Source organism: Primulina eburnea, chromosome 1, assembly GCF_022965805.1.
Source record: "Primulina eburnea isolate SZY01 chromosome 1, ASM2296580v1, whole genome shotgun sequence".
Classification (NCBI taxonomy): domain Eukaryota; kingdom Viridiplantae; phylum Streptophyta; class Magnoliopsida; order Lamiales; family Gesneriaceae; genus Primulina; species Primulina eburnea.
The window spans coordinates 42,078,785-42,150,873 of NC_133101.1; the positions used below are offsets into that span (position 1 = coordinate 42,078,785).

At 36.0% G+C, this 72,089-nt stretch overlaps 1 protein-coding gene and 1 long non-coding RNA gene across 2 annotated transcripts; both read left to right on the top strand.

Moving 5' to 3' along the window:
• The first annotated feature begins 8,947 nt into the window (after window positions 1-8,947).
• Window positions 8,948-13,762, top strand: LOC140807073 (uncharacterized). The gene is made up of 3 exons (XM_073163746.1): window positions 8,948-10,918; window positions 11,798-12,772; window positions 12,932-13,762. Exons 1-3 carry the CDS (start codon window positions 8,948-8,950, stop codon window positions 13,760-13,762), a joined length of 3,777 nt encoding a protein of 1,258 aa, XP_073019847.1.
• A 281-nt stretch (window positions 13,763-14,043) lies between these two features.
• LOC140812133 (uncharacterized) lies at window positions 14,044-15,215 on the top strand. The gene is made up of 4 exons (XR_012113610.1): window positions 14,044-14,182; window positions 14,265-14,357; window positions 14,494-14,565; window positions 15,095-15,215. It is a non-coding gene; the product is annotated as an uncharacterized lncRNA (long non-coding RNA).
• Window positions 15,216-72,089: the final 56,874 nt, after the last annotated feature.

Genomic DNA, 72,089 nt, shown 5'->3' on the forward strand with positions numbered 1-72,089 from the left:
TTATCTGTTTTAAGTATGATAATATCTCAAAAATGGTATACTAATATTACTTTATTAATTGATAATTCTTATAAGAAGAATTTCATTGCTATGATAGATAGTGGTGTAGATTTAAATGTTATCCAGTAAGGATTAATTCCTACAAAATATTTTCATAAAACCACTCATTCTCTTTCTCATGCAGGAGGAGAACCTTTAGAAATAAATTATAAATTACCAAAAGCTTATATTTGCAAAGACAAAAACTGTATTCAAACCAGTTTTTTATTAGCAAAAGATATTTCTAGCCAACTTATACTTGGTCTTCCTTTTATATATCAAATCTATCCTTTAACTTATGTTGATGAAACAGGTATAATAGGAACTTATCAAGGAAATCCTATTTCTTTTCAGTTTATAACTAAACTTGTTCATAGAATTTTAAATGAATTACAAGAACAGATTGAAAGAAAAACCTTTCAAATAAATTCTTTAAAAGAAGAAATAAAATTTATTACAATTGATGATAAATTACAGAATTCTAAATTACAGGAAAAAATAAAAATTATTTATAATAAATTTTTATTAGAAATATGTAATGATCTTCCTATGCTTTTTGGGATAGGAAAAAACATATTATTTCTCTTCCTTATGAAGATGATTTTCATGAAAGAAATATTCCTACTAAGGCTCGTCCTTATCAAATGAATTCTGAATATTTAGAATTATGTAAGAATGAAATTCATTCTTTGTTAGATAAAGGTTTAAAAAAACCTTCTCAATCTCCTTGGTCTTGTACCTAATAAAAAAGATTTACTAGATAGACTAGTACATGCAATTATATTCTCAAAATTTGATTTAAATTCAGGATTTTGGCAGATTCAAATAAAAGAATCTGATAGATATAAAACTGCTTTTAATGTTCCTATAGGACATTATGAATGGACAGTAATGCAATTTGGTCTTAAAAATGCTCCTTTAGAATTTCAACAAATCATGAATGATATTTTTTATAATTATAGCAATTTTATAATTGTTTATATAGATGATATCTTAGTATTTTCTAATGACATTGAAACACATTTTAAACATTTAGAAATGTTTAAATATATTGTTATCCAAAATGGATTAGTTATTTCAAAATCTAAAATGATTTTATTTCAAACTAATATTCGATTTTTTGGTCATATGATTGAAAAAGGGAAAATAATTCCTATTCAAAGAATTATTGAGTTTGGATCAAAATTATAATGGCCCGAAAATTCGTGTTCGAAAATTTGCCGGAAAATTTTAAAATTTTTCTTTTAAAATAAATGGAGTGCCTCATTCATACCAAAAATTGATAAAATGTTTAACGTTCAAAATAGCAGTGGAAGAAATTATTACTTGCCAAAATAACAAGTTAAAGTATTCAACAACTGATAAAATATTTGAGCATCAAAAATAAAATGGCAAGTGCTGAAACTGAGGTCCTCGGGTGCCACTACTGCCGACCCAAGCTAGCTCACTGGTCCCCGCCCTCGATCCCGACATCATCAGTACCTACAACAATCAAGTCTAGTGAGTCTAAAGACTCAACATGCATATATCGTAAATAACGAGTAAATAATATAGTAAAATTTGCATGGGATAAAAATATCATGTCATGAGGCATAGATGAAAATAACTTGTCATGAGCAATTATAATACGTGCATAACTGAACTGAAAAATCATAGTAAAAATGTTTGCTCCTTGGAGCCCTGTACTGAAATAGCTTGTAATAATTTTCTGGTGAGATTATGGTCTACGCAAGTGGTCCCTGAACTGAACTGAACTGAGCTGACCGATACTAGGGACCGGACCGATACTGGGGATCGGATTTACGTCTGATCAGGACTACTGTCACAGTACTGGGTGAAACAACTGAACTAACCGGTAACTGGTGACCGGACCGATACTGGGGACCGGATTTAATACTGATAGTAAAGTGACCACAAGCAATATCGCATAAATCTCAAAATGAATATTTTTGCACGTAATATAATTAGATAACATCATTAAATATGAACAATTTCGATCTTCTTGCATTAAATACTGGGGACCGGATTTAATACCTGATCATGTCCCACCTTGTTTTCATGCACACATACAAACAAGACAACACCCGGATAAGTCCGGTGAGAATATAATCCCAGTATAAACAATGAATAAATGCAATCATATAAAAACATATATAAAAGCATAAGCAGTCATCAATAACATGTATCAAATCTAAAAACATGAATCGATATAAAACTGTAAATCAACTAGTGACTCGTCATCTCAGACTCGACTCATCTCTAATCTAGGGATCTCGGTTCCTGGACGCTGGCACATATATCGAATCTCAGCGATAGGAGTCGATCTACTCCTAAGCAACATCGATATAAATCAAACATCCAGTGTCTTGGCATGTCCACCACAGACTTGGCATATCCGCCAATGACTAAGCATCTCTGCCCATGACTCAATACACGCTTTGCTATAAATCCATAGACTAAGCATATCAATTTCATTCAATTGCAAACATCAATGCAATAAAGTAAAGTATGTGGTTTTTGGGAACTCAAGTCCAATCTGACTCAAGTCGATCTCCCGGTTAACATTGATTTGTACCTTTTTTCTGTTGATCTGACGAAGCCGAAGTATCGAATTCGAAGCCTGTCAATACTTAATCTGGCAATGACAATGTCAAGGAGAATAATATCAATACATCACTCAAATCAATACTGGATATAATCAGAACTAAATCAAATTTTGTTTCAGCGGCATAACTGCACAATCTCAATATACCCAGCAATACAATATCAACAGATATCAATCTCAACTTATAATGAATAACAATACAAATCTGATATCAATTCTCAATCAAATCCATTTCGAAAATAATAACAATTTCATACGGTATTTGTTCTTCAGTCTGGTTTCGATTATACGATGTCCATTATATCAAGAACACCATATATGAATCATATCCGATTTCTTCAATATCATATTTTCAAATCATATCAAAACGTAGTAAAACTTACGTCCAGTTGAAGTCATTGTCGGTAGGAACATAGTACTGAAGTCGGATTCAAAATCGAAAGGACGGATTTCTACAAGATCAAATTCTAAAATCAAAACTTGAAGCTTTCCCCAGTTTCTTCGTTTCTTTCCTTCGTTGCTGTCTGGAGAAAGAAGCTTCCAACATGTATATATTGCATGTTCAAGGCCAAGTGGCTTATTCTTCAAGCAGCACGTCTTGCGCATATGCGCGACCTCTCCCGGCGCATATGCGCCAGACCTACCGGTCTCGGCATTTCCCTTCTCGGCCACTCGCGCATATGCGCGCACCATTACCACGCATATGCGCGAGGTTCTCTGGACTCGGCATCATGTCAATACACCTCCTCGCGCATATGCGCGAGGTCCTCTACCTGCCTCGTGCATATGCGGGCATCAGTGCCGCGCATATGCGCGAGGGGTACTGTCCTCTCACATACATCATCACATGTAATCTCATTTCGTGTCTCCGTTGGCCCTTTTATAATCATATCAATTCAAAATCAATAATCACATATTAACATGATATATAAAATCCTGGTCCAGCAACAGTAGTTGGTCGTGACCAGTTATTAATGGCTTCAATATTGCTTGGATCAACTGAAACGCATTCTTTGGAAATGATATGGCCCAATAATGCTACTTGTTCAAGCCAAAATTCGCATTTCATCCATTTGGCATATAAATTTTTATCCTTCAAAGTTTGCAGAACTAGTTTCAGATGTTCTCGATGCTCCTCGACAGTTCGTGAGTAGATGAGAATATCATCTATAAATACAATCACAAACTTGTCTAAAAATGGATTGAAAATTCTGTTCATAAAATCCATAAAAGCAGCTGGTGCATTCGTTAGTCCAAATGGCATTACTAGAAATTCATAATGTCCATACTTGGTTCGGAAGGAAGTCTTTGAGATATCATCTTACTTTACTTTTATTTGATGATAGCCTGATCGTAAATCAATTTTCGAGAAGATAGCAGCTTCTTGTAATTGATCAAACAAATCATCAATTCTGGGGAGGGGATATTTGTTTTTAATTGTCACTCTATTCAAGTCCATATATTCAATACATAGATGAAGGGTACCATCTTTCTTCTTTCCAAATAAAACTGGCAAACCCCGCAGTGAATAGCTCGGTATATTAAACCCTTTATCAAGTAACTCCTGTAATTGTTTTTCAATTCTTTCATCTTTGTAGGAGCCAATCGATAAGGAGCTTTCGAGATCGGATGGGTTCCTACTATAACATCAATCACAAACTCGATCTCTCTATCTGGGGGTAAGCCTGTTATATCATCGAGAAATACCTCTGGAATAGTTGTGGAGACATATGCCAGGATTTGATAAAAGCACATATGCCAAAAAGCGAAGAGCTAAACGTATAGATGGATGTCATAAATGTGCAAGGTGGACTTGTAAGGGGAAATTCAAAAATGTTGGAATGACATCAATGAATAGATAAGATAAAAAGATTCATTTGGTATATGGTATGGGAAAAGTTGCAAAAGCTGCGCATGCAGGTGGAAGTGAAGTCTTAGGCATTATTCCGATTACCTTAACCAGTGTTACTGGACCAACAATAGGAGAAGAAATGAAAGTGGACAACATTAACGAACTACTCAAATGATTGAACATTCTAATGTTTTCATTGCTTTGCCAGGAGGTTTCGGTACTTTGAAGGAAATATTTCATACTTTTTGCTGGACACAAAAATATCCATCGTAAGCCAATTGGTTTGTTATATGTTGATACTTATTATGATAAACTGTTATCGTTTCATGATGATGTTGTGGAACAGGGATTTATTTCATTAGCTTCACGAAGGATGTTATTTTCTGCTACAAGCGAAGATGAACTTATTGATTTACTGCAAGGATTTAGTCATGAACCAGATCCATTCTTATCTCAACTTAATTGGCCAACATTCAAGATTATGAAAAGAAAATTCACGTGATGCTAAACTTGTGATTCAACGGTATGTTTTAATGTTTCTTTAAAATATGAATAATTTCTTCTTCTGCTTTCAGTTTTTTTATTATATGAAAATAAAAATATACACTTATATATAGTAGTAATAATAATAATATTTAGTTCAATGTCGAGTAAGATGTCAGTAAAATGTAGGTGAGACGCATTAGTTAATAGTTGAAAAATCACAATACGCTAGATTTTAATATTCATTATATTCAAATTACATACTATAAGAAAAATTAGTTTTTCATATGTACCAATTTATATATATGCACACACATTTTATCAATTAATATAAAATGTATAATGGATGCGTTTATTTGTTTATATATAATTGTATGTGTTTTCAAATAAAATAATTTATAAAATTTTTATGAGAATATAGTTAAAAGATATGGTTTGAATGGTTATTAACATGTATAATTAAAAGAATTTTTTTTGTAAAAGTATAATATATATACTCACACATCTTTTGTGACTAAGTGGTGAGAAATGAGAAAACAAATAATAAACTTTTATTGATTATTAAAAAATGGTTAATTACAATAATATAACTCCCTTAAAAAATAAAAAATAAAAAAGAGAGAAAAAATATTTATAAAAATAAATAAATAAAGAACGGGCTGCAAAGTACGTTGTTCATTGTATTTTTTTAAAATAAAAAATTTGATTGATGTACTATCAATGTATTCAAAAAAAATAAAATTTGTGCAAGATAAGTTTCAAAGGTAGTCGGATGTATTCATTATATAAATGTCTATGTGTGTGTGTCTATATATATATATATATATATATATATATATATATATATATAACGTTTATGGTAGAATTTTTGGATAAAATATTTTATGTTATTGTAAAATTTTGCAGTCACATTATTTTAAAAAAAAAATAACAAAAAAAGAAGGAAAAAAAGAAAGTGGATTTTTTTCTTTGGAAATTTTCCTATTTTGTTTTCAATATTATTTAATTGTATGCTTTAATACTTAGCTTTTTTCAATGATAATTAATATTCATTCCAACTCCATGAATGAAAACTAGCTATTCATTAAATATTTTGACCTGAAAAAATATGGAGTTGAGGCTTTTAAAATAATATTATTGATATTATATATGTTATGGTGGGTGATGTGAATTATCTTTATGACTATATTACTATAAAAAATTTAGAAATTTAAAAATTATATATATTTGGTTTAATATAATAATATATAATTAGATTTGTTTTTATTATTATTCTTATATTCACATTATATATAAAATAACAATATATATATATATTTATATATATGTAGGTATATGATTTTGTTTTTAGAATGAATATCTTTGTATATTTGAATATATAAAAGGAATAAAGAATCTAGCCTGTGATTTTTGATAAATTTTATTTTATTATTATGGGAATAGTAATAAGATAGTGTGGGGGTGTGATGAAACTTAAAATTAATAATTTATCATATGTTAAAACCTATATTTTAAAATTTAAGTTTCATTAAATTATAAAATTATGTTTTTTTAATATTGTTTGTTTATATTTAAATGTCTTACTAAATATATTTTATTCTTAGGTTTTCTACGTGTTGATAAAATAATGATAACTCAAGCTACAAAATTCAAATGAAGGTGATTAAAACATGTTTGATATCTTTTAGAAATTATCTACAACTTTGCAGAAGGCATCAATACCTAAAAAGGTTCATTAAGATGATCAAATTGTGCTAATATCAAAATGAGGACATATTTACTTTTACTATAACCAGCTTATAGTAAAAAAATCATAAATAATTCAATATTTAACCAAATGAGGTGAACCAAGTGACCAAATTCATCTACAGACAATGCCTTACATGTTTGCTGTTTTGAGCAAAGTCAAATTCGGATATTACACTCGTGAAACATAACATTGAAATAAGGGACATATAATTGAAGTTGGAAGAGATAAAAATTACTATTATAACTACATGACATTAATAAAATTTTTGACCATTTCTCTCATTTTACCTATAAATAGAGGCTTTGTGCTGGCTTGAGAATCATTCTATCTCATTGTAAAACATTGTGGGGCCCAATAACATTAAGCAAGGCCCAGCCCATTTCCATTTAATTAAATACCCAAACCCATTGAGAAATGAGAATAACAGATCGCTCAAAAATCCAGAAACTTTCCCCAGCCTTGCTCGTCGCCTTCTTCGGTTTTCTGCCATCTTCGCATAACGCCGCCAGCGGCCAGAAATTTAGTGCAGCACCTAGCCATCTTCTTCCTCAAGTATCTTAGCTACTTTCCTACCATGAATCGGTAGAAATCAGTGCTCCATCTTGCACAATCGAGCCAGTTACTGTGTTTCATTCTTTGTCCGATTAGGTAAGGTTTTGGCTTCGATTATTGGTTTTCTTGTGGGATTATTTGTATAAGTGAAGAATTGAGCTTTTCCCCTAATTTCCAGCTAGGTTTTCCGGCGTGAACAGTAACTCCGGCGACTTTTCCGGCGAGCCATCTTCGCGAGTTCACCATTGTGTGTTTAAGCTTCGTTTCTTGAGGTATTAAACTTGGAATTTCAGAATTTGTATGGGTTATATAGGCTGCCCGAAATTCGATTTTTAACCGCTACAATATAATTTGTTTTAGTCGGTTGGAATGCATTATATTGAGGTATATAGCGAATTTATATTGTAGGTTGTATCGTTGGACGAGTTTCATTCGATAGCCTTTAAGAATTTACCGTGGTATTGTAAGTTGTAATTTGAGGTACGCTCAAACCTATATAATTATGACGGTTATATTGGCGTGTACGAATATTCGGTGAATGTTGTTTGCTATGAAGTGCATTGAATGTTTATATTGTTGCATTCATGCATAAATTGTATTGGCATAACATATTGAGCCTTGACTCCTTTGACGGCTATTTATGTTGATTCTGTTGAGATATATTGAGTCATCAGAGGGACGAGTGGATTAGGATTAGCCACATTCCCAGATGACAGCTAGGGACGAGCGACTTAGCTTCTCGCATTCCCGATGCTACGTGCATGGACGAGCGGCGATTTGATGCTGCATTCCTGGCACGGGTGGCCACTGTTACTGTTGATGATGCTATTCGTTTGGACTCCATTTGGTATCCGTTATCCCATTGTTACCATTCATGCATCGCATAGCATTGCATTTACTTGATATTATTACATGTCTTTTATTTGCGTCGTGATTTTACTGGTTTGTCGTACAAAGGTCCGACCCCTGTTTTCTTTTGATGTGGTGGTTGTTTTTGATGCCATAACAGGTCACTCCAGGGGTTTTGACGCGTCTGGTGGAGCGTCAGCGAGTGGAACCCAGTAGTCAGTCGGTTTGTGTCAGAGTTCCCAGATATTTATATATTATACTGGTTTGATACATTTGCCAGGGAGATGCCCTGTGTAGCTGTATGGTGATGTCTTTATGTGGTTTGGATTTTATTTGTGGTTTGTTGTGTCTAGTCCTAGCCAGTGCGGCTGTAGGATATTTGGTTGGTTGGTTGTGAACTCGACGTTATTTTCGAGCGTATATTACTGTTGTTGTGTTTTGAAATTTTTTGGGATGTCCTACTTACGGGGAGGTCATGCCGAAATTTCTGTAGGCCCAAATGAACGTTTTAAAGTCGTTTTCGCTGTTTATACTAATTAATCCTTGTTGTTTGGTAATTAAATATTAACTAAGTGCACGGGCCCTGACAGTTTGGTATCAGAGCGTAACTGGGATACGCTCGAATTAGAGTCTAGGACACTCGAGTTTAGACACAAATAAAATGATTGTGCATATGTTTGATTATTTGCTCTTACTTGTTTATATGTTTTGAATTAATTGTATCTGCCTGATTAGAGCGTATTAGTTTAAGTTCATGCTCTTATACTCAGCTGATTATTTTGTTTCTGCCTGTGGATTAAATACCTGTGTCTTGTAGATGGCACCTGGTCGGAAGAGTAGAAAAGGAAAGGAAGTTGTTCAGGAGTCAGAAGCTCCAAATGTTAGAGGACTTAACGAGACTGATTGGGAAAGACGAGGTCGTCGTCCTCGTGGTGAAACACGAAATGTAAATGTTGAGCGTGAAGTGGACCAGTTGACGAGAGGAATGGGTGAGATGGAATTAGTGATATCCCGATTTCAAAACATGCGTCCTCCTCGATTCTTTGGGAATGAAGACGGCGAGAAAGCTATAGCGTGGTTAAAAAGTATGAAGCGCTTGTTTAATATGTTGGAGTACACCCCTGATTTGCAGCTTAAGTTGGCCATTTGTCAATTAAAGGACCGAGCTCAGTTGTGGTGGGAAACTACTGAGGAAGCTTTGAAGGAATCGGGTGAAAGAGTTACTTGGGATGTGTTTTGCGCTCAGTTTGCTCGAGAGTATTCACCGCCTTCATACTATTCGGCCAAGGAAGCTGAGTTCAATAGATTGACTCAAGGTAATATGACTGTTGTGGAGTATGCCTCTCAATTCTCAGCACTTCTTGCCTATGTTCCTCATGTTGCTAGCAGTGATCGGAACAACCTATCGCATTTTATGCAAGGATTGAATCGAACTATTTGCACTTTGGTAGTCGCTGGAGCACCTGTTAATTATGCCGATGCCGTTGAGAAAGCCAAGAATGTGGAGGCAAGTCTACTTTTGGCAGAACCACAGTCAGCCCAACCAGGTTTTCCTCAGAGTTTTGGAGGTAATGTGCCGATGCCAGTGGGTGCACCACTATACCCATCTTTATTGCCGTATCAGCCTTCGCAGCCTTATCAGCAACCAAAACAGAAAAACTTTAAGGCCAAAGGAAAACAGTTCAAGAAACAGACTCGTAGCAGTTCTTCTAGTTCCGGCAGTCAGCGTGGAAGCTCAGTTGGGTCCCCAGCTGGAGTATTTTGTGATCGTTGTGGTGGTAAGCATTTCAGTACTCAGTGTACGGGAGTTCAAGGATATTGTAATATCTGTGGGCAAGTTGGACATTATGCTAGAGTATGTCCGAATGCAGCAAGACAACAATTTCAGCAACCTCAGTTTGGCCAAGATTTTAGAGGACAAGCAACTAGGCCTTTTGCTCCGACTCAGTCTTTTCAGCAGTCGAGCTATCCTCAGCCTAGAGGTTCTGCACAGCAGCGTTTCCCAGGGCCACAGCAGGCTCGAGTTCATGCTTTAACCCAGGATCAAGTTCAAGATGCACCGGGTGGAGTTATCGCAGGTATCTGCCTTATTTTTAATCATCCTGCGCGCATACTGATAGACACAGGAGCATCTCATTCATTTGTATCTGCTATATTTGTTGATGAGCATGAGATTGCTATTACTCCGTTGGTAGATACTGTGTCAGTCTCTACTCCTGCCGGTGTATGTTTGATGTCTCATGAGATAATTCTGAATTGTGTGGTTAGATTTGATGATAATATTATGATAACTAATCTCATCAAGCTAGATATGTCTGACTTCGACTGTATTCTGGAAATGGATACTCTGTCTAATTATCGAGCTACCGTTGATTGTTTCCATGGAGTCGTCAGATTCAGACCGTATTATGGCAGTAAATGGAATTTTTACGGTAGTGATTCGCAATCACGTATTCCATTAGTGTCAGCAATGGAAATGTTCAGACTTTTGTCAACAGGGCATGAAGGATTCATGATCTATGCAGTCGATTCGACACATGGAAAAATATTGGAAGTTTCAGATATTCCTGTTGTCAAGGAATTCCCTGACGTATTTCCCGATGAAATTCCTAGATTTCCACCCAAGAGGGAAATCGATTTTAGCATTGAGTTGGTGTCCGGGACTAATCCTATTTCGAGAGCACCATACCGTTTGGCTCCAGCGGAATTGAAAGAACTGAAAGAGCAATTACAGGACTTATTGGAAAAAGGCTATATTAGACCAAGCATGTCACCATGGGGAGCTCCGGTATTGTTTGTCAAGAAGAAAGACGGAACGATGAGAATGTGTATTGATTACAGGCAGTTGAACAAAGCTACTTTGAAGAATAAATATCCTCTGCCGCGTATCGATGACTTGTTTGATCAGTTGCAAGGTACGTCAGTTTATTCAAAGATTGATCTTCGTTCTGGCTACCATCAGCTCCGAGTTCGAAAGGAAGATGTGCCGATGACAGCATTTCGAACGCGTTATGGGCATTATGAATTTCTAGTTATGCCTTTTGGATTGACTAATGCTCCTGCAGTTTTTATGGATTTGATGAATCGTGTTTTTCGAGAATTTATAAACAGATTTGTTATTGTATTCATAGATGACATTCTGATTTATTCGAAAACAAAGAAGGAGCATCGAGAACATTTAAGGTTAGTCCTCCAGACACTCAGAGCAGCGCAATTGTATGCAAAATTTTCTAAATGTGAATTCTGGCTGGACAGAGTAGTATTTCTGGGTCATGTTATATCGGCTCAAGGAGTATCAGTGGAGGACTATCCTTAAATGTTCTCGATGCTCCTTCTTTGTTTTCGAATAAATCAGAATGTCATCTATGAACTCAGAGCAGCGCAATTGTATGCAAAATTTTCTAAATGTGAATTCTGGCTGGACAGAGTAGTATTTCTGGGTCATGTTATATCGGCTCAAGGAGTATCAGTGGATCCTAGTAAAGTGGAAGCTGTTATCAATTGGCCAACACCGACGAATATTTCCGATATTCGCAGTTTCTTGGGATTGGCAGGATATTATAGGCGTTTCATTGAAGGATTTTCTATTATAGGAAGGCCTATGACGCAATTAACGCAAAAAGATCGACGTTTTGTGTGGACTGATGAATGTGAGTCAAGTTTTCAGACTTTGAAAGAAAAGTTGACAACAGCTCCAGTGCTAGCTTTGCCATCAGGCTCAGGTGGATATGTTGTTTGTTCAGATGCATCTCTAATTGGACTTGGATGTGTTCTAATGCAAAATAGTCGAGTGATTGCATATGCTTCTCGTCAGTTGAAGCCGCATGAGACCCGATATCCAGTGCATGACTTAGAGTTGGCTGCCATTATGTTTGCATTGAAGTTATGGCGTCATTATTTGTACGGTGAGCAGTTTGTGATTTATTCGGATCACAAGAGTCTTAAATATCTTTTCTCGCAGCTTGACTTGAACATGAGACAACGTCGATGGATGGAGTTACTTAAAGACTTTGACTGTGAGATTCAGTATCAACCAGGTCGAATGAATCATGTTGCAGATGCTCTCAGCAGGAAAGTTCAGAATGCTATGCTGACATCTTTGACTATCTCTAAAGTTCACGAACACTTGGGAACTTCAGGATGGACTTATCAGATCAGTGGAGACTACTTTATAGTGTCATATATTCAAGTCGAGCCACAGATTTTGTCCAGAATCAAAGCAGCACAGAAGACCGATCCGCATATTCATAGATTGAAAGAATTGTCTCGAGCAGGTCAGACAGAAAAGTTTAGTGTTGCCTCAGATGGTAGTCTGCGCTTTAATGGTAGACTTGTGGTTCCAAATTTGATAGATCTGAAAGAAGCTATACTAAAGGAAGCACATTGTAGTCGGCACAGTATTCACCCAGGAATTCGAAAAATGTATCATACCTTGAGAGCTCATTATTGGTGGGAAGGTATGAAGAAAGATATTTCTCATTTTGTGGCTAAATGTTTAACGTGTCAACAAGTTAAAGCCGAGAGAATGAGACCTGGTGGAATGTTACATAGTCTTGAAGTGCCACAGTGGAACTGGGAGCACATTGCTATGGATTTTGTGACTCATTTGCCTCGTTCTAACCGGGGTTGTGATGCGATTTGGGTGGTTGTTGATAGATTATCTAAATCAGCTCATTTTATTCCGTATGATCGTACTTGCACTTATTTGAAAATGGCGAAACTGTACATTGATCCTATAGTGAGATTGCATGGTGTGCCAGTAACCATAGTATCTGATCGTGATCCAAGGTTTGCTTCGAAGTTTTGGGGAAGTTTGCAATCAGCTTTGGGTTCAAAGTTGGCTATGAGCACTGCCTATCACCCGCAGACAGATGGTCAGTCAGAAAGAACCATCCAGACTCTAGAAGATATGTTACGAGCAGCAGTGATGGATTTCAAAGGTGGTTGGCAAGAATCATTGTCTTTGGTTGAATTCTCTTACAATAATAGTTTCCAGGCAACGATCGGTATGGCACCATTTGAAGCTTTGTATGGAAGAAAGTGCAGATCACCGATATGTTGGGAAGATGTAGGAGAAAGACAGATGTCAAAACCAGAATTTATTCAAGAAATGAAAGATAAAGTTGAATTGATCAGGAAAAGGATGAAAGCAGCCCAGGATCGTCAAGCCAGTTATGCTAATAAAAGGCGTAGACCTTTAGAGTTCCAAGTGGGTGATTATGTTTTCTTGAAAGTATCACCGTTCCGGGGTACTATGAGATTTGGACATAAAGGGAAATTAGCTCCGCGTTATATTGGTCCGTATATGATCGTTGAGAGGATTGGCACATTGGCTTATCGTTTGGATTTTCCGCAGAGTTTGTCTTTGATACATAATGTGTTTCATGTATCTATGTTGCGGAAGTATGAGCCAGATCCGTCTCATGTCTTGAATGTCGAAGATGTGGAGTTGGACAGTTCCCTTAGCTATGTTGAGCATCCAGTGCAAATTTTGGACCGCAAGGAAAGACAGCTAAGGACCAAGACGATTCCACTGGTTTTGGTACAGTGGAGTAGACATGGAAGAGAAGAATCTACATGGGAATTAGAGGCAAAGATGCGAAAGAATGGCCTCATTTGTTTGAGAATGTAATGAATTACGCGATGTATTCTGAATTTCCTATGTACTATCAGATGTAATGTTGTCGATATCAGTGTTGTGTTTGTTAGATTTCGAGGGCGAAATCTTTTTTTTTAGTAGGGAAGAATGTGAGGCCCAATAACATTAAGCAAGGCCCAGCCCATTTCCATTTAATTAAATACCCAAACCCATTGAGAAATCAGAATAACAGATCGCTCAAAAATCCAGAAACTTTCCCCAGCCTTGCTCGTCGCCTTCTTCGGTTTTCTGCCGTCTTCGCATAACACCGCCAGCGGCCAGAAATTTAGTGCAGCACCTAGCCATCTTCTTCCTCAAGTATCTTAGCTACTTTCCTACCATGAATCGGTAGAAATCAGTGCTCCATCTTGCACAATCGAGCCAGTTACTGTGTTTCATTCTTTGTCCGATTTAGTAAGGTTTTGGCTTCTATTATTGGTTTTCTTGTGGGATTAGTTGTATAAGTGAAGAATTGAGCTTTTCCCCTAATTTCCAGCTAGGTTTCCGGCGTGAACAGTAACTCCAGCGACTTTTCCGGCGAGCCATCTTCGCGAGTTCACCATTGTGTGTTTAAGCTTCGTTTCTTGAGGTATTAAACTTGGAATTTCAGAATTTGTATGGGTTATATAGGCTGCCCGAAATTCTATTTTTAACCGCTACAATATAATTTGTTTTAGTCGGTTGGAATGCATTATATTGAGGTATATAGCGAATTTATATTGTAGGTTGTATCGTTGGACGAGTTTCATTCGATAGCCTTTAAGAATTTACCGTGGTATTGTAAGTTGTAATTTGAGGTACGCTAAAACCTATATCATTATGACGATTATATTGGTGTGTACGAATATTCGGTGAATGTGGTTTGCTATGATGTGCATTGAATGTTTATATTGTTGCATTCATGCATAAATTGTATTGGCATAACATATTGAGCCTTGACTCCTTTGACGGCTATTTATGTTGATTCTGTTGAGATATATTGAGTCATCAGAGGGACGAGTGGATTAGGATTAGCCACATTCCCAGATGACAGCTAGGGACGAGCGACTTAGCTACTCGCATTCCCGATGCTACGTACATGGACGAGCGGCGATTTGATGCTGCATTCCTGGCACGGGTGGCCACTGTTACTGTTGATGATGCTATTCGTTTGGACTCCATTTGGTATCCGTTATCCCATTGTTACCATTCATGCATCGCATAGCATTGCATTTACTTGATATTATTACATGTCTTTTATTTGCGTCGTGATTTTACTGGTTTGTCGTACTGGGGTCCGACCCCTGTTTTCTTTTGATGTGGTGGTTGTTTTTTATGCCATAACAGGTCACTCCAGGGGTTTTGACGCGACTGGTGGAGCGTCAGCGAGTGGAACCCAGTAGTCAGTCGGTTTGTGTCAGAGTTCCCAGATATTTATATATTATACTAGTTTGATACATTTGCCAGGGAGATGTCCTGTGTAGCTGTATGGTGATGTCTTTATGTGGTTTGGATTTTATTTGTGGTTTGTTGTGTCTAGTCGTGGCCAGTGCGGCTGTAGGATATTTGGTTGGTTGGTTGTGAACTCGACGTTATTTTCGAGCGTATATTACTGTTGTTGTGTTTTGAAATTTTTTGGGATGTCCTACTTACGGGGAGGTCATGCCGAAATTTCTGTAGGCCCAAATGAACGTTTTAAAGTCGTTTTCGCTCTTTATACTAATTAATCCTTGTTGTTTGGTAATTAAATATTAACTAAGTGCACGGGCCCTGACAAACATAGTGTGTGTGTGTGTGTGTATAAGTTCTAAGTTCCAATATATTTTCATTTTCCCAACTTTGAGTGATAATTTTAGTGATGATCATAGTAAGCTCATGCCAAGCTAAATCTATTATGTCAAGGTGAAGATGATGAATTCTTGGAGAAGTAAGATTGTTTATATTTTGTATATCTTTCTTTATTTCTTTTCATTTAGCTAACTTCTTTTTATTGTAAGTATAAAAATGAATTATTTGTTGTTATCAATTTACATCAAATGATTGATACCATTGAAGTGGTTATCTTGATTTGTTGTTTAATTTTGATACAATAAATATTTCATCAATTATTATTATTGTTATAATATTTATATTTATATATATTGTTAGAGTAGGTGCACGTCGAGCCAAGTGTTGGCCGAGTGTTCACAATGAAACTCTATGTATAAACAGTATTTATTTTAATAATATTTGAAATTATTATTTTGGCACTTTTTTATCTGTATACTCATGCTAGTTGCATAGATAAAGTCCTTGAATATACAAATAGTAGAAAGAATATGAGATGCTCATATGATGTGTATCATGAAACTCATATTTGGAATACTGTAAATTCTAAAGAAGGATATAGGCCGCTCGAGTTCGAGACTAGTATCTGCGATGTGAGTACCATCTTTCATTGGTAGGGGACATTGTGATGTCCGAGCATGCAGATAGGTGCTCCTGGTAGAGTGCACTGAACAACCCTCCATAAAGGACTTTCCAAGTAGTTCTCACTTATCGAGTGGAAACGTCCTAGTTTATGGTTGTACACCATTAGTCCTTATGACCCAGGACAACATTGAGACTCTATGTGCTAGCATTACACTTTGAGTTGTTTACCGATTCTCATAGGGTCATCAGGTGGCAAGGTTGGATGTTTTGTCGAAACATATAGGAGTGGATGCATTGTAGTCGGGGATTCACCGCTTACCTTCGGGAATGATGACCTATGTGAACTCATGTGTATGTATTATGAAATCTCTGATCAGATTATGGTGGTAATGATGAAAGGGGTTTCATCGATTACAACATCGATGCAACTATGACATGACACATAGTATTGATTCATTGAAAACTCTCGATATACCAAGGGTTGTCGAATCGGTCGGGATATATGAGTTGAAGGGACCGTACTGTACGCTAACCATAATTGAATGGTTCTTGCAGGCACTATCATTTGATACCTAGGGAATCATGTAAGCGATGCTGCTAGGCGTTTAACATGATTGGTTGGGTACTATCAGACTTGAGTTCTGACGTTCTTATTATGAAGGAGTTGATAAGTAAGAATGGAGAAACTGGGTATGCTCGAATAAGGACATGTTTAGTCCGAATCACATAGAGATGTGAACCCACGGCTAGTTGTATCAATGAATCATTGAGGGCCACAGAAATGCTAGCTTTCTAGATCCCGTTGTGAAGTTAAAATAGTTCAATGTGTTGAACGGGTTATAAAGGAGTTTATAAGCGTAAATAAAAATTGAAGTATGACTTCTATAAGGAGAATGTAACTTTTAATTTGAGGAAGTGTTCCTAAACTAAAAATTGGCCAAACAAGTAATGTATTTGAAAATTGTGATATTCATACACATTATTATGGACTAAATTAAATTAATTCAAGTGTTGAATTAATTAAACACTAGTGGACCTATTAGAGTCCAAATAATTAAATTAATTCAAGTTTTGGATTAATTAAACAACATTGGACCTTATAGAGCCAAATTAGAAATAATTATTAAACTAGTGGGCTTGAGTAAAATCAAGTAAAGGTTAAATGGTCTCAAATGTGTTTGAGACATTTAAATAAAAGTCCATGGGCCTTGTAATTGTTACAAGCCCAAGTAAAGTGCATGCTTGGAAGGTGAATTGTTGGAGACAACTTTTGAGTTAATTGCATGGCATGCACATGGACCTTTTTGCTTTAACTTTTTTCACAACAAAGAAAAACACTCCTTTTCTCCTCCCCTCATGTTGGACGAAATTTTGTGCTAAATTCTCCCAAAAATTTATTCTTCAATTGTTTAGGAAACAATATACTTCTCAAAGAAAAATACTTTACGTTTTATAGTGCAAGTGTAAGGTGGTTCTAGCTAGTTGGTAGTGGGCTTGATATTGAGAAAGGTGTGCTCTTGGAAGCTTGAAGATTTGCCTAGCCATTCAAGAGCTTAGTTGTATATCAACTAAGTTGGAGGCAACATCAATCTTTTAAGAATGAAAGGTATATTTTCTATAAACACCCTATGTATGACATATTTTGTTTTGTATTTACTACACATCTTAGTAGAGGTGTTCAATTTTTTTTCTTGAAAATAAATTTTTGAACTTCCGTTGCGTATTAGAACACCTAAAATCTATCCCTTTCAAGTGGTATCAAGAGTTATGGATACTATTTTGTGTAGCATATACATGATATTATATTGAGGTCGATTTTTAACCGCATGAGATGATTTTTTGCAACAAATCGAAGGCCAAATTTTGGGCAACTTTGGGTAGCAAGTTGCTGCCCATTTCAGGAAGCTCGGGTTGCCCGTGGATCTGCTCGTTTTAGGCAGCACAGGCTGCCCGAACAGCCCCATGTTTTCAAAATTAAAAAAAAAAAATTTGTAAGTTGGCCGGAATCCGGTGACGAAGCTCCAGCGACGGTGATGACGACTAGAGTTTCCTAAAGTGTTTTGGAATATCAAAGTGTCATGGGCCTTGAAGTTGTTGGGACATTAGATGGCTAATACAATTTGTGAATTTAAATGGACCAAAATGTTTTTGGTGAAAAATGATTTTTGGGCCCTTAAGTTTAAATCCACAAAAGTTGTACATATTATCTCATGAAATAAATAATTGAAGTTGGACTTTTGATATGTGATATTATGCATGAAGGATGATCAAAAGCCCAAGCCCAACTTGTTATGTGTATGCTAGGATATTTTTTGTTGAATGATTGTAATAATTATCAAATTTCAAGTGGGCTTGGTTTATGGCCCGTTCCCACCCCATGAGATGTATCCCTATTTGCCATGGATATTTATTTGTAAATATTAGTATAGTGGAAGATCAAGATTGGAAGATGATGGCCTTGATAATTATGAAGATCGAAGACATGTAAATAATGGAGGCTAATGTAATAGTTGCATTTGCATCCCATGCATTTGCCTAGGATTGGTCCTAGGCGCTCACACGGGCCATTAGTTTTGCGGCGATTGATCATCCTTGTTTTGTTTGCTGTTTATAATATATGTATGATATGTTATAAATAATGAGTATGTGCGTTATTATTATGATAATAAAAAAGTTGCATGAATCCGGCAAACATACGATCAAACATGGCGAGCTTTTAAATAAAATTAATGATGAGACATTTCAAAATTAAAAACTCTCATTTTGAATAAGATTCAAAATTAATATCAAGCCCGAAAAAGGGAATTATAAAGTTGTTTCTAATTTCCATGTCTTCCATCGACAATGGGTGCATGATGAACGCTACCCGTGCTCGGGGCTCGGCTCATATTATTGGGGGAGTCCTGGGTGCCGGAAAGTTGTGATATCCATTAACATGGTGATGTGAACTACGTGGAACTCCCATGATTTTGGCTCATATTATTGAGGAAACTCATGGCGACCGTCCATTAAGGTTCAACATCGATGGGTAAGGCTTGACACGTAAAGATGAACGACGTCATATTATTGGGTCCTAACCAAACGTGAGACAAAAGTTTATGCAGAGGGTTGCATGGCGGTGCAATTGGAAACTACCTTTTAGGAATTGTGATTGGCTGATATTATTCGAGATCATGATTCGCTAATTGGACCTTGCGTACCTACTGAGGAAAGGAGTTTCTCGTTTTCACTAGAGGGTAGTGAAAGATGTCAAAACAGTGGGAGTAAACATTTATAAAGTAGAAGTCCATACTTTATATATTACTAAATACTTTAAAATAGTCATTAACATTTATCTATTTACTTTCAGTACTTTTTGACAATGTCTTCGATTCGCAATCCGTTCTCTGCAATACTCGAAAAACACATATTAAACAGACCTAATTACCTCACTTGGCAAAGAAACCTAAAGATCGTCTTGAATTCGGAAAAGATAGCATATACACTGACTGAGCCGCCCCCTATTCAGGCTTCGACTAGCTGCACTCCTGAGGAGTTGCAGACTTACAAGGACTGGTGTGACCATGACTTGAAAGCCAAGTGTTATATGCAGGCTTCTATGAATGATGAGCTGCAGAGGCGTTTTGAGGATGCAAAGAATGCTGCTGGCATTCATTTGCGTCTCAAGGAGCTCTTTGGTGAGCAAACTCGGCCTCTTAGGCGTGCTATAGTCAAGGAGCTGATCACTTTACGCATGCGAGATGGGGCTTCGGTCCATGAGCATGGCCTAAAGTTGATTGGGCTCGTGGACAAGCTCGTTGACATGAATATGATGTTGCCTTCGGAGTTGACCACTGGCGTGTTGCTATTGTCATTGCCTAGCTCATTTCATCCTTTTGTGGTGAACTTCAACATGAACAAGCTAGAGCAGACCCTTGAGGATTTGGTGAATATGCTTGTGACTTTTGAGTCCACTATCAAGAAAGAGAAGCCGGTTCTTTATGTGGGCTCTTCATCTGGTACGAAGACCGGTCCACCTGGAAAAGGAAAGAAGCGTTCTTTCCAACGTCCCAAGAAGAACGTGTCCTTGAAGAGGAAATCTCCGAGTCCCGCTGTGACAGCCATACCAATGAAGGCAGACAAGACTGTTGACATCTGTCATCACTGCAAGAAGCCTGGACATTGGAGGCGTAATTGCAGGGAATATCTTGCCCATAAGAGTTCTGGAAACGGTATGTTCTATATTGAAGTAAACATTTCAATTAACTCTACTTCTTGGGTATTGGATACCGGCTGTGGCTCACATCTCTGTAATGATTTGAAGGTGATGGGAAGAAGTAGGAGGCTTAGGGAAGGTGAGACCTTCTTGAGGATGAGCAATGGAGCAAGAGTTGCTGCCAAGCCCGTAGGAGATGTTTACTTATTTTTGAACAATGATTTAAGTTAATTTTGAGAGATGTTTTGTTTATACCAGATTTGGTGAAAAACATTATTTCCATTTCTATGCTTGATAAAGATGGATTTTCTTGTTTATTTAGCAAAGGTGTTTGCAACATTTACAAGATTAAATATTTAATTGGTACTGGAGAACTTGAAAACGATCTCTACACCTTAAAATAAAAAGATATTCCACTAAACAATGTCCAAGCAATAACAACAACAAACAAGAGAAAACAAGATACTCTAAATTCGGCACAATTATGGCATGCTCGATGTTGCGACTTTGATTGTTGCACTCCCAAGAGCAGGTTGTCCACAAGTAATATAATTCGGTGAGTCCGAATATCGTATCCACAGGGAAGCAAAGGTAATTACAAGTCCACTATAATGTCTTTTTGTTTTTGTTTTTGTTTTGTTTTGTTTCTTTTTAATTTTAATTGAATCTTTAATGGGTAAATTTTAATTGTTCAAATTTTAATTTAAGTAGTTGAGATTAAAGGATCCACTCTTGGCATTTTAATAAAATTAACATTAATGAACAATATTGAAATCCACTTAATAAAATGGTTCCAATATATTAAATAATCATATTTATATTATGTTATATATTATTATCTTATAAGTATATAATATATACCAAAACTTATAAATGTGGTCAAGTATTTATTGTGCTATATATATATTTGTAAACACTAAATCAAGGTTCCCACTTTAAATGGTTGGTAAAACCAAACTAACATTTAAATGGTACCAAGAAAATATTATTATGATATATTTATATATAGTAAATCAAGGAATCCAAGTTAAATGGTTGGTAAAACCAAACTAACATTTAAATGGTTCCAAGAATTTAATATTATAATATATTTATATATAATAACTCAAGGCATCCACTTTAAATGGTTGGTAATACCAAACTAACATTTAAATGGTTCCAAGAATTTAGTGTAACATATAGCAACAATAAATCAAAACTCCCACTTATAAGTAGGGTATAAAAATACTTAAAGAAATAAATATAACATAAACAATAAATAATGATTAAATAATATAAAACATAGATTCTTACCTTATAATAACCTTATTATCATGCCAAGAGTTTCACCTTATCATCTCAACTTTAGGAAGTTAGCTATTCATTATTCAAAGTGTAAAACTTTGAATATGAAATTAACATGCTAATTATATTTAAATGAAGAAATAAAAGAAAAATATAGAGAGAAATATTATGAACTCAAAGATTTGTTCATAGAATGAGGGATATCTCCATACATTACAATACACCCCTATTTATAGCCAAATTTGGGGAGACAACCACAAATAAAATATTATTTTTTTACACAAAAGTCTTCATTGGTGTTCCAAGAAATTAATATTATATTACACATCACTTTTGAAGGTCTTCTTCTTCGAATTTGCTTCTTCACATAAAATGAAACATGTGGATAATTGAGTTGTCTAGTTGTGGTATTTTTTTCAGAATATTTGACCAAGTAATTTGAGAGATATGGTCAAAATACTAGAGCATGGTAAAACTGCCACTCTTTTGGTAACTTTAATTGTTGCTTAATTTGATCACAATTGTGAAAGGATTTTTATCTCATGCTTGCCATCAATATTGTAGATATTAACATCAACTTTCTACAGGTCCAAGAATCATCTTAATCCCATTTGCAATGCCAAGTTTATTCTTCTTTTATCGAACCTGTAAAAATAGTAAAAACTTATAATTACACAACAACTTATATTTTATACAATTTATTATAAAACATATAATATTTAAACATTTAATAAAACAAAAACTATATATTTATATTATAAAACATTTAATTAATGTACAATTTTTATGTTTATCACACCTCCCAACCAGCTTATTGCTAGTCCCTAGCAATTTAAGCGTTAATAGCAATACAAAACATATTGATTAATTTAAATAGAAATGTAATCAAAACTATCTAAGTGTTTAAATTAAATTTGAAAACTGTCAAAGTTATATCAAGATCATCATAATTATAATTTATGAAATAATTTGAGATGATTAATTCAAAGCTTATTTCAGGTAGTTAAGTGTACACGGCCTTCAGAAATTCCTAGTAAGAGTCTCAACTCCATATCCTCACAGGTTAATAAATGTTTCTATTTATGGCAACGATTTCTCTCATGGAGTTGGAATACAGATGAATGCTCAGGAAAATGGTTTACAGAATGCAGACAGACAAACGAGCCAAACTAATCAAAAGATAGAAAATCCATTGATTTAAAATCCAGTTGTTCTTATTATATTTTTTTTTTCCTGATTTTTTTTTTTTTTACATCATGGAATCAGACTAAGTTTATGCTTTTTGACCACATATTTATTTAATTTGTACAATGTATTTCTCTCTTTCTTTTTTTTCTTTTTTTTTTTTATTCTTATGAGAGAAAAATGGGTCGCAGCATATAACTTAAAAATTACATAGATCTTCAACATCTTTCTTTTTGTATTTTTCTCTTTTTTTTTCTTTTTTTTTTTTCAGGAAATATCATTTTTTTTTTCAAAATAAGAACTCAAGATCTAAACAATAGATAGTCTCTCTCATGATCAATAAAGGCTCGAAAGCTGTTTTCTCAGTCCTCTCCACTCACTCACAAAATATGTGTGAGTTTAAAATTTTAGGCACTCTTATAAGGTATATCTTGGGCCATATACTTTAATACCTGATTTTATCACAATGGTTAATCACTCAAAAAGATTTCATAAATCATATTTTTATATTGATCAGAATATTAAAATTGACATTTTTTTTTTCAAATAAAAATTTAAACATTCTTAAATAGATTAATGCATATTCTAATTTAAATCTTTCAAACATGTAATGTATAACATTTTTGCAAAAATTACTAAGATACAAACAATAAACATGATTTTATTTTAAAATAATATATATTTTTTTAATTTTTTAATTTTTTTTTAAATGTTTTTTATATAAGTTTGTTCTCCCCCCAATCAGAATATGACATTGTCCCTAATGTCAAAATAACTAGTAATAAAGAGTGCATAATGAAAGAGATATCACCTGGAATTTTATTGAAGATAACAAACTGAAACAAATGCAAACCAATCCACGACTTTTGAATCAATGATCCAACTTCCTTTTCTTACTGCTTGATTGCGACCAATTAATCTTTGTTATCATCGGATCAGGCTTATGAACAAAAGCTTCCAAATCATCAATTAATTGATCGGCAGTCGAAGCACAGATGAGCATCCGTCGTGAATTTTCTGAAATGAAATTCTGTTCCACAGCTTTATCAAGAAATGTCAACAAACTGTCATAATAATTATTGATATTCAACAAGCCCACAGGTTTATTATGGATATTAAGTTGTGCCCAAGAAACAGTGTGAAAAATTTCTTCTAATGTACCAAAACCACCTGGTAGTGCGATAAAAGCATCAGAATTTTCAATCATTTGAGTGATTCTTTCATACATAGAAGAAACTTTTAATTCCTTCCCAATCGTAACACCTGTAATATTTCCTTCAGCTAAAGCTATAGGAATAATACCCAAAACCTGACTACCTCCAAGATGAGCAGATGTTGAAACAGATCCCATTAACCCAATATTACCTCCCCCATATACCAAGTGAATTTTTCTCTCAGCCAATATCTTTCCAAGATTATTCGCTGCTTCTACAAACACTTCATTTTTTCCAGGACTCGACCCACAAAATACACAAATATTTTTCAATGTTTGTGCAGAGGATCCAGCCATGTTTTTACTTTCTTTTTTTTTTTCTGCGAAAATAGAGAGAAAGATGAGAGATTTTATAGGGGTAATATGTTATCATGACAAAACTATGGGTCACAGCTGTAAACAGAATAAATAGTAAAAACAATAATGACACACATGCATATAAACAGTAGTGTGATTGTGGCTCACAATTTTCCTCTTGTTTTACGTCCAGAAACGGCTTCAACGCCTTCTATGAGTCGAGGATATGCTTCCCATCCAATTTTCTTATAAATTGGCAAACAGGGTCTTTTTTAGTCAGATTCCCAAGACTATGACGCTCATCTTGAAATTGTTTCCATAAACGGAGAAGTTCAATATGCACATGTCCACTAGAATGCGTCTCAAGAGTCAATAAGATGTTATCCAAAGACTCCTTACTCAGCCCATTCTTAATGAAACCAATTTTATCTTCTCTGTTATCGGAAACACATCCCAAAGATCTGCATCGTTTGTCACAAGTCCATCTTGCACACTTATGACAAACCCCTAAACTTTTTGCCCTTCGTTTTTTCGCATAAGTGCTTTTTCCTAATCCAGGCAAATACCGAATGAGCAATGGTTGTGGAACTTCTCCTCCTAATCGGACCTTAGCTTCAATTACAAGACGAATATCTTCTGGAATTCCTTTTTGCATTAGCAATCTCAATCTTTCACACCTTCCTGCATAAATTTTTCTTAGAACACTTTCAGAAACAGAGGGAAAATATTTACAAATTTTTGAGAGAATTTCATCCATTTTGAAAAGAAAAGAAATGATTTTTTTTTTTAATTTTTGTATCAGCAATTGTGGGAAACTGATTTAACCGACTATGAGAGTCACGGAGTACCGTTATCCGCCATTTAACCGGGAAAATAAAAAGATTAAGGAAACCTGAAATAAAAACAAACAAAATTAAATGCAACATAAAAATTTAAGGATCAGAAAGGGAAATAAACTCTTCTTGAAAGATTTCATTTTCCAAAAATGGTTTAAGCCTTTGTCCATTCACTTTGAAAACATCACCATTTTTAGGATTTTCAATATCTACAGCTCCATAAGGATACACATGCTTTACAACATATGGGCCTGTCCATCTTGATCGTAATTTTCCTGGGAATATGTGAAGTCGAGAATTATAAAGCAAAACTTTTTTACCAATCTCAAAAGATTTTCTAAGAATTGTTTTATCATGAAATGATTTGATTTTTGCTTTATAAATCCTCGAATTCTCATATGCGTCATTTCTGAGTTCATCAAGTTCATTAAGTTGCAATTTACGCAATTTGTTGGCATCGTCCATGCTTGAATTTAAAGTTTTGATCGCCCAATAAGCTTTATGTTCCAATTCCACAGGCAAATGACAATGTTTTCCATAAACCAACCTATAGGGAGACATATTCAATGATGTTTTAAAAGCTGTTCGATATGCCCACAGTGCATCATTAAGTCGCAGAGACCAATCTTTTCTATTTGAGTTAACAGTTTTTTCCAAAATTTGCTTTATCTCCCTATTAGCTAATTCAACTTGTCCATTTGTTTGAGGATGATAAGGAGTTGTTACTTTGTGAGTAATACCATATTTTTTCATTAATGAAGCAAATGGTTTATTAACAAAGTGAGTTCCCCCATCACTTATCATAGCTCGAGGAATTCCGAATCTACTAAAAATATTTTCTTTCAAAAATTTGATGACGATTTTATGATCATTTGTTCGACATGGAATTGCCTCTATCCATTTGGAAACATAATCAACTGCAACTAAAATATACAAGTATCCAAACGACGGTGGAAAAGGTCCCATAAAATCAATTCCCCAACAGTCAAAGATTTCAATTTCAATGATAGGATTTAAAGGCATCATGTTTCTTTTTGAAATTGAACCCAATTTTTGACAATTTTCACAGATCTTGCAGATTTCGTGGGTGTCTTTAAACAAAGTGGGCCAATAAAATCCACACTGCAAAATTTTTGCAGCCGTTTTCTTTGAAGAAAAATGTCCTCCGCATGCTTCTGAATGACAAAATTTAATGACACTACTTACCTCATTGTCGGGTATGCAACGTCGAAAAATTTGATCTGGACAGTACTTGAACAGATACGGATCATCCCAATAAAAGTTTTTTACCTCATTCAAAAATTTTCTCTTATCTTGGGAACTCCATTGAGGTGGCATTTTTCCTGTCACAAGAAAATTTACTATATTAGCAAACCAAGGTGTAGTAGTAACTGAAAATAGATGTTCATCAGGAAAATTATCATTAATTGGTGTCATTTCACAAGATGATCCTGTTACTAGTCTCGATAAATGATCGGCTACGACATTCTCGGTTCCTTTTTTATCTTTGATCACAATGTCAAATTCTTGGAGCAACAAAATCCATCGTATCAGTCGTGGCTTTGCATCCTGTTTCGTCAACAAATATCTAATAGCAGAATGATCAGTAAACACAAAAGTCGTTGATCCAATCAAATAAGAACGAAATTTATCTAATGCAAATATTACAGCAAGTAGTTCTTTTTCAGTTGTGGAGTAATTCATTTGAGCATTGTTTAAAGTTCTACTTGCATAATATATCACATAAGGCTTACCGTTTCTTCTTTGACCCAGTACTGCACCGACTGCATAATCACTCGCATCGCACATGATTTCAAATGGTAAAGACCAGTCAGGAGGTTGCATGATAGGAGCTGATGTTAAATGTCGAATGATTTTATCAAAAGCATTTTGACATTCTTGAGTCCACTCAAATGCAGTGTCTTTTGTTAAGAGGTTACAAATGGGTTTAGAGATTAAACTAAAGTCCTTTATAAACCTCCTATAAAATCCAGCATGTCCCAAAAATGATCGAATTTCTTTAATGGTTTTTGGAGGGGGTAAATTGGCAATGACATCAACTTTTGCTTTATCAACTTCAATTCCATGAGATGACACGACATGTCCCAAAACAATTCCAGAAGTAATCATGTAATGACATTTTTCCCAATTTAAAATAAGACCTTTTTCCTCGCATCTTTTTAAAACTTTTTCCAAATTTTCAAGACAATTATCAAATGTATTCCCAAAGACAGTTAAATCATCCATGAAAATTTCCAAACAATTTTCAACCATGTCGCAAAAAATGCTTAGCATACATCTTTGAAATGTTGCTGGGGCATTGCATAATCCAAATGGCATCCTTCTAAATGCAAATGTTCCAAAAGGACATGTGAATGTAGTTTTATCTTGATCTTCGAGTGCAATGGGAATTTGATAATAGCCTGAATATCCGTCAAGAAAACAGTAGTAGGGATGACCAGCTACTCTTTCTAAAATTTGATCCAAAAATGGTAATGGAAAATGATCTTTTCTAGTGGCATCATTTAATTTTCTATAGTCAATACACATCCGCCAACTAGATGGGACTCTACTTGTTAACAATTCACCTTTTTCATTTTTTATCACTGTGATGCCAGATTTTTTTGGAACTACTTGTGTTGGACTTACCCACTTACTATCAGAAATAGGGTAGATAATCCCAACATCAAGTAGTTTGAGAACTTCAGTTTTCACAACATCTTTCATGTGTGGATTTAATCTCCTTTGTGGTTGTTGAGATGTTTTAGCATTTTCTTCTAAATGAATTTTGTGTGTGCAAATTAGTGGATTAATGCCCTTGAGATCTTTCAGTGTCCAACCAATTGCATTTTTATGTCTTTTAAGCATATCAACTAATTTACCTTCTTGATCACTTTCTAGTTTGGAAGAAATTACCACTGGATATGTTTCATCTTCTCCAAGAAATGCATACTTCAATTCTTCTGGCAAGGGTTTTAACTCCAATATGGGTGGTTCGTCTTTGTTCTCATATTTCGCCTCAAATTCTTTCTCTGATCCTGGTAACGAGTGATACCTGATAAAATCATCAAGATCAATTTCAATATTTTCTTTAACAGTTTCAATTGAACAAATATCTAATTGATCACGAGTACTCCCTTCTTGAATGTTTTCTTCCACAAGAGTTTCAATAAGATTTTCATCTTCACTTTCATCTCCTTTGTCATGTGGTTGCTTACAAAGATTAAAAACATTGAGCTCCAAGGTCATGTTACCAAATGACAACTTCATTATTCCATTCCTGCAATTTATAAGAGCATTAGAAGTTGCTAAAAATGGACGACCCAAAATTACAGGAATTGCATTACAAGCTTCGATAGGTTGTGTATCTAAAACTATGAAATCGACAGGATATACAAAGTTATCAACTTGGACCAACACGTCTTCTACCATACCTCTTGGCACTTTAACAGATCTATCAGCAAGTAAAAGTGTTACCGAAGTAGGTTTTAACTCGCCTAGATTGAGTTCTTGATAAACTGAATATGGAAGTAAATTAACACTTGCTCCAAGATCAAGCAAGGCTTTTTTAATCTTTCGTTCTCCAATAATACAAGAAATAGTAGGACAACCAGGGTCTTTGTATTTCAAAGCATTATTATTTTGAATGATTGCACTTACTTGTTCTGCTAAAAATGCTTTCTTTTTCACATTCAATTTTCTTTTCACAGTGCACAAGTCTTTCAAAAATTTAGCATATGATGGTACCTGTTTTATTGCATCTAATAAAGGAATATTAACTTTTACTTGTTTAAAAATATCATATATATCAGAATTCAAATTTGATTTTTTTGTATTTTTCAATGCATGAGGGAATGGTGGTGACACTGTCTGTTGAACCTCCTCTTCGCAAGTTATGGGTTCCACTTCCTTACCCTTTGGAGTTGATTTATCATCATCTTCACAAGGTTCAAGAATGGATTTTTCCACAACCTTACCACTTCGAAGGGTAATAACAGATTTTACCTGATCCATCGGTTGAGTTGCAGAAGTTCCAGTTTGTGTATGATGATCCTTGGGATTAGGCAAAGGTTGTGAAGGAAATTTACCTTTTTCATGAACATTAAGTGCAGATGCAAATTTAGCAAGAGTATCTTTCAAATCTGTCATGGTTTGAGCAGTTTGAGTATTGATAGACTCTTGCTTTGCAATGAAAGAATTCAATGTATCTTCCAAATTTCTTTTCGGCGGAGGAACATAAGGTGCATAATTTTGAAAATTTTGTTGATTTTGAAAATGTGGTTGCGGATATTGTGCAGCATTATCATTCCTCCAACTAAAATTTGGATGGTTTCGCCAACCTGGATTGTAATTTTGAGAAAATGGTTCAAAATTTGGCCTTTTGAAATTGTTCAAAACATTGGCTTGTTCATGGAGACATTCTTTAAAAGACGGCAAAGTGGGACAATCTTTTGTAAAATGATCACTTGTATCACAGATGTGACACGCAATTTCTTGAACAGATTTTAATTGACCATTCTTTTTCAATTCAAGTGCCTCAACTTTTCTTGCCAAAGAGGTAAATCTAGCTTGAAGATCATGTTCATCTTTGAGAGTGTACATACCTCCACCAGATGTAGGAGATTGAATCTTGTTTGATGGTTCGATTGTACCTATAGTGTCCCAATTTTGAGCATTTTCAGCTAATGAATCGAGATACTCAATTGCCTCGTTTGGATCTTTATCTTCAAATGTTCCATTACACATAAATTCAACCATTTGCCTATCTTTAGGTGTTAAGCCTTCATAAAATTGAGAAACAACTCTCCAAATTTCAAAACCATGATGTGGACAAAGATTAAGCAATTCTTTGTATCTATCCCAACACTGATAAAAAGTTTCTCCTTGTTTTTGAGTGAAAGTGATGATTTGCCTTTTGAAAGAATTTGTTCTATGAGATGGAAAAAACTTTTTCAAAAATTGTTGTTGCAATTCATCCCAAGTTCGAATGGATCCCGATCTAAGATTTTGTAGCCAAGTTTTAGCTTTATCTTTTAAAGAAAAAGGAAAAAGCTTAAGTCGAATGGTGTTCATGCTACAATTTAGATCATTATATGTGTTGCACACTTCTTCAAACTCTCGTAAATGCATGTATGGATTTTCAGAATCTAAGCCATGAAAGTTGGGTAAAAGTTGGATAATACCAGGCTTAAAATTGAAATGAGATGCATCAGGGGGAAAAACTAGACATGAAGGTGCACTAGTACGTGTAGGATTCATGTGATCTCTAAGAGTTCTTCGTCTATCATGATCATGTTGAGATTGAATTTCATCTTCATTTTCTTGGATGGGTTCTTCCGCCATGTTTTGTAAAAATAAAGGGTTGTTTCGAATGAGTCGACCACTAAGTGTACGTGACCAAATGCTCATGCAAATGCAAATGCAAAAGAATAAAAACACACAAAAGCAATAAATATTCAAATAAATAAAAACAAAATTAAATAGACTTGAAATTAAATTATACTTCCCCGGCAACGGCGCCAAAAACTTGTTGCGACTTTGATTGTTGCACTCCCAAGAGCAGGTTGTCCACAAGTAATATAATTCGGTGAGTCCGAATATCGTATCCACAGGGAAGCAAAGGTAATTACAAGTCCACTATAATGTCTTTTTGTTTTTGTTTTGTTTTTGTTTTTGTTTTTGTTTCTTTTTAATTTTAATTGAATCTTTAATGGGTAAATTTTAATTGTTCAAATTTTAATTTAAGTAGTTGAGATTAAAGGATCCACTCTTGGCAGTTTAATAAAATTAACATTAATGAACAATATTGAAATCCACTTAATAAAATGGTTCCAATATATTAAATAATCATATTTATATTATGTTATATATTATTATCTTATAAGTATATAATATATACCAAAACTTATAAATGTGGTCAAGTATTTATTGTGCTATATATATTTGTAAACACTAAATCAAGGTTCCCACTTTAAATGGTTGGTAAAACCAAACTAACATTTAAATGGTACCAAGAAAATATTATGATGATATATTTATATATAGTAAATCAAGGAATCCAAGTTAAATGGTTGGTAAAACCAAACTAACATTTAAATGGTTCCAAGAATTTAATATTATAATATATTTATATATAATAACTCAAGGCATCCACTTTAAATGGTTGGTAATACCAAACTAACATTTAAATGGTTCCAAGAATTTAGTGTAACATATAGCAACAATAAATCAAAACTCCCACTTATAAGTAGGGTATAAAAATACTTAAAGAAATAAATATAACATAAACAATAAATAATGATTAAATAATATAAAACATAGATTCTTACCTTATAATAACCTTATTATCATGCCAAGAGTTTCACCTTATCATCTCAACTTTAGGAAGTTAGCTATTCATTATTCAAAGTGTAAAACTTTGAATATGAAATTAACATGCTAATTATATTTAAATGAAGAAATAAAAGAAAAATATAGAGAGAAATATTATGAACTCAAAGATTTGTTCATAGAATGAGGGATATCTCCATACATTACAATACACCCCTATTTATAGCCAAATTTGGGGAGACAACCACAAATAAAATATTATTTTTTACACAAAAGTCTTCATTGGTGTTCCAAGAAATTAATATTATATTACACATCACTTTTGAAGGTCTTCTTCTTCGAATTTGCTTCTTCACATAAAATGAAACATGTGGATAATTGAGTTGTCTAGTTGTGGTATTTTTTTCAGAATATTTGACCAAGTAATTTGAGAGATATGGTCAAAATACTAGAGCATGGTAAAACTGCCACTCCTTTGGTAACTTTAATTGTTGCTTAATTTGATCACAATTGTGAAAGGATTTTTATCTCATGCTTGCCATCAATATTGTAGATATTAACATCAACTTTCTACAGGTCCAAGAATCATCTTAATCCCATTTGCAATGCCAAGTTTATTCTTCTTTTATCGAACCTGTAAAAATAGTAAAAACTTATAATTACACAACAACTTATATTTTATACAATTTATTATAAAACATATAATATTTAAACATTTAATAAAACAAAAACTATATATTTATATTATAAAACATTTAATTAATGTACAATTTTTATGTTTATCACTCGATTAGGACATATTTTCCTAAGAAGGATGAACAAGCTAGTTGGAGTAGGCATGTTTGATATATCTGATATTAATTCTCTCACGAATTGTGAATCCTGTCTGAAAGGAAAGATGACCAAAATTCCCTTTAAGGGCCATGTGGAGCGAGCCAAAGGGTTATTGGATTTGATCCATACCGATGTGTGAGGTCCGCTTAGCATCATCAATAAGCATGGACATGCCTACTTCATCACCTTTACCGATGACTTTTCGAGGTATGGGTATGTGTATTTGATGAAAAACAAGTCTGAAGCCTTTGAAAGGTTCAAAGAATTCAGATGTGAAGTAGAGAAGCAGTTGGGACGAAGTATCAAGAAACTTCGATCGGATCGAGGTGGTGAGTACTTGAGTGCCGAGTTCCAAGAGTATCTTAGAGAGAATGGGATTCTCTCGCATTGGACTCTGTCCGATACACCATAGTTGAATGGTGTTTCAGAGCATCGTAACCGAACTTTAATGGACATGGTTCGGCCTATGATGGGGTTCACGAAGTTTCCGCCATCCTTTTGGGGATATGCGCTTGAGACAGTGGCACTGTTGTTGAACAATGTCCATTCAAAGGCAATTGATAAGACACCATATGAGATATGGATGGGTAAGCCTCCCAAATATTATTATCCTAGAATATGGAGATGCCCTGCTTATGTGAAGCAGATAGTGGGAGATAAATTGGATAGTCGATCCATTTTATGTTACTTTGTGAGTTATCCCAAGAATTCAGTTGGATACTATTTCTATCATCCTCAAGAAACAAAGGTGTTTGTTTCTAGGAATGCAACCTTTTTGGAAAAGGAATTTCTACTGGATAAAAAAGGGAAGATGATAGAACTCGAAGAGGTTCGAGAGACGCCCACAATTGTAGAACCCACACCCGAAGAGCCAAGAGAGGAGATACAAGCTCCTAGAAGATCCGAGAGAGTCTCGAGACCACCTATGAGGTATGGTCTGCTTCTTGAAGATGGCCATGATGAGCCTAACCATGGATGTGATCCAAGGACCTTCGAGAAAGCGTTATCTGATGCCGATTCATCCAAGTGGCTTGAAGCAATGGAATCTGAGATGAATTCCATGCATTCGAACCAAGTGTGGAATCTCGTAGATCCACCTGAGAGAATTGTTCCCATAAGGTGTAAATGGATTTACAAGAGGAAACTTGGGGCGGATGGGAAGGTATTGAATTTCAAGGCGCGATTGGTAGCAAAAGGATATACTCAAAGACAATGAGTTGACTTTGAGGAAACCTTTTCTCCAGTTTCAATGTTCAAGTCCATAAGGATATTTCTAGTCATAACTGTATGGTATGACTATGAGATAGGGCAGATGGATGTCAAGACTAGCCTTTCTTAATGGGGATATTAAGGAAGATATTTACATGTCTCAACCTGAAGGGTTTACATCTATCGGAAGTGAGCATATGGTATGCAAACTTCAGAGACCTATTTATGATCTAAAGCAGGCATTTAGGAGTTGGAACCTCATATTCGACAGTATAATCAAAGAGTTTTGTTTTACTAAGAATCCTGAGGAACCATGTGTGTATAAGAAGGTCAGTGGGAGTGCTGTGTCATTCCTGGTGTAGTATGTTGATGACATTCTACTCATTGAAAATGATGTAGGAATGCTGCAATCAACTAAAATACGGTTAGCAAGTAAGTTCTCGATGCAGGACTTGGGTGAAGCATCTTATGTATTGGGAATACAGATCTCTAGAGATAGATCGAAAAGATTGCTTGTTCTCACCCAGTCCACATTCATTGATACCATCGTGAAGAGGTTCTCGATGGATGAGTACAAGAGAGGACATCTACCAATGTGTCATGGTGTGTCCCTATCCAATTCTATGTCTCCCAAGACTGATGCAGAGATAGCGGCGATGAAAAGCATTCCTTATGCATCTGCAATTGGTAGCATCATGTATGTGATGATATCTACACGTCCGGACGTGGCTTTCACACTAAGTGTAGTGAGTAGATATCAATTAAACCCTGGTCTTCCACACTGGAAAGCTGTGAAAGACATCCTCAAGTATTAGAGAAGGACCAATAAGTTGTTCTTAGTCTATGGGGGTGGAGAACTGAAATTGGAAGGCTATACCAACTCTAGCTTCCAAAGCGATATGGATGACTCGAAGTCAAGCTCTGGGTTCATATTCATGCTCAATGGTGCTGCTGTCTCTTGGAAGAGTTTCAAGAAGACAGTACTGCGGATTCCACCACTGAGGCCGAATATATTGTTGCATCAGATGCAGCAAAGAAGGTTGTTTGGATAAGGAATTTCATCCAAGAGTTGGACGTCATTCCTAATAGAGTTGCTCCTGTCCCGGTGTTGTGTGACAACACGGGAGCTATAGCTCAAGCAAAGGAGCCAAGGTCTCATGAGAAGTCCAAACATGTATTGAGAAAGTACCACATCCTCCGAGAGATTGTGGAAAGAGGAGATGTCTCGATTGACAGAGTCGGATCCGCAGATAATGTTGCTAATCCGCTAACTAAGCCTTTACCTGGACCATTATTCGAGAAGCATCGCGAATAGATGGGTTTGAAGCATATGGGTAGTTGGATCTAGTGCAAGTGGGAGATTGTTAGAGTAGGTGCACGTCGAGCCAAGTGTTGGCCGAGTGTTCACAATGAAACTCTATGTATAAACAGTCTTTATTTTAATAATATTTGAAATTATTATTTAGGCACTTCTTTATCTGTATACCCATGCTAGTTGCATAGATAAAGTCCTTGAATATACAAATAGTAGAAAGAATATGAGATGCTCATATGATGAGTATCATGAAACTCATATTTGGAATACTGTATATTCTAAACAGTTCCTAGTCAATTCAGCCGCCGCAAAGAAGGATATAGGCCGCTCGAGTTCGAGACTAGTATCTGCGATGTGACTACCATGTTTCATTGGTAGGGGACATTGTGATGTCCGAGCATGCAGATAGGTGCTCCTGGTAGAGTGCACTGAACAACCCTCCATAAAGGACTTTCCAAGTGGTTCTCACTTATCGAGTGGAAACGTCCTAGTTTATGGTTGTACACCATTAGTCCTTATGACCCGGGAAAACATTGAGACTCTATGTGCTAGCATTAAACTTTGACTTGTTTACCGACTCTCATGGAGTCATCAGGTGGCGAGGTTGGATGTTTTGTCGAAACATATAGGAGTGGATGCATTGTAGTCGGGGATTCACCGCTTACCGTCGGGTATGGATATCCTATGTGAACTCATGTGTATGTAGTATGAAATCTCTTATCAGAGTATGGTGGTAATTATGAATGGGGTTTCAAAGATTACACCATCGATGCAACTACGACATGACACATAGTTTGAGGCCCAGGGCCGAAGAGGGTGGGGGGTGATCGCCGGTGCCATCAGTTGCACGGACAATGAGCGGCTCCTGGCAGGCTTCTAGGTGGAGGTAACATGAATGAACCGATCCCACACCGGAATGAGAGGGATTCCGAGACTGTTCAATGTAATGGATTTACAGTTGAAGAAGGCTTAAAAAGATTTGATAGGTACTACTCATATCACGAAGGTGCATCTTCTTTTCGGTAGCTCGTCAGATAAAAACTCCAAAGTTAAGCGTGCTTGACTTGGGGCAATTTTGGGATGGGTGATCTCCTGGGAAGTTTCTCAGGGTGCGTGTGAGTGAGGACATAATCATGCTGGAAAGATCCGTCTTGATACAGTGAGGACAGTCAGTCGAATCTGGGGCGTTACAAGTGGTATCAGAGCCGACCTCTCTTAGTACGGTGTGGTTTGGTGACGAACCAAGCGGAAGCTGGTGGGCATGTGAGCACTACAACAAAAACGTCAAACGACAACGGATAAAATCCGTTGTCGTAGGCCATCTAAAACTGTTGTAACTAAGGGTGTTGTTGAAAGTGTCTTCAACGACAACGGTTTTAAACCGTTGTCTTTTCTATCAACGACAACGGTTTTGCAACGGTGTTAAACCGATGTAATTTCTAGCAACGACAACGGTTTTGCAATGGTTTTAAACCGTTGTTTTTAACAATTGTCGTAGTTATTTTACAACTGTTGTTAAAGTCAGTGTTGTTAAATGGTTCGCTCAAAGACAACGGTTTTTGACGGTTGTCGTAACTACAATTTGCGACGGTTTTTAAAATCGTCGCAAAATATAAAGTGTTGTCATAACTTCAATTTGCGACGGTTTGTTACAATACCGTCGCTAATTAGCGACGGTTAAAAATCATGTCGCTAAATTTAGCGACAGTTTACTTTTTTACCGTTGCTAAATTTAGCGACGGTTTATTGATTCCGTCGCTAATATTTTAGGTAAAATAAAAAAAATTAAGAATTTAATAAATATGTGCTTTCAATTGATACAATCGTGTAAGAGATAAAAAATTTAAAAGTCGTGAAGTGATAAAATCTTGTAAAAGATAAATACTTTAATCGTTTTGAAGTGGTAAAAAAATCGTGTAAGAGATAAAAATTTTAAGTGTTGTGAAGTGGTAAAATCGTGTAAGAGATAAAAATTTTAAGTGTTGTGAAGTTGTAAAATCGTGAAGAGACAAAAATTTAAGTGTTGTGAAGTTGTAAAATCGTGTAAGTGAGAAAAATTTTAATTGTTGTGAAGTGAAGTGGAAGAAATTGAAGCAAATTTGCATGTATTTATAGAGAGTGGTGAAAGAAAATGGGGGGAAGTTTGGGGAGGGAGGATTTTTTTTGAAAATGGCAACGGTTTTAGATAAACCGTCGCGAAATTATAACTCGGCGACGGTTAATCGAAGTCGTCGCTAACTTTAGCAACGGATTTCCAAACTCGTCGCTAAATTTAGCGACGGTGTAGATTAAACCGTCACAAAATTATACAACGGCGACGGTTGAAATAAAACCGTCGCTATGTTTAGCGACGGTTAGAGAAAAAACTGTCGCTAAATAGTTGTCGAATATCGTTTACCATTTTTCTTGTTGTGAGAATCCAAAACTGTTGTCTTTAATAATTTTTTTCATTAGGTAAAATTTTTGTATTAAATTTCTTTTAATTTATAATATATATAATAATAATTAAACCAAAAATAACAATCGAAAACAAAATATTTACCACGTTAAATCCGTGACTATGTTATTTTCAAAATCCATCTTCCAAAATATGCCAACGATAAACAAAAATTTTAAAAGTTTGAATTTAGTATTGTAATTGACCTTGATACATGTTCGTCATCAACGTGGCAATAGAGGGGTTGTTTACATGTTTTGAAATAAATAAAAAAAAACGTACAAAGTTGTATTCAAAACTTGAAGCTTTTATTTAATTCGTAAGAAGGGTTATTTACAGAGAGCAAATAGAGGGGAGCAAACTTGACTGTATTCTTCTAAAAACACAATACAGCCTATAAAGAGATGGAAGAGCCGGACATCAAACCCAGGATTCCAACTAAAAATATAAACAATACAATGCTTTATAAAAGAAAATAGTAACATGGTTACAAAAGTCAAAAAGTCTATATAGTGATATTTCACCAACTTTATTAAAGATGAATATCCTAATCATCTTTAATATTTTCTTGTAATGAATTTATATACTTTTCAAAAATATCACTAATATGGAAAGGAATATCTTCCTTTGGGTCTTGAGCATTTTGCATCTGCATTAGATGGATAAATTGGTTTTCACTTGATTCGGATACCATAGATTTATCTGATTGGAGTCAGAACATGCAATGTTCTTATAAAGATCTTTCTTCAGTTTTTCAATGTAGACTTCAATCATCTTTTCTTTAGAATAAATATCAGAATATTTCGGAGTAAGAAGCTTGAAAGGACTCATTGAATCCTGCTCTTTTTCTTGTTGTTTATTAAAATCTTTATGATATAAAGAAATTTTTTCTTCCATATGTTGAAGAATTTCGGAGCCATAGAGCTTTCCTGTATCAGGGTCTTCTCTTAATAATTTGTCCCAAAATTTTGTGAACTAACCCTCCATAAGCAAGGAAATTCTGGTTGTAACCTCCATATCCATGGAATTCCGAATTCCATAAAGAACAGACATAAAATCTTACCATCGATTCAATGTTCTGAAAATGTTTTTTTAATACTTGAGGAAATTTTTAATCAAGTATTCATTGGTTTTATGAAAAATTCACTACAAGAAAAATGCTTAACGACAACGGATAAAAGACACTCAAGAACTGTTAAAAAAGTTAAAACTAGAATAATGACCAAATTTTAATTTAGCGACGAATTATAAAATCGTCGCTACGTTTAAATCGACGACAGATTACAAAACCGTCGCTAGTTTTGAATCGTCGACGGTTTTCAAAAACTTGTCGCTATTCAAATCGGCGACGGAATTTCTAAAACCGCCGCCGATCTATAATTAGCGACGGTTTAAAATGCGTCGCTACATTAAACTTTGTGACGGTTTTAGTAACCCGCCGCTATTAGCGACGGTTTTTTGTTTAAACTGTCGCTAAACCGTCGCCGATTTATTTTAGCGACGGTTATAAACCGTCGCTAGTTTGAATAGCGACAGTTAATAACCGTCGCTAATTTGAATCGGCGACGGCTTACCTTTTAATGTAGCGACGGTTTAACAAATGTTTCTATTTTAACAACAGTTAACTACAACCGTTGTGGTTTCTAAAAAAAACCGCTAATCTACAACGGTTCACTAAAAGCGTTGTCGTTTCTATAAAAAAACGTCAATCAACAACGGTTTTATTAAATCGATGTCGTTTGTCAAAAAATAAAACACCAATCCACAACGGTTTTTATAAAACCGTTGTGGTATGTCGAAAAAAAACACGCTCATACACAACAGTTTTTAAAACCGTTGTCGTATCCCAAAAAAACAAGCTCTTAGACAACGGTTTTTAAAAACCATTGTTCGTATCCCAAAAAAAACACGCTCATAGACAACGGTTTTAAAACCGTTGTCGTAGACATATCTAAGACAACGATTTTTAAGAAACTGTTGTCGATTGTCCAAAAAAACACGGCAAAAGACAACAGTTTTTAGAAAACCGTTATCGTTGACACCATAAAAGACAACGGTTTTTACAAAACCGTTGTCAAAACACACCTACGACAACGGTTTTCACTAAAACCTGTTGTTAAAAACTATACGACAACGGTTTTTCAAAAAAACCGTTGTCGTAGGTGCGTTGTTGTTGGGCGTATTTCTTGTAGTGGAGGCCCGGGGCCGAAGAGGGCGGGGGGTGATCGCCCGTGCCATCCGTTGCACGGACAATGAGCGGATCCTGGGAGGCTTCTAGATGAGGGAACATGAATAAAACGATCCCACACCGTAACGAGAGGGATTCCGAGACTATTCAATAGTAATGGACGGTACAGTTGAAGAGGGATTAAAAAGATTTGATAGGTACTACTCATATCACGAAGGTGCATCTTCTTTTGGGTAGCTCATCACATAAGAACTCCAAAGTTAAGCGCGCTTGACTTGGGGCAATTTTGGGATGGGTGACCTCCTGGGAAGTTTCTTAGGGTGCGTGTGAGTGAGAACATAAGCACGCTGGAAAGACCCGTCTTGATACAGTGAGGACAGTCGTCGAATCTAGAGCGTTACACATAGTATTGATTCATTAACAACTCTCGATATACCAATGGTTGTCAAATCGGTCGGGATATATGAGTTGAAGGAACCGTACTACGCTAACCATAATTGAATGGTTCTTGCAGGCACTATCATTTGATACATAGGGAATCATGTAAGCGATGCTGCTAGGCGTTTAACATGATTGGTTGGGTACTATCAGACTTGAGTTCTGACGTTCTTATTATCAAGAAGTTGATAAGTAAGAATGGAGCAACTGGAGTATGCTCGAATAAGGACATGTTTAGTCCGAAACATATAGAGATGTGAACACACGGCTAGTTGTATCAATGAAACATTGAGAGCCACACAAGTGCTAGCTTTCTAGATCCCGTTGAGAAGTTAAATAGTTCAATATGTTGAACGGCTTATAAAGAATTTTATAAGCGTAAATAAAAATAGAAGTATGACTTCTATAAGGAGAATGTAACTTTTAATTTGAGGAAGTGTTCCTAAATTAAAAGTTGGCCAAACGAGTAATGTATTTGAAAATTCTGATTTTCATATAAATTAACATTGACTAAATTAAATTAATTCAAGTGTTGAATTAATTAAACACTAGTGGACCTAGTAGAGTCCAAATAATTAAATTAATTCAAGTGTTGGATTAATTAAACAACATTGGACTTTGTAGAGCCCAATTAGAATAATTATTAAACTAGTGGACTTGAGTAAAATCAAGTAAAGGTTAAACGGTCTCAAATGTGTTTGAGACATTTAAATAAAAGTCCATGGGTCTTGTAATTGTTACAAGTCCAAGTAAAATGCATGCTTGGAAGGTGAATTGTTGGAGACAACTTTTGAGTTAATTGCATGGCATGCACATGCACCTTTTTGCTTTAACTTTTTCCACAACCAAGAAAAACACTCGTCCTTCTCTCCTCCCCTCATGTTGGACGAAATTTTGTGCTAAATTCTCCCAAAAATTTGTTCTTCAATTTTTGAGGAAATAGTATACTTCTCAAAGAAAAATACCTTACATTTTCTAGTGCAAGTATAAGGTGGTTCTAGCTAGTTGGTGGTGGGCTTGATATTGAGCAAGGTGTGCTCTTGGAAGCTTGAAGATTTGTCTAGCTATTCAAGAGCTTAGTTGTATATCAACTAAGTTGGAGCCAACATCAATCTTTTAAGATTGATAGGTATATTTCTATAAACACCCTATGTATGACATGTTATGTTTTGTATTTGCTACACATCTTAGTAGATTTGTTCAATTTTTTTCTTGAAAATAAATTTTTGAACTTCTGTTGCGTATTAAAACAAATATAATCGATCCCTTTCATATATATATATATATATATATATATATATATATATATATATATATATATATATATATATATATATATTATTATATCATATATTTCATTTAGACGATAGCGTGGCTCTGCCGGTTGTTCTAAATGCAATATTATGATTTAATACTAACATCTAACAATCTAACATTACTTACCGCCACTATCTTTTATTTTTGGCAACTCACTTTTACTTTACCGCAACTAACTTATTAAAAAATATATTTCATTTAAGCAATAGTGTGGCTCTGCCGATTGTTCTAAATGAAATATATGATTTAACATTTAATTTATGCAATTATATATTTATATAGTTATATATATAATTATAGATACCATACATAAATTATCGGTTAATTCGATATTTTTGATAGTGGGAACTATATTATATTATGTGTGTGTTTAAGTATATAATTTTCTTGGAACCATTATTTATGGTGGTTTTCTTTGTTTTACTTTTAGTTAAACAATATTATATAAACCGAGAATAAATCCTCGAGCCTTGACAAAGTTTATAATTTGTAAACTTCATTCTTGAATTTGGTAATTTATAAATTATTAAATTAAAATTAAAATCACATCTCTGTGGATCGATCTCAGTACTTACGAAATATATTACTTGCAGACAACCTACACTTGGGTGAATTATAATTTAAGTAGTAGCACAGATCAAAGCAGAGCATCAGATACATGTAGGGAAGCTGAGACCACTCTCTATTCCCGAGTAGAAATGAGAGAATATCACTATGGATTTTGTGACATGGCTTCCGATGAATACTGGAAGATTTAATGCCAACTGGGTGATTGTTGATCGGCTCACTAAATCAGCTCATGTCTTACCGATCGGGAAGAATTCACCACGACTCAGTACGCAGAGCTGTACATCAAAGAGATAGTCAGACTGCATGGGAATCCAGTGTCAAACAAGGACCCGAGGTTCACGACTGTATTCTGGAAGAGTCTCCATCAGGCATTAGGTACAAAGCTTCTGTTCAGTACTGCTTTTCATCCTCAGACAGACGGTCAGTCAGAGAGGGTGATTCAGATTCTAGAGGACCTACTTAGAGCATGCATGATCGACTTCCAGGGAAGCTGGGAGCTGAAGTTACCTCTTGTGGAGTTCACATACAACAACAGTTATCAGGCATCGATAGGCATGGCTCCATACGAGACATTGTACTGGAAGAAGTGTAGGTCGCCAGTTTATTTGGACGAGGTGGGAGAGCGAGCAGAGTTAAGTCCGGATATTGTGAGACCGACAGCAAATTTAGTTGCTAGGATTCGGGACAAGATGAAGACTGCACAAAGCCTTTAGAATATTTATGCAGATCACAGGCGAGATCTTGAGTTCACATTAGGGGATCATGTGTTCGTGAAGGTCGCACCGATGAAGGGTGTGATGAGGTTCCGGAAGAAGGGCATGCTCAGCCCTAGATTCATCGGACCATTCGAGATCCTAGAGAGAGTGGGGACACTTGCGTACAGAGTTGCTATAAGGCCCGAGAATTTGATTACGGTAATCTAAAATGATTTGGTGATAATTGAAGTGATTATAGACGGAAAGGATTAGACCAGAAAAGACAGAAAAAAACACGAATTATGTGCGAGGGCAGAACACCTTGCGCGACGAGGATCCGCGCATATGCGCGTGAGTGGCAGAAGACCTCGCGCATATGCACGGAAAGTGTGCGCGCATATGCGCAGGCCATGCGAGAAGCCAAAGGGAAGTCCAGAATAGTTGGCGCATATGCGTGACATGGATGGGCGAATATGCACGAGAATGGCAGAGAAGTCGGCGCATGTGCGCCGAGAGAGATGCGCATATGCGCGGGGAAGTATTTTCCAAAGATGCCGAGAGAGTAGGTCTCGCGCATATGCGCGAGAAGATTGCGCGCATATGCGCGAGTGGAAAAATTAAAAATGCCGGGCAGAATGCTAGGCGCATATGCGCGGGCCTTGGGCGCGCATATGCATGCGGCATGCAAACCGGAAACTTGCCACATGCCTTGCCTACACGTGAGTATATATATATATATATATATATATATATATATATATATATATATATATATATATATATATATATATATATATATAACATACAATTCTTCAGATGAAATAGAAAGGGAAACCGAAGCTCTGGAGGATGGTAAGCTTCACGTTGGAAAATTTGACCTGGTAACAATCCCGCCCGTCTGATTTTAAATCTGAGTACAGAACCGTGTCTCTATCGACGAGAGCTTCAACTGGACGTAATTTTTGTTACGTTTTGATATGATTTGAAATTATTATACTGCCAGAATCAGATATGATTGATATATGTTGTCCTTGCGATATCAGACATCGTATAATCGAAACCGGATCAAAGAACATATACCGTATGAAATTGTTATGAATTTTCAGAGATGATTTGATTGTGATTAGACCGATTTGATATCAGAATTGTGTGGTTATCGATTATGAGGTGTTGGGAGTAATATTTGATTGATACTGTATCGCTGGGTATCTTAATATTATTCAGACTTGGATCAGATGAGTTGTTGATTCGTATATACTGATATTGTATTGCCGATATTGCGAGATTGTACAGAATTGAGATTATGATCTGTTATTGTTAAGATTTTGGGTTGTATTGATATTGATTATGAGACATGTTATTATATCTATGATATTGAGATTGACGGGGTTAATGATACAGTATTATTATGTCGTCGAAACACCAATAGATGTTATTGATCAGACTCAGTATTGATTGAGATTATATCGTTTTATCATTGACATTGATCAGATTACGTCTTGATTTGCGTATTGATCAGAACATGCTTTGAATTGAGCTAATATTGACACAGTCTGTTTGATATTGCCATTTCAGATTGGATATGGACAGATTTGACTTCGAGACTTTGACTTCGTCAGACCGAGAAGAGAAAGGTATAAATTGATGTTGATGCGGGATTGCACAACTCGAGTCCGATTGACTTGAGTTTCCCAAAATAACATACTTTACTTTATTGCATTGATATTTGCAATTGAATGAAATTGATATCTTTGATCTATTGATTTATGTATTGAGTCATAGGTGGATACGCCTAGGCAAAGACGATTGATCTCGTGGCAGGGGTGCCTGATAGTGATGGAATCGTCACGGGCACATTGCACATTGTCACAGATACTGATTTGGCGAAAGTGCCAAAGTCTGTGACGGATAAGTCAAGACACCGGACGTTTGGTTATATCGAAGTGGATAGAATTGGAGTTTCTTCTATTACTGATGTTCGATATGGAAAGAGCCAAAGTCCGTGAATAAGAACGTGCCACCACCCCGATCGAGAGTGTACGTGGGTGTATGTTCTTATTCAGATCAGGATCCCTAGATTAGGATGAGTCGAGTCAGAGTCTAAGAATCATAGAGTGTGATTCGGAGTTTGTATGTATTCATGTTTCTGATTTTGATACATGTTATGATTATCTACTTGTTTCATTCTTTTATATCTGTTTATATGAAATGCATGTATACATGATTTATACTGGTAATATAATTCTCACCGGAGTTATTCGGCTGTTGTCTTGTTTGTATGTGTGCTTGAAAAGAGGTGGGACATGATCAGGATCAGGAAAAGGATGAGAGATGATAGTTAGCGTGGAGATCCGGGCCCCGAAGCAGACTAGGATTCAACACTGGATGTATAGTAGTTGAACCTAGTTGAGATAGAAACATGTAGTACATGACTGGTACTTTTATATTCACATGTATATCAGATAGATTACTATTACGTTTCCGCATTTATATATAAAAAGAAAAAAAAATTGTCCCACTTTTCTTAATTGTTATATTTGATATTAATAATGATTAAGACATGAATTAGCGTCCGGGTCCTCACAGCAGGTGGTATCAGAGCAATAGGTCTAGAACTGTAGGTTTTTAAGACTGAGATAGAGTCTAGTGAGCGGGGTAGAATGAGTTTTCTTTCCTTGCATGTGATTGCTAGCATGTGATTTATTATAATGTTGAATTACATTGTAAATTCTAATATTGCAGTATGTGTTTACTGTTTTTGAAGATACATGTTACCTGAATATCTGAGTTGATTTGATAATGTGTATTATTTGAGAATGAATCGAAACCGCTTCTTGATCAGAGGTAAGTTGATCAGAAAGGGACCGAGACGGATTTGTCTCATGTGATTGCTAACCCTTGTGATCATCAGATATCCCTCCTCGAAGAATTACAGAACGAGAAAGTAGGGTGACTGATCAGATGGACGTGTCAGAAACTCTGATGGAAATACAGTTAAAGAGGTTTCAGTCATTGACACCGCCCATCCTGAAGGGTGCTGAGACAAATGTTGATTGTGAGAATTGGATAGATGATATAGAGATATTGTTTGATTCACTTGAGTACCTAGATGAACGTAGAATTAAACTGATTGGACATCAGTTAAAGGAGGTCGCAAAGAGCTGGTGGATTGCAACCAAAGAAGTTTTAGAACAGCGTGATACAGTTGTCATGCCCCGTGTCCGAAGCGTCGGTGACATCCGGCATTGTTTAACAATTAAATTGAAAACAATAAAGCCTCGTATCAAATTAACCAGTCTTTTTCATAAATAAAATATTTTCTTACAATGACAATGAAAAAAATACATCAGAGTTGCGAAATGCGGAAAACTAAACTAAAGGGGTAACTTGATTCTTGCTCTGATCATCGATCACCAGCCCCAGAAAGCATCTTGCTCGTCCTCATTCAGTTGCTCCTCATTTTTATCTGAAATTTGTAAGGGGTGAGTGTTTTGGGAAACACTCAGCAAGTGGGGGTCGATCGATTCCAAAGATACATATAGAACTCAATTTCTTAAAATTTTCCTTTAACACACTTTCAAAACTAATATTCTTATCTTGAAGAAACAGAAACGAATCGAATAAGTGAAAAAACATATCAAATGATTCATAACGAAACAGAAGCAATTCAGATAATTTCAATTCATAACAGAACATATCAAAACAGACAGAACACTGTTACTCATCTCATTTCCATGGTCAAATTGTCCCCAATATGTTAGTCCTCTAAGGGATGAGGCCAGAACATGGTTTTATACCCACCAATGGGGGCCAGAACAGAACATGGTTTTTATACCCACCAATGGGGGCCAGAACAGGACATGGTTTTATACCCACCAATGGGGGCCAGACAGAACTACAATTCTCGTCCAATTTCAAATTCGAATCGTAACAGTGCAAACAGAATTCAGAAGTAACAGACAGAACTTTTCAGATATTCAGATTTCAGAGTTTTCATACTGACACAGCAGAATCTAGAAATTTGAAGCACAGAAGAGAACACATAATCGATCGAAATTTTAAAATACAACATGCTGATTTTTTGAAAATAAGGACACACCAACATGTATGTCATGTTATTGATATCAAGGTTTAAAATTACAAACGAAGAACATAACAAAAGCCCACTTACTTGCTTTTTGTTCAAAGTTTCCTTTTGAAATTTCGGCAGTACTTCGACGCAACTCTAACAAACACTGTCTTTGATCAGGCAGCACTTCGGCACAAGGGTTCCATACTGGACTGCACGAAAATATTTCCTCCTTCTTCCTTGCTTGCTTGGCTGAAAATTGGGAGAGTATGGTGGACGGGAGTGGCCGAAACTTGGGAGATTTTTGGTATGCATTTCTCTTCACCCATGGTGTAGTATTTATAGAGAAATTATGCCCCTTGAACTCCCCTTGGTTGACCACTTGGTGCCCAAGCAATATTAAATATGGTTTGGTTATCCCCATGAGTCACCTTGAGTATTTCAAAGATCATTTCTTACACCATAACTTTGCCTTAACCCTTAGCTTAATCCCATAGCTCCTTTATGGGTTTACTCAAGAGTCATTTTCTTGCATACTTAATTTGTCCAAATCTTGAGCTCATCTTTTAGCTCTCTTTATGGTCTTGTTAGGACAATCTTGATTGAGCTTCTTCGAGCTGGAAGTTTGCGTCCTTGAGCTGGGGTTTTACTCCTCCCGTGAAAACTCTTCGATGGATGCGGTTAGATGCAGCTTAGCATCCCTGATGAACTATTCCTCGAGCTTAGAATCTACTTTCTCGAGTTAAATTTGAAGAAATTTAAGTTATTATTCAAGTTGTTTAGTTGAAACGAAAATTGCTGAACTTATTTTAAGTAATTTTCATATTACTTACTTCATTTGATTCGATCGAAATTTCTGGGTTCTCACAACAATGATTACGTGGTACATCTTCAAAGTAGAATTATATCGAAGGTTTTTCCCAGGTTCGTACCGAGCAGATAAGAGGTTAGAATTTGAAAATTTGAAACAGGGTCAGCTAAACATTGAAGAATATGTTGCTCAATTTTCTACCTTGCTACGTTTTCCTCCTCACGTGGCTAGGAATGATGAATCGGTGACTGATCAGTTTGTCAAGGGATTGAATCATGAGATATTGACCTTTGTAAAAACAGGCCGACCCTATAATTTTGCTAATACTCTAAGTAGAGCCAAGAGAGCTGAAGCCAGTCTGATGAGGCAGAAAGGAGCTTCGTTTGTGCCTCCAATATCGAGACCACAGCAACCACCTCTCGAACCTGAGACTGGTAGTAGCAGTGGTGGAAAGAAAGACTATTTGAAAGCCCGAAAGAAACAGTTCAAGAAGTTAGGAAGCGGTTCGTCTAGTTCTAGTGATTCTAGTCAGAGTTACACCGGGATTTATTGCAGCACTTGCGGAGGAAGAAATTCCACTGAGCAATGCCAAGGAGTATTTGGTAGTTGTCGTATCTGCAAACGACCAAGACATTTTGCAAGAGTATGTCCATAGCGAGGTTCCTGAAAATTCCAGAGAGCAGAGGCATCTGGATGTAGTGATCGAGGAACAGACCCGGAATGCACCTGACTCTATGGTGGCAGGTAACTGTTCCTTTATGGTCATTTCGTGTACGTAGTGAGAGATGCTCGTACATCATATATGATTTCTGAATGATTTGCATTGATATATGCTTTATTTGTTGAGTCTATATCTGCTGTAGTATTAGTCTCCTTACCTGTAGGGAAGAGTTTTGATATCAGTGAATTCTATAGAACATTGTATACTGCAGTAAGATGAGAATGAGATTAGGTTAGCTGGCGTATACTTGTATTGTCTGATTCGGACCACATTATTGATATTGATGCGTTAGCCAATTACAGAGCTATCGCATACTATTTCCAAGAAAGGGTAATATTCGGACCTGAAATGGCCGAAGAATGAACATGGTACGGTAAGGATTTTGGATTTAGAATACCTTTGATATATGTGATGTTCATGATTCGATGATTATCGAAAGGAATGGAGTGATTCCTTAGGTATTTAGTTAATTTAATGAGATGAAGCGTATCATTGACAGATTTGCCAGTGACAGGAGCGTTGCTAAAGTCGTCTCAGATGAACTTCCGCGTTTGCCTTTAATCAGAAGATTGATTTCAGTCTTGACATGATATCAGGTACTTTTATTATTTCTAGAACTTCGTATAGAATGATATTGATTGAATTGGAAGACTTGAAAGATCAGTTAGAAGATTTCTGCCTGCGAGTTACATCTGATTGAGTGTTTCTCGTTAGGGATGTATCAGCTATGGTTGTGAGTTGATAAACTCTATGTTCAGAATATTTTGATGATTTTCTGATTAATTGATCTATGATATTCTGGTATATTCGAAGATTATGACTGATTTTGTTGAATATCTGAGTATTATATTGAGTATTCTGGGAACTTGAAAGTTGTATACAGAAATTGTTGAAATGTGTATCTTCACTGAGACAGATTTTATTTAGGGTTTGTTATATCTGAAGATAATATATCTGTTGATCCTAGCACAGATGAAGCCGTGATCAGTTGGCTGAGACAGATAACTTTGTTAGAAATTGCAGTTTTATGAGTTTATAAGATCAGTATCGATGATTTGTGTTTCGAATCTAATTGAATATTGCAGTTATTCGGAATAGTATTTGATATAGAGTGTGTATTGGAAACTAAATTTTGGAGTTTGACAAAAACATAAATCAATCGATTAAATCATCTAATACGCGAAAGCAAATTCGGCAGCTGATTCGGCAGCTGGACTTATCAACTGAAATCAGTTAACACAAACTGATCAGTTGAGAACTGATCAGTTAAAACATTCAGCCGAAAATATTAAAATCTCTCAACTGAAGATACCTCGGGAAAGATCATATCAACAACTGAATATGGAAAGTCGCACCTCGATCACTACAACATAGAACAATGTGTTTCGGCTATTGCATTTAAGACGCCGTATCACAATCAATGAAGAGAACATTGCCCAAGGGAATATTGAAGAAGCAATCAACGGATACATAAATTCAAAGTTACCGTTGAAAGACAAGTCTATAAATATGACAAAAGAGCAGTTGAAGAAAAACAACGATCTATCAATTTCAAACTTGCTATTACTCTGTCAAAATCTCAGTTCACTCTTATTAGACTTATTCGTAGCAATCAAGGCTACAAGTTGAGCAAACTAGCACTCTGTAATATTGATAATTCAACAAGTGCTAAAGTTCAGTTACTTACAGAGATCATTGTATTATACTAAGAGTTTCAGTTTAGGCAATAGATAAGTCCTAACTGAAGTGAGTCTGTACAAGTGTTGTACTCGATCAAAGTCTTTTAGTGAATATCCTATCCTTGAGATAGAACGGGTGACGTAGGAGTTATTCAAATCTCCGAACATCCAGAAACATATTGTGTTTTTTTTACTGCAAGCCTTTCATTTTCAGTTAGATATTCTATCTTTCAATCAGTTTATTTTCCGCAACTGCTTATTCAGTTTAACTGATTGTTATTGTCCGACGGGATATTCTTTTTCAAAGAACTTTTAAATTCATAGAAGTGTTTATTCAACCCCCCCATCTAAACATTCCTTAGTCAATAACCGATCCTATCAAGTGGTATCAGAGCAAGGCATATCCTATGAAAGACTATCTATACTCAATCTGATCACTCTGTCCTCATTCAATAAGATTCCTATGTTCTCCAGAGAAGATTTCGATGATTGGAAAATAAGAATGCAGGCTCATCTAGCTGCACAAGACGATGACATGTGGTACGTTATAACCGACGGACCCATGAAGATTTTGAAAGCAAACACAGCTGTTGCTATTACTGAAGGGGCACCTCACCGAATTGAAAAGCCCAGAGATGAGTGGACTACTGAGGACAAGAGAAAGGCAAATCTAGACAATGTTGCAAAAGACATATTGTATAAGACACTGGACAAAGTAACGTTCAGTAAAATCAAAATGTGCAAAACCGCCAAAGAAATTTGGGAGAAGTTAATTCAACTTTGCGAAGGCAATGAACAAACCAAGGAAAACAAACTTTCAGTTGCTGTGCAGAAGTTCGACAACATCAGAATGAAGATTGGAGAAACAATGCACGAATATGATGAAAGAACCAGCTGTATCATCAACGAACTGAATGCACTTGGAAAAGTGTATACAAATAAAGAAGTAGCGTTGAAAGTAATCAGAGGACTTCCCAAAGAATGGGATGTCAAAACTATGGCAATGAGGGAATCAAAAGATCTGAACAAAGTTGAACTTCATGATTTATTTGCTGACCTGAAAGCATATGAGTTTGAACTTCAAACTCGAGAAGGGGAACCATCTACCCCAGCAGCAACTACTGCCTTGACTGCTGTTAAAAGTGAACCAACTGGTTCAGTTGAGAAAGCTGTTGATCAACTGAGCAATGATGCTATGTCACTATTCATTAAGAAATTTGGAAGATTCATGAGGAAAAATCAAGGAAATTTTCAGAAGAATTATCAAAGAAACAACTCTAGAGAAGAGTCTAATGTATGTTACAATTGTGGCAAATCTGGTCACTTTATTGCTAACTGTCTCAAGCCGAAAAAGGACAATCAAGTCTCAACTGAAAGAAAGAAGAAAGTGTATGAGCATAAGAAGAGATCTAAGGACGACAAGAAGCATTACAGAAAGAAACATGAAGTACTCCTAGCTGAAGATAGCAAAGCCAAATGGGCAGAAACTGACAGCGAAGAGTCAGAACCAGAAAGTTCTTACAGTTCCAGTGAGGATGAAGAAGAAGTAAAATGTCTGATGGCTGATAACATAGAAGATCAATCAAACTATCAGCAGGTATTTGATTTTAGTTCAACTGATTTTACAAGAGAAGAACTCATATCAACTCTTCATGACATGGTCAGTGAGTATCAAAAGCTTGCCTTATCATTTGAAAAAATCAGAGCAAAGCAAAATGATCCCAAAGACAATAAGACAAAAACTGATGAATCAGTTGATATGTTGAGTCTGAAAAGGGAGATTGCTGAACTCAGAAATGAAAGAAGCAGGGATCAATTAATGATTCAAAAATTGTTGCTTGAAAATTCAAAGCACAATGAGCTTATTCAGGCTTGGAACAAATCATCTAAAGCTTTAACTAATATACAGAATTCTCATAAATCAGTTGAAGATAAAACTGGTTTAGGATTCTGTAGTAAAGATGATTCGTCTTCCCAAGATACTCAACCAAAACTGAATATGAACAAAGGGAAATATATTCACTTTGTAAAATCAGTTATGGTACAAGAACAAGCAGAGTCGAGTAAACTGATTGTACAGCCATCTCAGAATATGAATAAAGGAAAGAGATGTGGGATTGGGTATAATCCAAAAAGTAAGACTGACTCATGGAGTCAGCACCTAAAAACTCTTAGCAGAAAAATATTCAAATGGCTACTCAAACTACTACAACAGTAAGCCAGTTCAGAAAAGATATCGGTTGAACAATCAGTTGAAAAAGGGCAAAATACATGTTGTATCATCCACACACCATACACCAAGCACAAACAGACAAGGAAGGATCATATGGAATACAGCAACAGGACGGTCAGTTAGACTGATTCAAGTCTGGATTCCTAAAGGACTAATCAACTTTGGACCCAAATAAAAAAAAAGGGTACCAAAATCTTATTTTGTGTTTAATTGCAGAAAATAAGTACAAGCATTGGATCTATATGGTATTTGGACAGTGGATGTTCACGACATATGACAGGAGATTCAAATTTATTATCTCAACTGGTCAAATATACTGGTCCAAACATCAGTTTTGGGGATAACTCCAAAGGTAAAACTGTGGGTAAGGGTAAGCTTATCCATGGTAACTTCACCATTAATGATGTTTTATTAGTCGAGAATCTCAAGTATAATCTGATAAGTATTAATCAGTTATGCGATAATGGATTCTCAGTTCAGTTTGACAAACACTCATGTTCAGTCAAAAACTCAACTGAAGAGATTATTCTAACTGGCAAAAGGTGTGGAAACACTTACAAAGTCAGCTGGAATGATCAACCTTATACACCAGTATGCTTTATTGCATCTAAATCATCTCAAAACTGGTTGTGGCATAAAAGGTTAAATCGTTTAAATTTTAAATCCCTTGCCTATCTGAGTAAGCATGAACTTGTAACTGGTTTGCCCAAAATAAATTTTTCAAAAGAAAAACTTTGCTCAGCATGTCAGTATGGAAAACAAGTACGATCCTCTTTCAAAAACATAGGCTGTAAATCTTCATCCCGATTCTTAGAATTATTGCACATGGATCTCTTTGGTCCAATACCAGTCATGAGCTTAGGGGGAATGAAATACACCTTGGTGGTCGTAGATGACTTTTCAAGATTTACTTGGGTTATATTTCTCAAATCCAAAGACCATACGACTGCACAACTGATTAAACTCTTCAAAAGACATTTAAATGAAAAATCAGTTGGAATTGATCGAATCAGATCTGATCGAGGAATTGAATTCATCAATCAAACACTTTCAAGCTTTTTAGAAAATACTGGAATCAAGCATGAGCTCTCAGCAGCAAGAACACCTCAGCAAAACGGTGTAGCTGAGAGAAGAAATCGGACTCTTAAAGAAGCTGCTAGAACAATGCTTGCTGATTCTGGTATTTCTCAAAGATTTTGGGCAGAAGCAGTAAACACTGCATGCTATACTCAGAACAGATCGATGATTAATAAGAACCACATGAAAACACCATATGAGATCTGGCATGGAAGAAAAAGCATAATCACTTACTTCAAAATATTTGGCTGTAAATGCTTCATTCATGATAATGGTAAAAATTATTTAAAGGCTTTTGATGCAAGATCTGCAGAAGGAATTTTCCTTGGATATTCATCAGTTAACATAGCTTACAGAGTATTTAATAAGAAAACCTTAAATGTTGAAGAATCTGCACATGTTGATTTTGATGAAACGGCACTAATTGATAAGCCAACTGATCAAGTTGAGCTAGCTGATCAATTTACAGATATCAGTCTGGAAGATGATGACTCAGACGAAAGTCGTAATAATCAAAATATCCTTCATACATCTGAACCTGAGATATTGGATCAACCAGCTGAATTAGAAGCAAATCTTGACAATCATTTAGTGGAGCAAACTAATGTGAATCAGTTAACAACTGAATTAGCTCCAACTGAAATTGAGAACATTCAGTTACCTAACGAAGAATTTGCTGACAGTGTAGCAACAAATGCTGAACTTAGATGGAAGAAATCACACCCTCCAGAACTGGTAATAGGTAACCCATCTGATCCAGTAAGAACAAGAAATCAGATGCTCAATCTATTTACTCATTCAGGTTTTGTATCTCAATTAGAACCAACAAAAACTGACGAAGCTCTTGCTGATCCAAATTGGATTAATGCAATGCAAGAAGAGCTAAATCAGTTCGTTCATAACAATGTCTGGAACTTAGTTCCAAGACCAGCTTTTAAAACTGTTATAGGAACAAAATGGGTGTACAGAAACAAACTGAATGAAGATGGTTCAGTTGTGCGCAACAAAGCAAGGCTAGTGGCACAAGGATATAGACAAGAAGAAGGAATTGATTATGATGAAACATATGCACCAGTTGCAAGACTGGAGGCAATCAGAATATTTCTTGCCTATGCATCCTTCAAGAACTTTAAAGTCTATCAAATGGATGTGAAAAGTGCATTCCTAAATGGCCAATTGCAGGAAGAAGTCTACATTGAACAACCTCTAGGTTTTGTCGATCATAACTATCCTGATCATGTCTATTATTTGAACAAAGCGTTATATGGTCTCAAACAAGCTCCAAGAGCTTGGTATGAAACCCTTTCAAAATTCCTAACTGATCATGATTTTTCTGTTGGATCAGTTGATAAGACTTTGTTTAAATTTTCGAAAAATGATCATATCTTACTTGTTCAAATTTACGTTGATGACATTATTTTTGGGTCAACTAACCCCAAATTGTGCAAGAAATTTTCGAAGTTGATGCAGGATAAGTTCGAGATGAGCATGATGGGTGAGCTGACATTCTTTCTTGGTTTACAAGTGAAGCAACTGGATTCAGGAACATTTATCAGTCAAACCAAATATACCAAGGAATTGCTGAAGAAATTTGGAATGGAATCTTGTTCAGCAGCAAGCACTCCAATGAGCTCATCAGTTAAATTAGACACTGATCAAGGGGGAATATCAGTTGAGACGACACTATACAGAGGTTTAATAGGTTCATTATTGTACCTAACTGCTAGTCGTCCTAATATTATGTTTGCTGTATGCATATGTGCAAGATTTCAAGCTAATCCTAAGCAATCACACTTTTCTGCTGCCAAACGTATCTTGAAATATCTTAAAGGCACGGAAAAATGTTGGATTATGGTACTCTAAAGACTCATCTTTCAATTTAGTTGGCTATTCAGATGCAGATTATGCAGGATGCAAGCTTGATCGGAAAAGTACAAGTGGATCATGTCAGTTTCTTGGAGACAGACTGATCTCTTGGTTTAGTAAAAAGCAAACATCCAAAGCAACTTCTACAACTGAAGCAGAATATCTTGCTGCTGGAAGCTGCTGTGCCCAATTACTTTGGATTCAGCAACAATTGAAAGATTATGGTGTTGATGCAAAGGAATCACCAATATTCTGTGACAACACGAGTACAATTGCTACTACATACAATCCAGTTCTTCACTCCAGGACTAAGCATATAGATGTCAGACATCATTTCATCAGAGATCATGCACTGAAGAAGAACATCAGATTAGAATACGTCTCAACGGAACAACAAGCAGCAGACATCTTCACAAAACCATTACCATAGGCTAAATTTTCTTATTTCCGAAATATTCTTGGTTTAATTGATCTATCTTAAGATATTATTATTAATATAATTTCACTAACAAAATTAAGTGCAAAAAAAAATAAGAACACAACAAATTGAAAATAATATTTCACTAAGAATACCAACGTTCCCAATGTACAGAAGAAATCATAGATCCAACTGTATCTAGCCATGTCCTAACCCAATCATTTAACTCATAAATTCGAACTCCAGCAAATGCCCTTGACTTTGAGATCTTATCAACAACATGCCACTCCTTCCATAGCATTGCTTCTAAAAGACATTTGTCTTCAACAAAATCATTAACATGCCTAACCTCAAAACGAGCAAGGTATTTCAGTGCTCTTGCCTCCTGAGCACGAGTAGGAATGACACCACTATCACTCACCATCTTCAGTTCATAAATCTTTTCCCAGGTTGTCAATACCTTTTGAAAAACATATCTTTCCATTTTTCTTTTGATCTCAGTTAAGCGAGGGGCTGACTGATCAGTCACATGAACGTGAGTGCTACTGCATGCATCAGAATCAGACATGTTGAAATACTTTTAAACTGATGTGGAATCACATTTTTATCACTATCATCTCATTTATAAGAAAAAGGTGTTGAAGAAGTTGAAGAATCACAAGTCAATTAAAGCGTCTCTCACATTTACCGAGGACATTTAAGATATCAGTTGATCATTGTCAACTGATAACAGTTTGAATTTTATTAGTTGTTTCATTATCAATTTATGAAAATAAGTTTTTTCAGTTCATTTGTTTACTTATCAAAACTGATGACTGTTAGCATTTCATTAGATCATATAACAAATAATTGTGTGAAGAATTAAAACAAAACGATGCAATAAATATTTTATTCATCCATAATTATTTGAAAGGATTACATTATCATAAGTTTCCTTCACACTAGCTATCCACATATTCATCCAAACAGCTAGTGCTGAGGACGAAGTTTTTCAGAAACTATGTGAAGAAGCAATGCTGTTAAGAGTCTCCAACTCCTTGCAGCAGCATCAGCTCATAGAGATGGCCTTCCTTGAAGGCATCCACCTCTGCAGAAATCTTTAAGTGCTCTCGCACTTCTCTCAGTTGGGCCATCCGCCTGAACGAAGTAACCCTTCCTGAGTTATACAGGAGCTCGAGCTCCAGTAATTCTTCCCAGTAGGGAAGACTAGCATAGAAAACTTTGTCTTCCATAGCAGCTTTCTGTGCTTCCAGCGAAAAAAGATCAACGTTTGAACTACTTGCTCCTGCCATCTTTGAGTATTATCTGCTGATGCTTGTGACTAACTTCTCTACTCTTATTTATAGGCCAGGTCAAAGAAGATGAAAGGACACTCCTTTAAAAGACGATTAAAAGCCTTGGGATTTCCTTAATCAAGATTATTTTATTTAATGCATCTATTTAGGGGGAATGTAGGTTTAAGAAGTTAACTGAGAAGACAGTTGTTAGTGAATTCTCAACTGAAAGGAATCAGTTTTCCCTAACTGGTCGTTCAGTTGATTATTCAACTAATCTTCTCATCAAAGTTAAATAATTAAACCTATTATATTCCACATCAAATGACATGACTGTCTGCTAATTCATGATGAATTTCAGTTTATAACGTGTACACATTTTTAACCGCTCATTATTTTACACACAAAATTACAGTACACGTACACATATTTTTACTCAACATTTTACTGGACTGACACGTGTCCGAGAATTCAAACAGTCAAAAACATTAGTACTATTTCCCGCTTCATCTCAGTTTTCCTTTACGAGAATTTTATCTTTCTAAAGAACTCTCACTTCTCCTAATTTTTATCTTGAGAAATATCAGAATTTCTAACACTTTCAAATGGCAAACCAGATTCCAGCACATCTTTTGAACGCCATGGCTATCAACTTCAACTCAATTATGACCATTACAGACGCTGATGTAAAGAAAGTATTTCAGCAACTGGAATCAGCAGGCTTAAAACCCTTTCTGGGGCTCTACGCTCAGGAAATTTATCCCAAAGAGCTTCACGACTTCTATTCAACAGGATTCATCAATTCTGATGAAAACATTGCTGCTACCATCAATAACAAACTAATGATCATCTCTGAAGATTATTTTGGAAATTTGTTTTCACTGCCTTCTGATGGGCTAGCACAAATTTCTGAGATCCAGGCATCGGAAATCGAAGAGATGCAAACTTTACTCTCTGCAGATGGAAGGAAAATCAAAGTTTCCGATCCAAAGAAGGAGTTAAAGCACGAAGTGCAACTGCTGGCAGACATTGTAGCCAAAGGGCTTTTGGCGAAGGCTGGGTCGTTTGCTGCTCTGACTCTGGAAAAGTTTCAACTCATCACCGTAATCATGACTGGACGACGAATCAACTGGAAGCATCTTCTATTCACTATTTTGAAGAACATGTTCTCTTCTGCTAAGAAATCCAAAGGTTTTGCTGTCCAGCTCAGTTATCTGCTGAAAAACCAAGTGTTAATTGCTGATGATTCTGACAGATTAACAAGATTCAAGGTATTCAATGCTAAAAACATTCTACCATCCAAAACCAAATTAGATCTTTCCCCTGAGAAATTCATCAAGATCAAAAAAGAAATTGGGATGGAGCAAGCTGCTCCCAAATCAGTCAAAGTTGCCAAGAACTTGACAAAGAAGAAAGAGTCAAAACGCAAACTGACTCTCAGTGATTCTGATAGTCAGAAGACTCTACCTCTTCAAATTGTCAAGAAACCAAGGACACTGAAGACCAAATCAATTGAACATGTTAAACCCACATCCACTGATCAGGTAATGGATACAGGAACTCAACAATCCAGGATGTTTTCTCAAAGGAAGTTTCAGTTGCATCCTTAACTGAGGATCAGTTACCGTTATCCTCATTACTGCCAAACATAACTGCATCCAGCAAATCATCAAAACTTCCAGGGGTCAAAGCACCACTGATTAGTATCTCACCTTACTCTTCTTTACCATTTGCCAGACCCACCGGAATAATACTCAGAGAAAATAATGACGCAACTACATCAGGATTAACTATTCCACACTTTTAAGTGACTCTAAGGGCAAGAGTAAACTTCAAGAAGAACCCAGGCCCTCAAATGCAATTCAGACTCATATTGACCTTATCTGGCAAGAAGTCAATACATTTGCAGCAGAGAAGCACCAAGTTTTTGAGAAATGGGTCAATTTCAGAGTTAATGTTTTTGCTAAGGAACTGCGCAATAAATCAAAGTTGAAAAGATTTATTGATCTAGAACGATTAGTGCTCAAAACAGTTAAGGCCTCCTCTATTCAAGCAAGCTTTGCAAAGGAAGAAATATTCTTTAACTTACATCGGGAACAAAAGTTGCAGCAAATAGTTGCTGAACTCAGGCAAAACTTTAATCCCCTTAGTCCAACTGCATTCAACGACAAAGCAGTCTATGCTCAATTGGAAACAGATCTGATAACACTACAAGCAGAAATTAAAGACTGGGAAATGGGTCAAGAGCTGATCATCCCAGAGATGTCTCAAAAAATTGCTGAAGAAGCTCCAGCTGATCATTCAGTTGGAAACCCAGTCACGGATATTGCTGATTCTTCATCTCAACCAAAAGGTATTTCATCAATTGCTCCATCTTCATCCGACACAGCACCTACAACTAATATTCCTAAGATGTATTCTGAGGCTGAGCTGAAATTGGGAAACATTGATGAAGTTATTCAGTCAGTTGTTCAGGAATTTTCCACAGTTGATCACTCTGCTGATCAAATCAATCCGGAGGTCACTATTGAATCTGTACAACCTGATCTATCTACTGATCCGGTTCACCCCAATAATGAGCCAGACACTTTAATCAATCATCCTGAAGAGGCACCAACTTCAGTGTTTTTATCATCTGCTGAACAGAACCCTTCTTCATCACCTCAGGATTTAGATGAAATCACTGCTGATGATATTCCAGTTCAAGGAGAAATAACTGAAACTGATATTTCAGTTCAAAATGTTATTGAATCAGTCTCAACTGATCAAACTTTGGTCATTTTTGAGCACATCTCTAAAGAACCAGGAACATCTTATCAGTCTCCTCCTTCATCTTCTTCAGATGTTGCACTTATCTTGGAAGAAGTTCAGCACCTTAAGAATAATATGGAGCAAATGATCTCTACCATCTCCAAAATTCAGAACACACAACTATCTCACACTCTAAAGCTGGACCATTCACATGCATCCAACTTAGAGAAAATGAATAAACTTCAAGCCAATATGGACTCTCTTATCCAAACTGTAATAGATATGAATAAGGGACTCATCAACTCTTTCTCTACAAATCAGGATGTAAACAGTCAAAGAATTGGGCGACTGAAAACCTCTGTTTCAAAGAAGATAGAATTACTGCAGACTTCTTTCACCACTATGGCCACAAGTATCTCCTCAGATGTAAAACTTCTATCCTATCGATGTTAGAAAGCTCTCAGACAAAATGAAGGTATTTGACAAAAAGGGGGAAAGCAGCTGAAGCAACTGATATCATTTGTCCAGTTATTTTATGATTCAGTTGTGCTGAAGAATTAGTTGAAGAATTAATCAGATTATTATTATCAACTGATATCATTTTCTCAGACTTTATATTATCTACAAGGAACCCAGCTATTCTATGATTCAGTTGCGTAATCTATTATCAACAAAGAGCTGAGTTAAATCTCTTGGTTTTGTCAAACACCATAAAGGGGGAAATTGTTGTAAACTAAATTCTGGAGTTTGACAAAAACATAAATCAATCGATTAAATCATCTAATACGCGAAAGCAAATTCGGTAGCTGATTCGGCAGCTGGACTTATCAACTGAAATCAGTTAACACAAACTGATCAGTTGAGAACTTATCAGTTAAAACATTCAGCCGAAAATATTAAAATCTCTCAACTGAAGATACCTCGGGAAAGATCATATCAGCAACTGAATATGGAAAGTCACACCTCGATCACTACAACATAGAACAATGTGTTTCGGCTATTGCATTTAAGACGCCGTATCACAATCAATGAAGAGAACATTGCCCAAAGGAATATTGAAGAAGCAATCAACGGATACATAAATTCAAAGTTACCGTTGAAAGACAAGTCTATAAATATGACAAAAGAGCAGTTGAAGAAAAACAACGATCTATAAATTTCAAACTTGCTATTACTCTGTCAAAATCTCAGTTCACTCTTATTAGACTTATTCGTAGCAATCAAGGCTACAAGTTGAGCAAACTAGCACTCTGTAATATTGATAATTCAACAAGTGCTAAAGTTCAGTTACTTACAGAGATCATTGTATTATACTAAGAGTTTCAGTTTAGGCAATAGATAAGTCCTAACTGAAGTGGGTCTGTACAAGTGTTGTACTCGATCAAAGTCTTTTAGTGAATATCCTATCCTTGAGATAGAAGGGGTGACGTAGGAGTTATTCAAATCTCCGAACATCCAGAAACATATTGTGTTGTCTTTACTGCAGCCTTTCATTTTCAGTTAGATATTCTATCTTTCAATCAGTTTATTTTCCACAACAGCTTATTCAGTTTAACTGATTGTTATTGACCGACGGGATATTTAGTTCAGTTTGTAATAAAACTGAACTATCTTTTTCAATGAACTTTTAAATTCATAGAAGTGTTTATTCAACCCCCCCTTCTAAACACTCCTTAGTCAATAACCGATCCTATCAGTGTGTACAGCTGAGACTCGATCCCGTTCAAGCCAAACCAGAGCTGATTTTGAGAGTTAAAACAGTTCAGAAAGTTGATCAGTATGGGCAGAACTTGATTATCGATTGTCAGAGCAAGGTATCGATCAGAATATCAAGTATGAGATATTGTATTGTATGTGAATAATTGACTTGTTTGGGTCAGATATTTCGAGTTTGAAATGACTGATGTTGTCAGAAATACACAATAGATGATTCAACATTGATCCTGATAGCAGATAAATGTATGATAATATGAAAAGATGGTTTTGATAGAAACAGACGAGATCAGATGTGGCAGAATTTTTACTGAAATGTCTGAATTGCCGACATATAAAGACAAAAAGAAAGAAACCAAGAGATTGGTTATATAGATTATCGATTCCTGAATGGAAATGGGATTACATTTTCAGGGATATCGTGATGAAGCTACTGCATTCCTCTCGGAATTGAACATTGATTGAGTTAGGAGTGACAGACTGACCCAGTCTGCGAGTGCTAGCTCGTCCATGAAGACGTAAAGATATGATTATATTCCTGAGACTACTATCAAAGAAGTGATTAGATTACACAGAGTGTCGAGAGTTGATTATACCAGACCATGATTTTTGTTGACTTTGCACGCAAGAGTCGGGTACAAGATTATATCTGAGTATTGCATATCATTCACCGACTGACGGACAGTCAGAGAGGATTATCAGGATTTTGGAGAATATGCTTAGAGTTGTAGTGCTTGATTTTAGAACTAGTTGGCAGGATTTATGTCATGTCGTGAGATTTTGTACAACAACAGCCATCAGACGAGTATCGAGATGGCACATTTGAAACGTTGTACGGTAAGAAGTGCAGATTCCCTCTTTATCGAGATGATATCTCTGAAGTTCTTGAGATTGGACCTAATATGATTAGAGATGTGACTGAAAAATGAATCTGATTTAGAAGAAATGAAGACAGCTCAGAATAGACAGATTAAATATGCCAACGTCAGAAGATGATCGTTGATACTTAAGGCAGAAAATTGAATATTGAATTAATTGGAATTAAACATAGTTGATAAAAACTGTTGATGTTGATTTGTTATGAGCTGTGGATTTGTATATACGGATGTTGTATGGCCAGTATTTTGAGATTGATTTTATCAGAGTTACTTCGAGTTACATTATGATATTATATTTCTTGAAGTATTATTCCAGTTGGAAATCAGAATCAGTAAAAGAAAGATAATTCAGAATGAAGACTATTCTGTTGTTTAATAGAATTGTTAGAATATTGAAGAAGCGATCTGAGAGACAGAATCTGATATAAGACAACGAATCCCAGAATTGTTTCATTGACGTGAGTTTTCTGTTAGCTACTGTATCTCTCCTTCTTTTATCTGATGTGGATCTGATATGATTACCTGTAATATACGAGTTGATTGCTTGTGATTTCGGGGACGAAATCAGATCTTAGGGGGGGGAGAAATGTAAGGCCCGAGAATTTTATTACCTTAATCTCAAATGATTTGGTTATAATTGAGGTTATTATAGACGGAAAAGATTAGAGCAAAAAGGTGAATGTGCATTAGACTGATCTTTGAGAAGTATATTGTTTCTTGAAATTGTTATGAATTTTCAGAGATGATTTGATTGAGATGAGACCGATTTGATATCAGAATTGTGTGGTTATCGATTATGAGGTGTGGGGAGTAATATTTGATTGATACTGTATCGCTGGAAATATTGATATTATTCAGACTTGGATCAGATGAGTTGTTGATTCGTATATACTGATATTGTATTGCCGATATTGTGTGATTGTACAGAATTGAGATTATGATCTGTTATTGTTAAGATTTCGAGTTTTATTGATATTGATTATGATCCATGTTAATATATCTGTGATATTGAGATTGACGGGGTTAATGAGACTGTATTATTATGCCGTAGAAACACCAATAGATTGGTATTGATCAGACTCAGTATTGATTGAGATTATATCGTTGTATCATTGACATTGATCAGATTATGTCTTGATTTGCGTATTGATCAGAACAGGCTTTGAATTGAGCTGTATATTGACATAGTCTGTTCGATATTGTCATTTCAGATTGAATATGGACAGATTTGACTTCGAGACTTCGACTTCGTAAGACCGAGAAGAGAAAGGTATAAATTGATGTTGATGCGGGATTGCACAAATCGAGTCCGATTGACTTGAGTTTCCCAAAATCACATACTTTACTTTATTGCATTGATATTTGCAATTGAATGAAATTGATATCTTTGATCAATTGATTTATGTATTGAGTCCTAGTTGGATACGCCTAGGCAGAGACGATTGATCTCGTGACAAGGGTGCCTGATAGTGATGGAATCGTCACGGGCACATTGCACATTGTCACAAGATAATGATTGGCGAAAGTGCCAAAGTCTGTGACGGATAGTTCAAAACACCGAACGTTTGTTTATATCAAAGTGGATAGAATTGGAGTTTCTTCTATTACCAATGTTCGATATGGAAAGAGCCAAAGTCCGTGAATAAGAACGTGCCACCACCCCGATCGGGAGTGTAGGTGGGTGTATGTTCATATTCAGTTTAGGATCCCTAGATTAGGATGAGTCGAGTCATAGTCTAAGAATCACAGAGTGTGATTCGGAGTTTGTATGTATTCATGTTTCTGATTTTGATACATGTTATGATTATCTATTTGTTTCATTCTTTTATATATGTTTATATGAAATGTATGTATACATGATTTATACTGGTAATATAATTCTCACCGGAGTTATCCGGCTGTTGTCTTGTTTGTATGTGTCTTGAAAACAGGTGGGACAGGATCAGGATCAGGAAAAGGATGAGAGATGATAGTTAGTGTGGAGATCCGGGCCCTGAAGCAGACTAGGATTCAACACTGGATGTATAGTAGTTGAACCTAGTTGAGATAGAAACATGTAGTACATGACTGGTACTTTTATATTCACATGTATATTAGATAGATTACTATTACGTTTCCGCATTTATATATAAAAGAAAAAAAAATGGTCCCACTTTTCTTAATTGTTATATTTGATATTAATAATGATTAAGACATGAATTAGCGTTCGGGTCCCCACAGCTACCTTACCGCCGAATTTGGCGGGAGTTCATAATGTGTTCCATGTCTCCATGCTGCGGAATTACATGTCGAATCCTTCGCATGTGAGCCATTTCAGCTTACACCGCACCTGTTATTCGAGGAGAACCCACTCAGATATTGGACAGGTAGGAAAAGAGACTCCGGAACAAGGTGATCCAGATGGTCAAGGTAAAGTGGATGAATCATTCTGATGAGGAGGCTATTTGGGAGACCGAGACCGAATGAGGAGTCACTACCCTGAGTTGTTCGATATGTTTTAATATCGAGGATGAAATTTTATTTAAAGGAGGGAGAGTTGTAAGGTCCAGGAATTTAATTCACGTAAACTGAATGCATGCAATCTAGGACTTTATTTAAATTATGAGTTTAATTATTTTTATTCATTTTATTCATTATTATTGCATGATAGAATTTATTCTATGAAATTTTAAAAGTTCATGCATTAGGGCTTCTAGATGCATTTCGCGCCCGAACGAGGAACGAAGACCGGAGAATTATCAGGAAAATTATTTTATTACATAATTAATTTTTAGTAATTAATTTAAGGTGTTTTTAAGTGTATTTTTGAACAATTGGCTTTATTGGATATTTTTACCCGTAAGATTTTATTTTTAGCCGGTACGCAAATTTTATCGAATCGGGGGACTTTTTGAGGGTTCGGCTAATATTTTCAAGAACTTACCTAAACAAAACATTTTTTGAGATTGTGTTGGACCCTAATTTTAATTTTATGGGGCGGAGATATGGCAAATAGATGTAAAGACTGCATTCCTCAATGGAGACATCAAAGAAGATATTTATATGTCTCAACTTGAGGGATACACATCAGTAGGAAGTGAGCATAAGATATGAAAACTTCAGATATCAATATATGATCTCAAGCAGGTGTCCAGAAATTGGAACCTCAGATTTGACAAAACTATCAAAGAATTTGGTTTTCTTAAAATCCTGAGGAACTATGCGTGTACAAGAAAGTTAGTGGGAGTGCATTGAAATTCCTAGTACTTTATGTTGATGACATCTTACTCATTGGGAATGATGTAGGATTACTGCAATCAACTAAAGTATGGTTAGCAAGTAAATTCTCCATGAAAGACATGGGTGAAGTATCCTATGTATTAACAAATACAAATCTATAGAGATAGATCAAAGAGGATGTTGGGGCTCACCCAAGACACTTAAATCGATACCATTCTGAAGCAATTCTCTATGGAAGATTCCAAGAGTTGATACTTTCCAATGTGTCATGGTGTTACTCTATCTAAAGCTATGTATCCCAAAACTGATGAAGAGAAAGAGATGATGACACCTATTCCACATGCATCAACCATTGGTAGTATCAAATATGATATGATATCAACGCGCCCTAATGTTGCTTATGCTCTTGTGTTACAAGCAGATATCAGGTGAACCCTGGTCCAATGCATTGCAATGTTTTGAAAGATGTTCTTAAGTACTTAAGAAGGACTAAGAACTTGTTCATGGTCTGTGGGGTTGAAGAATTGAAATTTGAAGGCTACACTGATTCTAGCTTCCAATGTGACATAGATGACTCGAAATCGACCTTGTTCCAAAATGTCCCATATCTGCAACCAAAGTGGCAGTTTGGATAAGGAATTTTGTCCAAGAGTGGGGCGTAATTCCTAATGGAGTTCATCCAGTCCCGGTGTACTATGACAACACTGCTGTCGTTGCAACATAAAATGAACCAAGGTCTCATCAGCGATCCAAACATGTACTGAGGAAGTTCCACATCGTACGGTAGATTGTGGGAAAAGGAAACATATCATTCAAAAGAGTCCCCTCTGCAAGCTAATGTTGCTGATTCACTTACAAAGCCCTTTCCAGGAAACACGCAAAGCAATATGATTAAATTTTATCGGTAGTTGGCTCTACGGCAAGTGGGAGATTGTTAGAGTAGTTGCCCTCTAAACCAACTGTCTGCTAGGGAATTTATTGACTCAGTTATAATAAACAATCTTTGTTTTAATATAATTCATTATTTCATGGTTTGTTATTTTTTTTATCTGTATACCCACCCGAACAACATATACAAATACCTTATTATACTTTAGTACAAATGAATCGTAATTCGATGTGGAAACTTGTGGGGATCCGGACGCTAATCATGTTCTTAGTTATCATTGGGACAATTTAATCAATTATAATAAATAGGGTCTAATTTTTTTTAAATACAGTATTAACTGCGGAACGTAATGGAATAAATTCTAATATACATGTCAGTATTAAAGTACAAGTCTTGTACTATATACAATCATTCAAACTAAGGTTTTAGACCTAAATATCAAGTGTCCAAACCCTATCTCTAATCAAAGTCCGTAGTCTCCACTCTAATCATGATCTCTCTCTTCATTTCCTCACCCCGATCATGTCCCACATGTTGCCATGCACACATACAAACACGACAACAGCCAGATAATTCCGGTGAGAAATACATCCCAGTATAAATCAACGAAACATGCAATCATATAAACAAACATGAAATCATATAAACAATGTAAAGGCATGTAACAGATATCAGTAACATGTATCAAAATCTGAAACATAACCAATATAAAATCATCAATCAGACTCGTGACACCACGTCTCAGACTAAACTCAATCCTAGTCTAGGGATCCCGGTTTCCAGACGTTGGTATTCCATATCGAACATCAGTAAAACAGAAACTCCAATTCTATCCACTTTGATATAACAAAACATCCGGTGTCTTGACCTATCCGTCACAGACTTTGACATTTTCGCCAATTTACTATCTTGTGACAATGTGCAATGTGCCAGTGACGATTCCATCACCATCGGCACTTATGTCACAAAATTACTCGTCTAATACATGCTTTATATAAATCAATAGAACAAGCATATCAATTCAAATCAATGCAGACAATAACATTAAGTATGTGATTTAGGGAAACTCTAGTATATCATACTCGAGTAGTTCTCCCGGTACCACATTGACTTATACCTTTCTTTTATTGCAGTTCTAACGTCGTTCCCGTCTGGAATTCAAAGTCTCTGAACACTCAATCTGGCAATGACAATATCAATAATACCATGTCAATATACTGCTCAAATCAATACCAATCTGATCAATATGGATTTAACTCAAAACCAACGGCATAACGAACAATCCCGATATCCCGGTCAATACAACATCAGCAGATAATAATTACAATCTATAACCAATATTTCATACAATCTGTAATCAATCAATAATCCAAATCTGTTCAATATCAATCGATATATTCTGAAAAATCATAACAATTCCATAATCAATCTGTTTCTCAATCTGACTTCAATTCTACGATGTCTAACATGTCAAGGACATCATATATGAATCATATCCGATTCTGGCAATATCATAATTTCAAAACATAATCAAACGTAACAAAACTTACGTCCAGTTGAACCCTGCATCAATAGGAACACAGTACTGAAGTCCGATTCAAAATAGGACGAACGGATTTCTCGTAAATCAAAATCTAGTATATATAAAAGCTTAGGATTCCCTGGAGCGTTTCTTCTTTTCTCCTATATCCGTCTGAGAAGGAGAGCTTGTTTATATATATATATATATATATATATATATATATATATATATATATATATGTTGCATGGTAGAAACAAGTGGCTTCACATATGTGTTGTCTCGGCGCGTGACCTTCACAGCAGCTCGCGCATATGCGCGCCCTCATTCGGCGCATAGCGCGAGGTCCTTCACCATTCTTCACAACTCTCAGGTACCCTCGCGCACATGCGCGAATCCATGTCGCGCATCTGCGCGAGGTTCTCTGCCTAGTCAGCATATATGCGCCCGGCATGAACGCACATATGCGCGAGGCTTAATCCTCACACATAATTCAAATCTCCTTTCCGCATATCCCGGTCTAATCCGTTTCATCTATAATCACATCAATTAATCAACAAATCATTTCAGATTAACAACAGAGCAAATCTCGGACATTGCAAAACTCATTTGTAAACACTGTATAATCTAATTTTGTTCTTAGTCGATTCAACCTGCCTAAAACATGGATAAAGGTCGCTTGAGCTCAACACTAGCATCTGTGATTTTGTGTACCGCGTTTCTTGGTAAGGGCATATAGATGTCCAAACATACAGATGGGTAGTCATATGATAATTATATCGAACTACCCTCCCTCGGACTTTCCAAGTGGTTATCATTCATCGAAAGGATAAGTCTATGGTTATGATTGTACACCATTAGTTCTTACGACCCGGGACAACACTGAGGCTCTATATGCTAAGGCTATACTTTGACTCGTTTACCGACTCTAGGGGGGTCATCAAGGTGACGAGATTGGGTACAGTTGTGACACATGTAGGAGCCAGTGGATTGTAGTTGGGAATTCACCGCTCACCTACGGGTGTTGATACCCTATGTGATCTGGAAATAATAGTGCATGGAATCTCTGACCAAAGTATGAGATGTACATTAGAGAAGGAGTTCTCCAATTATACATGCGATGCCACTATTTATTCTCAAAGATGTGTTACATAGTTATCGAATTATTTTGCAACTCTCGATAAACCAGTGGTTGCAGATTCGATCGTGATATATTAGATGAAGGGACCTGTAACGAACCGTACTTTTGCTACTTAAAATTTGCAGAAAAATTTAAAATTTTCTTAAATAAAAACATCCATACGGTCGTCAACTCATCGTTCATAAAAATATCCTTGAAATCATCCACCACCAATAAAATTTTGCTAACAAAATTCTTGTTCCAAACATCCCTCACCAAAACATAAAATCAGAGTATTTTAAACTTGCATAAAAATATTAAAATAACGTGGGCGGTCCTCGGGTCTAGCCTCCCGCTCAGTCCAACCCTGCTGCTTGGTCCCCACCTCCTGTCTCCTCATAGACATCCTCACCTGCATCGATCGAGTCTAGTGAGTCTAAAGACTCAACACGTATAAACTGGAAATAACGAATAATACGTAATAAAATCACATGCAATTTCAAAATAGAGCGTACATACTTAATCTTGATCTTCTAATAACTTGAACATACGTAAGTATCTTAGACGTGCCATAACGTGAAACTTTCATAAACATTCTTGCATACTTGAACATACTTAAATATACATACTTCATAATTCTCTTTGCGTAGAGGCATGTTTCAAAGCAAGTGACCCATACATAATAAATGCCTAATCAAACAAACCGCAGTACTGGGCTGACAGGGACGTATCCAATGCCACATACATGAGATCCCCGTTCATAATTTAATGGGCTGGTTGGTCCCCGTTCATAATTTAATGCTTTCCAACCACGATCTAACACGTTCATAATTTAACGGGGTGCAGAGGTCCTCGGCCACGTTCACCGATTTCCAAACACATTCATAATTTGGTCACAAGACATTTAGCATACCTCAAAAATAAAATATTTTCTTGCACGTCAACATACTTCCTTGGCGTTGAGGGATTCGTGGGATTTCATTTCGTGCCGCTACTGCGCACTAACATGAATTTCAACACTTAACTTGCATAACTTAGACGTAGGTACTCGAGCTCACCACCGAAGTGCATAAATAGCTTATGACATTCTAGATCGCTCGGGACTTGACTTCGTTTAATCTTACTAACCAGGACATCAAACCCCGAAACAAACTATAAGATTCCGTGTGAACATTTCCCAACAATAAAAGACATGAACTCACTATTAGAGCTTGAAAAGAAGAAAGAACAGATCATTTGGACAGAAGGGGTGGCACTCGGGCGGTGAAACTATACCGCTCGGGCGCCAGGGTCCACGCTCGGGCGGTAACAAACTTCCGCTCGGGCGCCGAGGTTATGGGGAAAAACATTCGAACAGGAAGGATGGCGCTCGGGCGGCAGAAAGGTACCGCTCGAGCGCCGAGTAAACTGGACTCCGCAACTTAAAAGCTTATACTCTTCGAATTCGATTACACAAATGATGAACAACGCCTCGAGACCCATCCTAGGACACTATGGCACTGAATCGACTCCACAAATGTCCCAAACATCTCCAAGGGACGACGCACCCCACGCAACACCATAAACTCATAACTTAAATTTTACATACAACAAAATAGTTTTACGACTCCTCGATATCTAATGTGCCTAACGACGCAAAACAAAACGTCGAAGACCATCCCAACATCATTATCAATATACCTATACGCAGCAACGATCACCCGTCGATCCCCAACGAAGCCTGCAACAACAAATCTCGAGAACATATCAATACATAATTTTCTGAAAACGCAGTTTGAGCAGTCCCACGAAAAACGTCATAACTCCCTCAATTTTCGTCCAAAAATTTTGAATTTTATATCAAATATAAGGCAACAAAAAGTTATACATTTCTCACGTTGAAAGTTTTCTCAGATTCTCGACTGAAAAATCCCAGTAACCAAAAATAAAGTGAAAAACGGGATTTTCGATCTAAAAACTATTGCAAAACGCATCGATAAATTTCCTGCCCAAACTACTACACATCACACATGGATTTTACGCATTAAAATAACGCAACACATACTATGACATGATCGACGCAGAAAAAGAAAGATTATACGTGCCTTTTGATGATAAACTTTACCGACACGGCGATACCGAAGCGGAGAAAGAAGCGAGCTTGATACGGGACGATGGTGGCTCGATTATCTTGCAATAAAATCGCCAAAAACTTGCTGGAAAATAGAGGGGAAGGGGGCGGCTGCTTGTGCTCTCAAAAACCCTAAGTTTTCTTTCTTTAAAAAATCTGAAAATGAATGTGTAGGTGTGTTGTATGTTTTAGTGTGTGTAAAAATATGTAAGTGTGTGTGAGTGTGTATACGTGTGTGTGGGTTTTTGATTAGGATAAATTAGTGTTAATTTAATTGATAAAAATACTAATAAAGGTTAACCCACACTAATTTTAACAAGACTCTTAAATTAAAATAACACCCACCAAAATGCTAATTTTAAAAGTTTTAAACTATTAAAGTTACCAACTAAATGATTTAGGCTCAAAGATGGTAAAACTAAATAAATCATTAAATTGCCCCATCCTCAACTTATAATAAATTACCACACTTTCAAATTGCCAAAAATCGTCACCGGTCTTTTCCTCTATCCCGCCTCGAATAATCGCCTGAAACATGAAACTCAAGGAAAACGTTTTAACGTGCATCATAAAATAACTTAAAATAATGAAAATTCATAGATCATGAATTAAAACACAAATTAATGAAATAAACATGCATTAAAACCATTTAATAAAATACATGAGGAATTTAATAACTTGCACGCACGTGGTTCATGTGGAACTCAAATTTTCGGGACGTCACAGGACCGTACTATACGTTAATCATAATCGACTGGTTCTTGCAGGCACTATCAGTGATACCTAGGGAATCATGGGGCGATGCTACTAGACGCTCTTACCATGATTCGATGGGTTTAATCAGAAATATGATTTCTGACTTTATCAAGATCAATAGTTGATACATAGAAATGAGAAAATCAGGGTAAGCCCAAATAAATGATTGTTTTTGAATCACAAAGACTTATGAACCCACGGTTAGCAATATCCCTGAACTATTGAGGGTCACACTAGAATTGATTTACTTGTTCCCGTTGAGATAATAAACTCAATGAGTTGAATTTATAAGAAATAAGTTTGATATGATCAATCGATGAGCTTATAAATAAATTTTATAAAAGCTTATAGAAATTTTAAAAGCATGACTGCTAAAATAGTCAAAGGGAGTGCACCTGCCTTGTTTGGACATTGGTAATCTCGAAATTAAAGTGTGCATCATAATAACAATAAGTTGAAATTGTCACATCGATGGTGTTGGATC

Bases quoted from the DNA above. Each gene is read 5' to 3' on its own strand.
- LOC140807073 (XM_073163746.1), top strand. From the start codon at position 8,948: ATGGCACCTGGTCGGAAGAGTAGAAAAGGAAAGGAAGTTGTTCAGGAG. The intron at 10,919-11,797 runs GTATTGTTTGTC...TCAAGTTTTCAG, and splicing joins TGTCACCATGGGGAGCTCCG to ACTTTGAAAGAAAAGTTGAC. The intron at 12,773-12,931 runs GTGGTTGTTGAT...TTTGCTTCGAAG, and splicing joins GGGGTTGTGATGCGATTTGG to TTTTGGGGAAGTTTGCAATC.